This window comes from Necator americanus, chromosome IV (assembly GCF_031761385.1).
Source record: "Necator americanus strain Aroian chromosome IV, whole genome shotgun sequence".
Taxonomy (NCBI): Eukaryota; Metazoa; Nematoda; class Chromadorea; order Rhabditida; family Ancylostomatidae; genus Necator; species Necator americanus.
The window spans coordinates 1,156,618-1,219,846 of record NC_087374.1 but is presented as its reverse complement, the minus strand read 5'-3'; the positions used below and the strand labels follow the sequence as shown (position 1 = coordinate 1,219,846).

The 63,229-nt window shown below is 39.2% G+C and overlaps 6 protein-coding genes across 9 annotated transcripts in view; 4 read left to right on the top strand and 2 right to left on the bottom strand.

Moving 5' to 3' along the window:
* Positions 1 to 4,460: 4,460 nt before the first annotated feature.
* On the top strand, positions 4,461 to 11,271 carry RB195_000112 (uncharacterized protein; the record flags this gene model as incomplete). Its single annotated transcript, XM_064196269.1, has 11 exons — positions 4,461 to 4,482; positions 4,537 to 4,646; positions 6,966 to 7,048; positions 7,102 to 7,240; positions 7,297 to 7,422; positions 8,976 to 9,107; positions 9,172 to 9,268; positions 9,350 to 9,498; positions 9,572 to 9,736; positions 9,984 to 10,123; positions 11,193 to 11,271. 11 exons carry the CDS (start codon positions 4,461 to 4,463, stop codon positions 11,269 to 11,271), a joined length of 1,242 nt encoding a protein of 413 aa, XP_064052150.1.
* A 1,713-nt stretch (positions 11,272 to 12,984) lies between these two features.
* Positions 12,985 to 13,517, bottom strand: RB195_000111 (uncharacterized protein; the record flags this gene model as incomplete). The annotated part of the gene is made up of 4 exons (XM_064196268.1): positions 12,985 to 13,075; positions 13,169 to 13,239; positions 13,334 to 13,376; positions 13,444 to 13,517. 4 exons carry the CDS (start codon positions 13,515 to 13,517, stop codon positions 12,985 to 12,987), a joined length of 279 nt encoding a protein of 92 aa, XP_064052149.1.
* A 513-nt stretch (positions 13,518 to 14,030) lies between these two features.
* On the top strand, positions 14,031 to 28,101 carry RB195_000110 (uncharacterized protein; the record flags this gene model as incomplete). 2 transcript variants are annotated; one of them, XM_064196267.1, is made up of 41 exons in its annotated part: positions 14,031 to 14,062; positions 14,800 to 14,923; positions 15,266 to 15,295; positions 15,670 to 15,794; positions 16,029 to 16,106; positions 16,179 to 16,267; positions 16,361 to 16,467; positions 17,190 to 17,338; positions 17,516 to 17,598; positions 17,657 to 17,780; positions 17,886 to 17,973; positions 18,047 to 18,121; positions 19,654 to 19,734; positions 19,926 to 20,019; positions 20,121 to 20,215; positions 20,275 to 20,337; positions 20,413 to 20,541; positions 20,593 to 20,707; positions 20,971 to 21,092; positions 21,181 to 21,330; positions 21,587 to 21,692; positions 21,756 to 21,889; positions 21,983 to 22,130; positions 22,233 to 22,323; positions 23,170 to 23,278; positions 23,347 to 23,439; positions 23,607 to 23,723; positions 23,797 to 23,883; positions 23,951 to 24,005; positions 24,110 to 24,142; positions 24,206 to 24,341; positions 24,398 to 24,544; positions 24,907 to 24,998; positions 25,056 to 25,148; positions 25,493 to 25,735; positions 25,791 to 25,941; positions 26,127 to 26,242; positions 26,299 to 26,454; positions 27,268 to 27,365; positions 27,863 to 27,952; positions 28,006 to 28,101. In XM_064196267.1, the coding sequence occupies 41 exons, from the start codon at positions 14,031 to 14,033 to the stop codon at positions 28,099 to 28,101; spliced, it is 4,344 nt and encodes a 1,447-aa protein (XP_064052147.1). The 2 variants fall into 2 exon arrangements, with proteins under 2 accessions (XP_064052147.1, XP_064052148.1); XM_064196266.1 differs by lacking the exons at positions 14,031 to 14,062; positions 14,800 to 14,923; positions 15,266 to 15,295 and having other exon boundaries at positions 15,679 to 15,794.
* Positions 28,102 to 29,103: 1,002 nt separating this feature from the next.
* RB195_000109 (uncharacterized protein) lies at positions 29,104 to 33,566 on the top strand (the record flags this gene model as incomplete). Of its 2 annotated transcripts, XM_064196265.1 has the most annotated exons (7): positions 29,104 to 29,136; positions 31,202 to 31,346; positions 32,112 to 32,222; positions 32,921 to 33,036; positions 33,096 to 33,185; positions 33,280 to 33,468; positions 33,522 to 33,566. In XM_064196265.1, 7 exons carry the CDS (start codon positions 29,104 to 29,106, stop codon positions 33,564 to 33,566), a joined length of 729 nt encoding a protein of 242 aa, XP_064052146.1. The 2 variants fall into 2 exon arrangements, with proteins under 2 accessions (XP_064052146.1, XP_013299228.2); XM_013443774.2 differs by lacking the exon at positions 29,104 to 29,136.
* A 1,719-nt stretch (positions 33,567 to 35,285) lies between these two features.
* Positions 35,286 to 41,281, bottom strand: RB195_000108 (uncharacterized protein; the record flags this gene model as incomplete). Its single annotated transcript, XM_013443773.2, has 17 exons — positions 35,286 to 35,477; positions 36,074 to 36,178; positions 36,330 to 36,425; positions 36,497 to 36,588; positions 36,645 to 36,735; positions 36,855 to 36,929; positions 38,321 to 38,396; positions 38,606 to 38,738; positions 38,818 to 38,900; positions 39,004 to 39,109; positions 39,295 to 39,464; positions 39,539 to 39,669; positions 39,733 to 39,871; positions 40,021 to 40,120; positions 40,239 to 40,395; positions 40,689 to 40,764; positions 41,199 to 41,281. 17 exons carry the CDS (start codon positions 41,279 to 41,281, stop codon positions 35,286 to 35,288), a joined length of 1,905 nt encoding a protein of 634 aa, XP_013299227.2.
* A 19,277-nt stretch (positions 41,282 to 60,558) lies between these two features.
* Positions 60,559 to 63,229, top strand: part of RB195_000107 (uncharacterized protein) — a gene marked incomplete at both ends in the record, with an annotated part of 10,058 nt that continues 7,387 nt past the window's right edge. The window contains 9 exons of one of the 2 annotated variants that reach the window (XM_064196263.1): positions 60,559 to 60,744; positions 61,198 to 61,346; positions 61,475 to 61,548; positions 61,624 to 61,710; positions 61,875 to 61,925; positions 62,011 to 62,100; positions 62,169 to 62,311; positions 62,384 to 62,458; positions 62,512 to 62,610. In XM_064196263.1, coding sequence (XP_064052144.1) covers positions 60,559 to 60,744; positions 61,198 to 61,346; positions 61,475 to 61,548; positions 61,624 to 61,710; positions 61,875 to 61,925; positions 62,011 to 62,100; positions 62,169 to 62,311; positions 62,384 to 62,458; positions 62,512 to 62,610 — 954 coding nt within the window. The remainder of the gene's footprint in view (positions 60,745 to 61,197; positions 61,347 to 61,474; positions 61,549 to 61,623; positions 61,711 to 61,874; positions 61,926 to 62,010; positions 62,101 to 62,168; positions 62,312 to 62,383; positions 62,459 to 62,511; positions 62,611 to 63,229) is intronic. The other variant, XM_064196264.1, reaches the window with a different exon arrangement.

Here is a 63,229-nt window from a genome sequence, read left to right as displayed (position 1 = left end):
ATGGTTGAATTCATGGATCCTTAATATTCTACATGCTTTATTGTCTTTAAATCCTTAACAACTCCCCCACATTACATCCATCAGTGAGATAGCTCTACTTAACGAAACGATTAGGTCATTACGTACGTGTACGTATTCGTAAAAGTACGTTAATGCTCATAAACTGCATGTGGAACTTCTATCTTATTATAATCGAAGGTACACAGGCGTGCGAAATTTTTTATTTTGTTATAATTCCCGTATTAAAGATTGAAAGTCGCCTGTTCAATGGAATAGGGGATGCTGTGCTGAAGAAATCCTAATTTTTCTTGAGATTTTTCCCATTCTTATTCTTTTTGATCTTTTTAAGGAATTAGGCAACCCCATTATGGCTCGAAATATTCTGCTGATCATATTAGTATGTCTCAAAATGGCCTGATCTCTCTGTCTTCAATGTTCTCGCCTTAAAATTAAAATTTTCTCAGGAAATATCACTACATCACTGTCACTTTATCTTAAAATTGAATCGTAACTATACATTTCTTGCTGTCTTACTTGCGCTGATAGTCTGAAGTGAAAGATGTATTTGTATATGAAACGTTTCAAGACCAAAATCCCGGGTCATCTTTTTCTTCTTTTTTTCCCTACGATCTCTAGACCTTTTGTTTTGTTCCATTCGTAATTGGCAGATAGAAGTATTGGAAAAAAAAACATGGCGACATTATTTTTTTCCGTTCAATTGAGACGTGGATTCTTCCGTTTAATCGATACGTTTAACATGCATTAACGCTATTTTATGATTTTCAGCAGGTGTGCATTCTATAAAAAAAACACTTCCATCTTCCTCTGTGTCAGATAATTTCTTTTCGTATCTCTTCCTGTCTCTCAAGCAAATTAGATTTTTCTCAGCAAACTCTACCGCAACAATGGGGGGAACGTGAAAGAAGAGATGAAATGTTTTTGTTTCTTTCTTTGCCCTTGCCCAAAATGATGCAGTGCTTATTTGTTGCCGTTGAGCGAGCAACGAATTGTTTTATTCATTCAGTGGAGTATTCATTCGTTGTTCGAACGCTATTCTCAACTACTGGAAGTTGTTATTGTTCTTTTTGTGGGTTGATATGCATAGCTTCTCAATCTGTATTAACTGAACTACCAGTATCACCACAGGTTCGCTAATATAGATTTTCCGGCACAATTCTGGCGTAGATGTTCGCGACGACACGATCAATATTGCCCTATTGTGGCCTGCGTTCCTCTTATCAACTAAAAAAGCTCAACTTCCGATGGGAAACCATCGCGTCTACAGAGATTAGACCGCATTCCCCGCTGGTGACGCTAGTTTGATTGTAACGTGAAAAGAAAAAAGCTATAGCATTCTTTCCAGGATTTATATTTGTGTAATCAGCGCTATGTTTCAAATATGTGCTGTTTAATGTACCAGGGATGACTGTTCTATGTATTTTTATCTTTTTTCCACCTAAAAATGTCCAGCACATGCAAGATGTGTGCAAGATATGCGATATACCTGTCTTTCTCTTATTCTTATTTTATTTTTTTTTTATTTTTCTTATTTTTATTCTTATTATTTGTCTTATATTTTCATACTTGTCTTTACGGAATTCCTTAGGTTTGAATTGCTGTTCACCCAAGGTGTAGCAATTATTTCCCTGTTCCTGCGAATTCCATTTAGTGTCGTACACTAATTGTCGGATTTGAAATTAGGTAATTTTATGTTTATCATTGTAAACTGTGCTCTTATTAACCTTTTCTATTTAGTTTTAAAATAGCAAACAATGGCTCCTGTTACAGTTCAATTCTCATCCTCTTCTGTTTGTTCAGTTCTCTGTAAACGCATATGCGTTTGATCGATGTCGGTTGGTGAGGAGACGAAAAAGTAGCGTTCTTTTGTCTGAAACAAACAATTAAACTGAAACTATATCTGTATAAGTGTTGTTCGGATAAGATTTCTTCACTCTACTACCTCATAAAGTTTGCGAATATTCCACACAAAAATTTTGCCTGTAAATTCCAAAATGTGTGGAAAAAAGTGATTCCAGAGGCTGGCCATCCCTCGCTGTAAATATGTATGTTTATAACTGCAGCAGCTTTCACATGAAGATTGACAAAGTTCCATTGTAAAGTCTTTGATGCTCCACAATTCTTGGATCAGATATTGTTACTAATTCCCGAGCTCGACAACTGTGTTCATAGGTGCGATAGGGAGAAGCCGGACCCTCCTCAGGTGAAGGAGTTTAGCCCATGAGGTGCAGCTCAACCGAAGGGGGTCCTTTCTCCAACCGTTCAGAAGTGAAAGAGGTCCCTTCTTCAACCGTTCAAAAGTGAACCAGGTCAGGCTCCGAATATAGCATCTATGACTGTGTTACTCTTTTCATCCTCTATTTATATGTTTACTTTTGAATCACTTGTTTCGAACTTCGAGCGTCAACGTGCGAAAAGTTCGTGCTTTGTTTTTCGGTTTGTTTGTATTTATTTATTCTTCCATAATCAGTGATTGTTTTCGCTAGCCGTCTTGTTTTTCCTCAGCACGCATCCCTTTTTAAAAATACGTTTAGAGGTCAGGATAACATTTCAGTTACTATCTTTACTGAATAGCAACGCAAGTTGCCATATTAGCACTCCATCAAATGAACATAAACATCACTATTGAGGAAAATCGTAAGAGCTATCGTAAGAAAAATGTTCTGAGTAAACGCTCAGTATTTCAGCACTGACGCAAATTATGGCGCTTGAGATTTATTTGCTTTGTGAGCACGTGCGAACATGAATTGTATACCTAGTCATTTACTGATCCGTTCTTTTGCATCAGACCTGAGACCTGTCTCGAATCTCGAAGTAGGATTGTCTTCAGATCTTGGAAAAATGGGCTGCATGTCAGCAAACATTCCTGACATCACCTTATACCAAAATGTTTTGTAAGTTCACGCTTGAGAACAATGATATTGCAGTTATCGTTGATAAACGCCAACGGTAACTATTCCGTGCTTTGAAGGAAAAAAACCTGAATTTTCGATTGAAATCCAATTTTAAGAAATTGGTTCGAATTGAAAAAAGTAGATCTGCCCAGTTCTGGAAGTAAAATTAATTCGTCGCCACCTCCACCTCCAGCACCTAACTTAGAACTTGCCTGTATAGAAGCTTCAGGTTAGAATCTAGAATAGAAATTTCTGTAATTAATTGGTTTTTCCAACTGCATTCCAAATGTATTTCTCATCTGATTATTTAATTATTACTAGATGGTTTGTCATAAGTTCAGCGCATAAAAATTATTGTCAAAGTTATCCACAAATAACGAGGGAACCTCGATCTCGACAGAGAATCTTTGATCGGAACTACTACTACGGGTCCCATTAAGGTTTTCTGTTCACATTTGAAGCAACGAAAAATTGAAACTCTGCTCCAACCAGTTTCTGAGTACTAATCTATTTTCCACAACAAAATTAGGTGAGGATCCATGTATTTGGACACAGCAGAATTTCTTTCTTAAACAAATTCTAGAGATGGACTTGATTTCTGCAGTTTTACCATGGGTCTTGGAGAAAATCTCTTTTATTCTCCTCGTGCTAGGCCTCTACTAATCGTTCCACGATCATCAGCGCTTCAACTACATCCTGTAGGTTCAGGCGCTTCTTATAGTTGAAGATGTTCCGAGAGTACGCTATGATGTTCTTAGTTATGTTTAGCTAGCCCTCACAAAACGAGGTGATCAATCAGAACTACATATTCGGAGAGCTAAAGTGAGATCGAAACAATTCTTCTACATCTCATAGAACTTTATTGTTTTCAAAAATAATCCTGTGAAAAAAAATAACGACTCATATTTATTTATATGTCAACACTCTCATCATTGTCATAGTTGCTATCTATTTGCATTTTTAAGCAAAATTTCTTTCAAACATGTAGCTAGATAGTAATTTTGACTAGACCGCGAAACTTATAAAGATGCTGACACGTCCATTTCTTAACTATATTAATTCAAGCAATTTTTTTTGGATTATACTTGCCTTATTTTTCGCGATAAGCTTCTGCCCTTTACGATTCACATGTGAAAAACTACAAAGCGATTTTTTTATACTTCTTCTATGCTTATATTGCTCTATCTGCAGAGATCATAGTCGTTCTTAGTGGGAAGATCTCGCACGAGATTAATGCTTGTTTATTTTTATTCCTTCAACGGTGAGAAAGATAACGTGGAATGTTTTTGCTTCCACGCCCACCATACGATTTCTTCGATTGCTAGTCTTTGCATTTGCTGAGAATGTGACTGCTTGTTACTTCCGATTCCCGTCATCACTTGATTTTCTTGCTTACGCTTCGCTAATTGATTCACACGTATTCGTTGTTGTTTTCTTTAAAAGGTTTTTTTTTCTAAACGGTTCATGACATTATTTAGGTGAAAGTACAGCAGGAGCAGCGAGCATATCACCGCCATTTCCTTGGAAAAGTAGTGAATATCTGTTAAAATGCCGACAAAACGCACTAATAGTGAGTTTCTATCAATAATATTGCTTTATTACTTATTCAGAGAAATTCTTTCAGAAGATAATGTCATCAAGTACTCGTCTTTGCTGGTACTTGTTCTTCAGAACACCTCCCTTGTGTTGTTTATGCGATATGCGATGACTGGTAATAGACCGAAGTTTCTTAAGGTGAATTTTTCCCTTTTCTTGTTTTGTTCTTCTTTTATATCCATTATTAAGAAAATTCTTGTTTTTTTTTATTTGCATGAATTTTTATGATAAATTTTTATTTCTCATAGATTGAATCTGAAGTTAAATATATTTGATGCTTTAATCCATTCTCTTAACTCGAGTTGAGGTCAAATTTGAGTCATTTTCCAAATTTATTCGTATCAATAAGTTATGAAATAATTTCTTTTTCACTTCTGAGCGGCTAAGACGGATTACAAATTATCATTGTACTATTACATAGCGTTGCTCGCATCACTAACAGATTGTTGGTTAAAATATTCCTGGTAAAATGGCTATAATATAATCATTCATCTAGGAAGTAAAATCAACATCTCCATACGTTTTCACCGCTGTAACTTTGAGAAAACTTACATATTTTGTCGCCTTCGCATCCACACAATTGTTTTTTTTTTTATTCAACAATCGTACTAGGTAAAAAAAAATATAAAAACAACGTGCAAGTTGTGAATAAAATATTCTCTGGGGAAACGCCTCCATTTATCGGAAGCAAAAAGACGATGGACATTTCTGATACATTCTTGGGTTGTCATTCTTGAATATCACCCGATCACATGCAATGACATGCAAATAATGCCAGTTGTGCTACTTACACAAGATTTTGGAGAATATAGGGCAGAAGGTTCTTTGGAGTTGTTTAATAGTTGACAATGATTTCTCTTTTGTTGGACAATCTCTGAATTCACTACTAGTACATATTGTATTGAACTATTCCTTCTACTGGTTTTTCGCTTTTTCCAATTTTATAATATTGTTGATAATTCCGGTAGCTCAAAAAGATACGAGCAAAACGAAAGGAAATTCTTCTGCATGGCACGAGTTAGTGGAGGACAAGCAAGCAAATCTACACAATTTCCACATTTACTTATATTTAGAAAAAATATTACCAGATGTATTTAAATATTCGTACAATAAACGACGTTTGGTATGTGCTGCTTGCTTCAAAAAATCAAGTTTCAACATTAAATTATAATACCGTTGATTACAATATTTCTGCAGATGTCGCCTTTGAAAAGTTAATGACTTGGGATTTTTTTCTCGTTACGTTTTTCAAAGACTGGTATTTCTACGCCTTTTAACTGCAGCCCTATAAGGGTTCATATCTTTCAAAGTAACAGAATATCTTCTTTTCTACGGAACTTTTAATTTTGAGTATGTAGAGTTATCGATGTGCTTGTTCTTGAGGCGCATTTTGGCAATCTTACTGTGATACACAAGTGGATGCGGCAGCACTTGAGAAATCATAGTTCGTCCTAGGCGTAATCACGAACACAGGCTCTCTTTTACAGTGCAGAGCTGGCACACAGGCCTAGTTTTTGTTACACGGCCTACATTTCGTTCAAAAAAAAAAAGAATTGCAAAATTAGTGTGTGATTCCTTTTCGTTTGATCAGCGGCTAAAAATCAGCAGGCTCTCAAATATCTACAGAATACGACCGATTCCGTGCATGATTTACTATATGAAACGTTCAGAAAGATTTCCCTTTGAAATTCCCCGCTTCGTAACTTTCGGTCACAAATCCATCCTCCTCTGCACCACTGTTTTCTACAACTACTGTAGATAAACGGCAGGAAAAGCTTTCTATTGGACTATCACAAATTTTCTTTGAGTAGGTTGCAAAACGCACAATTCACGAAACAGATGAAATTCAAAAAATTCTCTAAATCCTCAACCTTCTTTGTAACGTAGACTTAAATTTTAGTGAGCGGAATGCATGGTTCAAGCTTAAAATTCAAAAGCAGTGGAGGAATCCCAGAGCCTGCCCCCTACCTTGTAGACCCTGGTAATTTAAAAAATAACTGCATTTGTAAAAAAAAAATCTTCAGAACTCCGAATAAACCATTAAAATAGTACTCGTCATCACGAATCTATTGATGTTCATGTCTAATGGCATTGAGCAGAATGGATCAAGTTACGGAAAAACAAAAAAAAATGAAGGAAGCGTGGACTCACGTTTTTTCCTGTTTGCTAGTAAAGAATTGCCATGATTACTGAATCGGGACAGTACCCTTTATTCCTGCAAGAGACAGTACTAAAAGTTTCGATATTACGAACTGAAATATTTAATCATGAAGTTATGGATCTTTAAGATTTTTCTGAATGGTCTTCTTTTTTTCAATTATTTTCTAAGTGTTCGTGAAACGATTGTTGTGAATATACGTTTTTTATATCTATTCCTTCTCATTATTTCACAAGTTTAGCGCTCAAAGTAGAACACAAATAGACAAAGAAGCTGGCCTATACGAAGTAAAATTTCAGGCGATTTCTGTATTCTTTGCCGAAGTATTCAAATTCGTAGCTAGTATCATATTGGTCTGTTTACAAGAACGTAGTGTGAGGACGTGAGTTTTGTATGATTTTTCACCTTTCTCTATTTGGAAACTTATTTTTTCAGAGGCTTAGCCCAAATTTATGATCAATTTGTTAATCATTGGCGCGATGCTCTAAAAGTGCTTGTGCCAGCTGTGGTCTACACAATACAGAATTTCCTTCTGTATGTGGCTGTAGAGAATCTTCCAGCGGCAACTTACATGGTACCTATGTTCTAGATCAGCTAAGGAACAGATTGATGAATGTACTTATAATTCAGGTCACGTACCAATTGAAAATTCTAACCACTGCTGTGTTCACCGTATTGGTGCTAGGACGAAAATTGTCAATTCAACAATGGATTTCGCTATTTTTCCTGTTTGGCGGTGTGGCTATTGTCCAATATGTGAGTAGAATTTCACAGTGTCTTCAGGAATTTTGCCGATTGTTTGCATCTACGAGCACTGCTTATTTAAGTAGAAATAGAAATTTTGCTGTGAAAATTACAAACGTTGCTTTACCAGTTGTATTAGGCTGGCTACTTGTATTTCTTTGAGTTTGAAAAAAATGACGTTTGAAAGCTAATACATGCCATTTCTCGGAGTCAGGAAAAAACTAGATAAAAACTGGACCTGGAGTGCTCTCCGTGGCGAATGCTGGTCCTAACACGAACGGTTCGCAGTTCTTCCTTTGCACTGTGAAAATCGAGTGGTTGGACGGTGGTAAGCACGTTGTTTTCGGGCGCGTCGTGAAGGAATGGATGTTGTGAAAACAATTGAGAGCCATGGATCGCAGTCCGGAAAACCATCGAAGGACTGCGTGTTGCAGACTGTGGACAGTTATAAACGGCTGCCTGGTCTCTGTTGTTTTTTCTTCGGTTTTTTTTCCGTAATACCTGTGTCTGTTTACCGGTAAACATAAAAATTGTTGTATAAAAACTAGATAGTTCTAGAAGCTTCATAGCCAAAGGTACAAAACATAACCTCTTTGTTGTGCCACCATTATAACGCATATGGATCGATGTCATCCCCGAATAATCTTCTTTCGCGATAGGAAGCAACCCAATGCGGCACGTCAGGCGACCGGCAACATGAACGAGGAATTGGGAGTCGGGGCCACTACCCTTGCTACCGTCAGCAAGGCTGCCCGTAGATTTCAGAGCTGAGCGGGTGTACGGTCTGGCGGCTCTGTGGTTTTGGTGGTTATTAACTATTCACAAAAGTGCGCTCAATAACCATCAAGACCACAGAGCCACCAAACCGCGCGCCCGCGCGGCTCTGAACTCTGAGAGCAGCCTAGATGGTTCAGCCGTTTCGACTAGGAAAATGTCCCATTCGTCGACTTGCCACACACGAGACGTCAGCGCACCAACAGCGGCGACTATGCTATGGTGGTTGTTACTACCCAATAACCACGCAGTCTACTCCATAATCTGTACGCAGCAGCTCCGCTAGTTGGCAGCCGCAGTCCGAGAAACGTGACCGAGACGTGCCGCCGTTCACCCCTTCACGATAACGATCTACCGTATGTTGCTTCGGCCACTCGCCGCCAACTTGGACTCCTGGGTTCGAAAACGGTCCCCATCCACCTTATTCCCCATACCTCGGTCCATCAGAATACCACTTACTCCGGGTCTCAAGCGTTCCCTGAAGCAAAAACTGTCCAATTCTCCCTGTTCTCTCATCCCTGCAGCATCTGGTCTCACGGAATTGTGGCCTTCCCAGAAAGGTGGAGCACTTGATAGACACTCATGGTGGATACTTCGACCACCATGAGTGGATGATCTTCTGTGTGTGATTAATGCGTATGATTGCGTTGATTGAGTGCGATTGATGCGTAAAAAAATAAATAACCAGCATAATACTTCCAGGTATTCCAGTTGCTTTTTGAAGAATTCCTCAGTTTTAGCTTTTTTCTCAGTTCCCTAATGAGTGTTAAAACCACTTCTTCTTCTTAAAGGATCAGAAGATGTCAAACGACCGTGAAAAGGCAGAACGATTAGCAGCTGCCGCCATGGCTACTCCTGTGGGTGATAATGACCTTCCGACGACTCCGATGCCTACGATTGAGGACGCATTCACGAAACTCATCGTACGCACTTTCATTTTTAGGATCGCCATGATAGAAACGTTACCATCCATTGCTAAAATTTCAGGGTTCTGCTTCCGACATGTTGAATGTCACGGCGGCACCATCTGTGGGTGACCACGCGCGATTGAAGCGGGAAGTTCACGAACAGAGCTCGATTTTAGGTTTTTCTGATTCGCTTTTTCTGATTTAACATTTCCAATTTAGATACCATAGCAACTTTGTTGACTGCGATTTTCCTGCAGGGTTCATTGCCGTGCTCGTAGCATGCTGCATGTCTGGCTTTGCTGGTATCTACTTCGAGAAGATTCTGAAGGGATCAAACGTATCAATTTGGATTCGAAACATTCAACTAGCTCTCCCCTCAATCTTTTTTGCTTTATTATTTGCTTTTGTAAGTTTTATTCCTCATTGTTCTTTACGCTATAGTCATCTGTTCATTGTCAGTCGAAGGTTTCTGTTTACAGGTTAAAGACAATAGCGAAATATTCGCAGACGGTGCTGCTCTTTCGGCAATTTGGAACCGTATGCTGTATGGATTCGACTGGGCAGTTTGGGTAACCATTGCCATTTCAGCGTTCGGAGGTCTTGTTGTTGCTGTGGTAATTAAGTTTGCCGACAATATATTGAAGGTAATTCTAACAATTTAATCTCCGACTTCTGAAAATATTTCGAAAATATACGTCCTAGCCTATTGAGGCCTCATGAGAAATCCTCTTTGGACGCTTGTGTCGACATAAGAACACATGTCTCCAACCATTACCTAGTAAGTAGCGAAGAGTAGCATTCTTTCGACAATTCTCTTATTCGGCATCTGCATAAAATAAGTGTCTCATTGTAATCAATTCGTGCTAATCTTACCATTCATTCCCTCTTCAGGCATTCGCTACCTCATTTGCTATTGTGTTGAACTGTATTCTCGCATATTTCCTTTTCAACTTCCGTCCAACCATGTTCTTTGTGGTTGGTGCATGTTTCGTTATCGGCGCAGTTTTCGTCTATAGCATATATCCTTACCGGTAAGTCTCATAAATCCATTTTTCCTTCTTTTTTTCTTTTCTTCTTTTCTTTTCGAATTTCGAATATTAAATGAGACCTGACCTTCTTCAATCCCACCTTATAATAGGAAAAGTTCAGTAAATTCACATCAAAAATTCATCTAATTCTTAAATACAGCTTTGGCATTCTCAATTCTACAGAAAACAAATAATTATTAAACTAAATAGGGAAGAATTAAAAGGAAGTAATTAAGTGAAAACAAATTAATAAGCTGAAATTACTAAACTAAGTAATACTATTTACATGTTCTGACCCAGTAATGTGCTGCTAACAATCGAACAATACCTTTTTTCTTTGGAAACAGGGTAAATATAAATTAGCACTTTAGTTACGAAGTTGTTAGTTGTTGAACGGAGGGAAAAGGCAAAATAAGAGGTTAATTTCTTGCAAAAGAAAATCAGAAGACCCCTCTTAATGAGTTATTTCGCGTTAGCTATCTTGGACACACACGAAATTACTCGTATCTTTATTTTAATAATTAATCTAGGCATGTGCGCAACATTGAAGTTAAACATATTGTTGCGTGCTCTACTTAAACAATCCATTATTCAAAAATGTAACCAAAAGATTTTTGTATCACGGCAGCACCCTACAATAAACGGAGTGACCGCCATTTCGAGTCAAGTTAGTCATCTATGAGCTTAAAGGTAATGAAAAATCTGCTTTGAAAGTGACTTAGCCATAAACCTTGGATTTCTAATATCTACAAGAATATATAAACTGTTGTCGAGTAGTTAGGTCCTAGTACTATCGCTAAGCAGGACAGAGCGAGGGCGCTCAAACAGAGAAAAAAAGGATGGTTTACGGCAGACGACTCACCGGACGCATTCGCTCTCAAGTATAGAAATTATTTTTTTACAAATACCTTCACTTTAGAGGTGCTCAACTTCATAAACTCTGTGAGTGCAGATTAAATTTTATACCAATATTCCTCGTTCCCTACCGTTTGGGTTTTTTTTAGTCTCTGGCACTTTGTGACTGAGTTGAATTCTTCTTTCTAATAACGTCACTATCAGTAGACAATTGCAGAGTTCGTCATGATCCTCTCCCGACAGACGAAGAGATGGCCGATATGAAAGAGAAGGAGAAGATGAAGGAAACAGCATAGTACAGTTAAAGATTAGATTCGAATGCATAATTAGTCCGTGTTTCGACATTCAGTTCAGGTCCTCTGTAAAGCCGTTTCATAGTTTTGCCATGCAGCGCCATAAGATGAAGAAAGAGGTAGCACAGGGGGATAATTGAGTGTTTTTCGCCAAAAACGATGCGAGGAAGTGCTTGCACTTTTTTTTGCTTAGCATCCCTTGTTCTTTTGCAAACTGAACACTGAATACTGGGCACTAAAAACTTGTTGTCCGCCTGATCAAACACGCATGATTGGTTATTTGCTTGTGACTTCTTGTGCTCCCCTTTGGAGTCTGGAGAAAAACTATGAGAACGAAAAATATCTCTCTTCGAACACAATGATTCTTTGGTTTTCCATCCAACATTTCCTCAATTTTGTAGTGTTCCTCGTTTTGAATAGCGGCGATGTAGTATTTGTCGTCATCTGACGCACTCCATTTTATCGGGTTCACTTTTGATTCCTCACAAGGATGAGGTCTGACTTCATAGTGCCCACTCTGATTTTATTACTCCTGCTTGCCTTCACCAAGGGGATTCTCACTTCAGATTGCGATATTTCATCTTCTATTTTATTCCATTGTACCACATTCTTCGATATAAATACGTCAAGATGAATGTTGTTGTACAAGATCGTTGCCGTCGTCTTTATTGTTTTCCTCGTTGTGAAAGAGTTTGTTAATTCTCATTTCGAAAAATATATTAATTTCAAAATTATATCTTAATCATAAAGATTTTATACGTCTCGAGTGTTCATTCGTGGAGTTTTTCTCGATGGATACAAATCATTCATCAACCCTTTACCACTCCTTTGAACGCAAGAAATACCCACCAAAGAGTATAGCAGAGGTTGCTTCAGTTATACCCGTCCGACTTAGAATTTCACTATGCTAAACCTTAGCAAGTCCGATTTCATGCGCGGAAGCCACGGGAGAACGCTAAACGGGAGCCGATTCTGTGATTCAACAGAAGTTGATCACTCGCTCATGAGGGAGAGAAAAAGAAAGGGATTGTAACACTTAACCAATGCAGCACTTGCTTAGAAATGGAGCGAAGTGATATGAAAAGTGTAAAATATGCAGTTTGCTAAAATATTATATTAAATAATAATATTAAAACTAATTATTACTTAATATTATTAAAAGAATATTGGAAAGTTTCTATAAGATTGATTGATTATTCAGCGGATAAAAGAAGTAAAATAGTCCAGATAGAGGACTGCTCTTGAGAAAAGAAGTCATTACTTCAAATTTCAAGTAATTAATAAAGATCTCCAAGGAAAGGATGAACAAAAAAAGCAAGAGCAAGACACTCACCTCCAGATCATCTGGATCAAAAAGATCGTGAGAGATAGCTGGTTCGCATAGGTACTGTAGGTGTCACATTATTCGAAAACATTCTGAAATCTGGATCCGCTTAATATCTTGGACAATTACTGATACAGGTTTTCAGTGTAGTTGCCTGGTTACTATTGCATTCTTCTATGTGTGCTTCTCGCAGCCCGGAAAGATGGTAAAACATATGGAGCGCCTGTACATATGAATGTTCAACTCCAAATTTATGTGTTACGGTTTTTCCAGCGCTACTACAGTCGCTCCTGCTATACCCTCAAACCCGTGAAAATGAATTTATCCGAAAGTTTAATGTTACTGAAAAGCTAGAAAACAAAGAAGAAAAATCAATGCCCACATCCTTCACTTCATCTGTAATTTTCCTTACCAACAGCGTCTAGTACTGCAGTTTTCCGAATTCGTTCAAGAACTGCCAAGATGTCCACTCGGAGATTTCTTCTAAAACACTACATCTGAAGTTATCAATCACAGAGTCAGAATGCATGATTGGTTCGGAGACGTCGTACGAAGAATAATAAAATTGTTCCTTACTTTTTTGTCGTTCTTGTATTTTCCGACACACTCAAATCACAAACAGTTCGTTCAGTAACCTTCAACGCAGCCTGCAATGACTATAAAGGAATGATCGAGAAAGAAATAAAGACATTCCCGTGCAACATACTTACGTGACCTCGTCCCTCCAACGTAGCAACTCACTACGCGATAGAACACGGACAACGCCGCCCTCATGAAACATCCTCTATCAAGTAATATAAATAAAAGAATAATACAAATAAAAGAAAATCGAAGGATAGGATCTCTCTCACCTCCACAATTCCAGGCGTGTCGCCAATTGCCGCCGTTGTATTAATAGGTTGTATCGCTGTGGAGGCGAAATCATACGAAAGTGTTCCACAGGGACAACTTTTTTAGGATTACCAAATGGGATTGAGCGGCACCACGAGCGCGGTCACGAAATACGGTATTTCTATCCATTCTTGGAGAGATCTCAAAACAATCAACTTATGCGCTACCTTTAAACCATCCCTACCATGAGGCATGGGAGAGGAGGGAAAAAATTAGCTGCGGTCTGGCTGAGACATCAAACATTAACGAATCGGTCCAATATCGCAGCATTCAAGGAGATTCCTAAGCTATCAGATTGGGCAAAAAGCTCCATTACACAGCAGATATCTCGAGTATTTTTATTTGTGTTTTTCATGGAACGACAGCGACTCATCGTTTAGAAATTGTTACAACTCCTTGGGAACAGCAACCGAGCGGTTATGAGCTGAAGAACAACTCAAGGTGGATTTTGACGTCATCGATACAATTGTTATTTCCTTGAGATGAAAAATCTTGAAGGAGCGGGGGAGTTATCTGTGCACAGACGGCGGAATACAGAGGGCAAGGAATGTTTTCCGTCCAAGCTCAAACTGACGACAAGTGAGTGACATGAAAGCAGGCGTTGTGTGTCCGGGTCGGAAAATGCGTCGTGTCGCTCTCCTCGTGTTACAGCAGCATATACTGCCCATGAAGATGTTGGAGACAATCATTTAATTGCCAGTGGTCAGCTCTTATCACGAAATTCCGAGCGAGACCCCTAAGCAGCACAGTAAAACTTTGACGTGGTTCAGGTTTTGCTGGGGCAGAGCTGAACACTCATCCTCCATGTGAGGCCGAGGGAGTAAGCGGTCAACGGAAACCATCAGCGTGTCAATGATGTTAGCGGCACCCCAATTGCCCGAGCACAGTGTGGGTCCCGCAGAGCGGAGCACCTTTCCAAGGTTTCGGTTAGGAGCCCTGCAGAACACAGCGTAATCTAATTCAATCGCCGAAAAATAGGCTAGTCCAGGCTGAAGAACGTGCAGATCTTTCAATGTATTAAAAAAAACCTCTTTCTCCGTATCCTGAAACAGTTTGGAAGTTAAAGATAGGCGAAAGAGATATCTGCGGCATGTGAACAACGTTGGGAAATATTGGAAGTAACATACCGGGGATATTGAGGATGTCCCTCGGATACTACTGTCCTCAACGCCTCGCCTATGGCTCCACTGAATAAGTTCGGGTCATGGGTGAAGAAACCGGCGGTGATGTGCATTGTTATATTGCAAATAAGCGCAAAATTCCAAATTTTCCGTTAAAAAGTGAAGTAATCCAACACTTGCATGTGAAACGTTTAGCCTGAAAAATTCCACTGCAACTAAGTTGCGCGACCGTGAACTCACCGCCAATATTGTTGCTGATATAGGACATGATTGGGCTGGCGGAGTCGTTCATATGTTCATCGAGTACTCTGATGATCATGTATACTTTGTCACATTCAAAAACCACGGTAGAATTACTAAACTCGTCTCCTGTCCCCACAAAATGAGTTAAAACTGAGCCAGGACTACGCATCTCTCGAGATAAAAAAAACTATAGACCGATACTGGCGGTGGATTTGTCTGTAATTTGTCGTCAGTTTGTCGTCCTACTAGAACTGCGGACATTGCGTGAACTGGCTCGTTTTTCACCTCGTTCTATGGATTGTGTCTGTTCGTCCTTTCATCCGTTATTGTGAGGGAGCTTCTATGTTTTTATCGTAGCTTCAGTCGGAACGTTGTTTATAAATCATACGTTCATATTTTGATCCTCTCTTCCATTTAGAACCTCGTGTGTACGCTGTTAATTCCTGTTGTGAGTTTACCGTTGTCTAGCATTTGTTTTTTTTCTTTTCAAAAGAGTACTTTTCTTCTTTTCACTCTGCCATTAGGGTCTCAGTACATTTCCTAAGCACTGTTGCTGAGCCTAACATGACTTTTTTGGAGTAGTTGGAACTTTGCTTTTATACATATGTATAAAGCAGCTGGATAAATAATCCCAATCCTGATAACGTTTTCAAAAAAGTAAAGTACAAGCCGAATCTGAATTTGTGTGCTACTTGTAAACACGATTTTTTAAAGGGTCTCTAAAATGTGTTCACTAAGTACAAGTCTTCATCATTTATGAGTGACATTATTTCATCCATCCAGTCATCCTTTTAATGTTTATTAAAGTGATCATAAAGTCAGGCAGGACGGATGTCCGTATCGTTTCCATGTTGGTCCAGAGTAAGTAATGCTGTCGAGGATCCGCTGACGAAAACCTCCGTGGCACAAGATCAAGTGATTCAGCTAACAGGAGAGGACGGTGACTGGTAAGGGAGAGACGTATGTAACAATTTTACAGATGGATCAAAACTTCCTGACTTGAATCGCTAGCGACCGCTTATTGTGGGACTCTCGCTAGTTCCAATTGGGCTCCGAAGCTCACCCAATGTGCCAGCGTGCCACTGTGAACGCAGCGGCGTACGCAACTGCACCACTAGTCAGGTCGTTTTGATTCAACTGAGTAGGTTTTCCTTGTATATTTACCTACCAACTATCTTAAGGTACACCGTGAAAACTCTAGATGAACAGTTCGGTAGAGTACCCAAGATCCTAACTAATGTGATCGCCAATCCATTGCGGTAGGATGCAGAATTCTTCGATGTCTTTTTTCGTTGATTTCCGTCTTCTATTTTTTTTTCACAACATTTTAGATCTCAAAACGAAAAGGTTTACTGCTCAATAGCGCAGTACGATGCACAAAGAGATGGTGATCTGTCATTCGGGATTTTCACTATTCTCGGTAGAAATTTTAAGACAAGCTTATTTACACGTATACACTATGATCGATAGGTTTTGTAATACATATGTGATCAACGTATTATGCTTCTTCTAGTCTCTGAAGCGGTAACTGCGGAAGGTTGGCATACAGGCGTCGTAGTGACGGATGCTGGTAAGCGACTCGGCGGAAGCGGAACTTTCCCAGGAACTTACGTGACTGAGGTACTGTCTATTTTCTGTACACTTAGTTCTGTGAAGGGACCATTGTTCCATTCGGTGGCATGAGTCTGCCGAGTATAAACTGTATCATTTCATACCGTTTGACTCCAGCTACTTTGACTTTCAGATAGTTTTCCAGTTTTTTAGTTAAGTTTTTAAGTAGTATAGTTTTTAAGTTCTAGATGTCGCTGTTAATTTCGTTGTGATGCACTTTTTGATGTTTTTTGGACATTCATATCCATTTCTTTATTTTTATTGTCTTCCTTGCCTTCTGAAATCTATGCATTAGATCCATTAGATCACCAGCATCAGCAGCACTCTTCGAGGATAAATGACGTGCAGGATAAAGCTCCTAGTACGAAAAAAAGGAGATAAAGCTGGAACTACTAATCCTTAACTTTTCCAATTTCTACAAACAGACGTACTAGAATAAATAGCTGGGTGAAACCATTAGCACCGAAACTGGACTGAACACTGACGAGATTGTGAAAAGGTTGAGCCATAGTCCATGCGTCCATACTCACTCATTGCGGGACCAAAAACGTTGACTACACTTTGGCTCAGCTTCCTCACAAGCTGTTCAGTTAAATTTATTCGTAAAGTTTTGTGGTCAGCGATTGTGAATATGAATTGGAAAAGTTGTTCGACCGCCAAAAAGCCCACTTTTTGTTGTGGTAACCTCATATTTAGAGGGTGTAGAATCTCGTTAAAGAACTTATATTCAGCTTACTGGGTTTGTGGCTCCGGCCGCTGTTCCTCCCGCTATTCCATCCTCATTCACGACAAATTTCACTGACGTGCGCTTTCGAGAGCAAATGGCGAGCAGTTCCAACTACAATGTTCGTCCATATGCAAGAGCTGTATATCCTTTTACGTAAGTGTCTCGTAAGTGTTTTAAGTCCCTTTTTGAGCCTTCCCAGAACGTTTCCCCATCTGATTCTTCATTCTCCACATTCTCGAGTTGGTTATTCAATGGTAAAAACTCATATCAGCTACAAAAACTTCTCTTTCTTTCATTTTCTTCAGATGTAATTAACTAAATTATTTGCAGGGCCGAATTCTCCAATGAGCTGACCCTCAATGTCGATGACATTGTAACTCTAACGAAGAGGATTGACAAAGATTGGCTCGAAGGCAACTTTCTCTTTGAATTGGAGTCAACTCACTTTAACTTAAAAATTACATGTTTCAGGTAGTGTAAATGGTAAGACAGGCATATTCCCTCAATCGTTTGTCCAAATAGTTGTTGATCTACCTGGTGATGTCTCTGGTGAAACAGAGAACAAGAGGCATAGCTCTGCTGAAGAGGGCATTGGGTATGCATCAGATTCTTTTTCGTTTGTTAATATATTAACCAATATATCAGCTACAACAACCAAATCGTTTTGCCTTATACTCTATTAAATGTGATTCGATTGCAGGTTTGCCATTGTTCGTCACGATTTCACTGCAAGACAGAGCGACGAACTCACTGTAAAAATGGGAGATTCTGTTAGAATACTTAAAATGGTATATGCTTTCCGACTTTCTACCACTTTAGCAGCTTATTTTTCTGATCACTCAAGGAGAAACTGTCATTTAGGTCAGCACAGACTGGGTTTCATGCAAGGATCCTAGCACAGATGCTTCAGGAATCGTACCTGTAACATTTTTGGAGGTGGGTGATGTCCAGTCCCTACTCCAGACAGCTTCCTGATGTAAAAAGTTGTTCCGAAGTTTGAAATGGTAATCATTGACATCACGGTGTTTTGTTCAGCGGCTTGGGGATTATATCTCGCCAAATTTCACATCTATGAGATACCTGTTCCCCGCAAAATGCTCGGATTAGACATACAAAGACTTGCGGAACCTTACGTAACTCTCAAATCGTTTGAGAGTCATTAAGCTCCTGGTCGTAAAACCTGTTTTGTACATTTTTGTCATAGTGCAATGGGCACCCAGTTCCATTTCAGTCTAAGTTTACCTGAAAACTGTGCTTTATTACGTAAGTTTCCCACTGGAACCTTGCATAAGTGAGTGTGACGAGAAGCTTTAAGATTTCGTCGCGCTCAGTTGTGAGACTGGGTGCGAAGGAATCTTGAAGCAATTTATTATGGAAATTTTTGTGGAAAGCAATAATTTATTGTGGAAATCTCCCACTGGACCTTACATAACAAAGTGAAGGTCCAGCGGGAGATTTCCACAATAAATTATTTTTGGAATGGTGGAGATGGAACAGCGCAGAATATCGATTACAAGGTGAATATCACTGTTTTTTGTTACTAATTTCCTTGCAGCCATTAGCATGAATGCACATCTTCGGGAGGATATAGGATTGCATCTAAAAATATACAGGAAATGTTGCAGTCAAATATTGCTCTCTAATGGTAATCTGAAGCTTCGGCACTTTAATCCGAGCTATGTACCAAGTATAAGTTACTGTTACTCTAGAAGTAGAGTTGTAAGATTAATAGAAATCCTTGCATTCCCAATCGATACATTTTCTGAGGATATTTGTATCATAAATGTGAAATTGCATGTCCATGAAAGAAATATGGGAAAGATAAAGTGTCATGTTGTCCGTAATTGTAAAATTGTGTGCGTGCGCATACTTGGGAAGAGAGCATGTGCACGTTGGAGGGAGAGGACCGCCGTAGAGCTGAAATTTGCTAAGTAAATACATGAGAGCATGTCTGGAAGATGAGAATTAGCCAGCACACGAGGGATGTAGGCGTTTTCTTCTATATTTTTTTAAAGACATTCACTAATGTTCTCAGCGCGAAGGTTTAGCTGGGAAGAGGGTAGTTTACAATGTTTCTTTTGAAAATGCATCACCTCTTTTCGATTTTTTTGCACAGTTAAAAACCGCTGTGATTATTTCTAAATGTTAGGTTGTTCATACAAGTTAATCATAGCACGTAACGTTGAAGATTGCCTTTGGGTTGTGTGTAAATCGAATGTCAATTCTATCAAGTATCAATATGGGTACCTGTTCTTCTCACGTCTAGTTTACATGAGCTCCGAGTCAACGAAATACGTTATGACTATTGAAACCCAGAAACTGTTCAGCAGGGGTAGGATATTGTTATGTGTTGTATATCATAGGCGATTACTTACGAATTTTGCAGTAAATTTCCGAATCAAACAAATTATTATGGCAACCTTTCAGTAGTGACCATAGATTCTGTGGCAACTAATCGTTTTATTCAGCTCTATCTTGACGAAGATGAGGAAGACGGTCGTGATGGCCCATCTACGCACACTCGTCCGGCTAGTATGAGTGAACAAAGTGTAGGTTTCATTAAGTTACTTTTTTGAAATTTTCTGTCAACATCTAGTATTTGTTCTTTCAAGTTTCTGGGTGCGGAATAGAATACCATAAGCGAAATTACATTCTACTTGATAATTTTGACTCGTGTTCAACATTACTACTAGACGACTTTTATCCTTGTCCTTGAAATCTGAAAAAACTTCAGTTTCAGTTTTCAACCTTAGCAAGTGGATCGTTCAGTGCACCGCTATCAATTCAAGACTGGCGAACCTCCACGAGGCTTGAAGAACCAATACAACCCCTTGGTAAGCTTTCTAAATGTTTACAACTTTGAATTAATGTTTGTGAGCTTTTGCAACTTTCAAATGTACGATTTTGTTGTAGTATTTGAAATAATTGTGTTCAGCGAGTGCTAAAACGCACGAGTGGGCTACGTTTGGGGATGATTGGAATAGCACAGGTGAGAAGAAACCACCTCCAGCTCGACCTCCTCCACCAAAAGTAAGTTGCCAAGCTAAGTGGAAATATTCTTGTCAGTCTACTCTGGTCTTTTCTTCTAGACAAGCTTGTCACCGTCGGAGATGGTTTCGGTCACAGAAATGTTCGGCATGGCTGAGAAACAGGTAAACCTTGGTTGATTTGTCTTTCTTCACACCAATTCTAATTTTCTTTCAACTGTTACCACCAAGAATTTGTAGGATGCTAAAACAATAACTGCAACTATCTCGAACGTTAATTTAAACCAAGAGGAGAAGCGTTCAAAAGTACTAGAGGAGCTGATAAATACGGAATTGCAGTTTATCACTGACATAAATGCGTACACCGAGGTAAATTGATGCGATTTTTATGCCTGTGTCTCTGGATGTTAGTTTTTATAGGCAGTGGATGGTAGCACTCGTCTTTCTACTAAGCAAAAAGTGATAATGAAAAATGGATGCGCCCAAGTCGTCGAGTTGGCTCGCGCACTCGTGCAGGGGCTTACCAATGAACAGAGTAATATTTTCTCTTAACATTAATCAACATCAGACTATGGTTTTCTCCTTTGCTGTTTCTTTTCAAACTTTTCTGATAGCCAGTGGATATTCTACAAAGTAGGACAGAGGTATTACCTCGCTGTTTTCATTATTGCTGTCCCTTCTTAGTGTTCTCTTTGATCCTTCGGTTGCACCGTGTTTTTCATACTTCAGCATTAATCTTTGGAAAGATTACAATGCTTACCTTTGCTCTCATGTTGTCATATAAAATAAGTATTTTAGTGAAACCTGTCGAACAGCAAATGATCGGTGAATGTTTCTTGAGGCTTCGTAAATCATTTGCTAGCACCTACGGATACTACTTCCGCAATATCGACCATATAAACTCTCTTTTAATGGCTTCGGTAGTGTTTTTTTTTTCTGCATGTTTTTGTTTCTCATTTTTCTTCTCCCCAAACAAAAGCTAATAAAATAACAGTTTTCTTCTTATAGAAAACGGATCCTAAGATAGAAACTGCTCTTCGTGAACTGGTTGTTCGCATGCGTGCAAGTGGAGCTGGTGTGTTCGATGCTTCTACTGCTGTTAGTCGTCCTGTTCAGCGCTGCGTCAAATATCCGCTATTTCTAAGTGAAATTGCGAAGGTGATTTCTTTTCTGTAGTGCATTATCACTAACGTTGTGTAGAGCAAAGTTTTACAGCTCTTTTTATTTCATTTTTTTTAAACACATTTGAATCCGTTACCTTACGTCTCAAAGGCAGCTGGCTATATTCAAAAAAATTCAGTTTCGTATTTCTACCTGTATTTATATTTATATATTTGATCACTCCATTTTGGTTTTGTCTTCCAATTTTCCAGAGAGGCTGCACTTTTTTCATTGGCTAGTTTTTCTGTTTCAGTATACAGCAATAACTCATCCGGATCATCCTAAGCTGCTTGAAGCAGTCAAACAATTATCGCATCTTGGCTCAAAGATGAACGAAAGCAAGAGGAGGAAAGAGCTAAGTGAGTAGGGACGAGTACGAGCACAATAATCCTTTTCAAAAGCGTGAGTTCTGGCTTATTTAGCGCGAAAGTACAGCGAGGAGCAGTCGAATACCTCTCTTGGTGACAAACTTTCAAAATTCACAGTGCACTCCATCAAGAAGAAAACGAATCGCTTCACTTATCGCATGGGATCATCCCTTGGTGTGGTTAAAGTGGTTCGTTAATTGATTTTTATTCTGCTCATGTAAGTAATTCATATTCATATAATTCATAGTTTGCAAAAATTTACTTTATTCTGAACTTTTAAGACAAGAGATGCCGATTTCGACCGTCTTGTCTGCGAACTAGATCAAGCTGAACGACGTCTCGTCCGTTTTAACTACATGCTTGTAATCTATAGAAAGAAGATGTTCTACGAAACAAGACAACTAATTCAAAAGAGGTTAATCGAACCAAGTGAGTTATTTTCTCCTACATGTAAGTGATTAAACAGTTTATTTCAGAACAGCTGTTTTTCGCGATTTCCTGGTTGTTTTCTTATATAATAATTAATTATAGGAAAACGAGAGATTCCCGGAGTGAGCGCCGATGCACAAACTTTTCCTTTCCACGAGATGATCAAAGATTTAGCAATTGATCTCAACAGCAAGTAAGTTCTTTTCGAAACTACGTTGGGTATGTAACAGCCACTATTCCTTTAAGCGACTAAAATTTTTTTTGAAGTTAACAACTCTCTTGAGTATTTATGGTTAAGTGAAAAGTTTTTAGAAGAGTGTAGAAGTTAGTTAAAGTACTCATCAGAAGTGTAGATATAGTGTTAGATTTTGCATTCGGTTGCAATCGATTTGCTTGTGTAGTTGTTGTTCCTAGGACAATGAAAATCTGAAGTTTTTAAACTTAACTTTTTTTATATTGAGAAGCTCCGCAAAGTGTTTCCGTCACAAAATTGTATTCGACGTATCTGATGCCCTTGATTTTATTATCCAGTTTTTTTTTTCACGGTAAAGGCTAGTAAAATAAAATAGTAAAGGTAATAAGAAATTACAAGTCTAATTGTGTAGAACCAGATGTAAAAATGGCTCTAAATAGTTGTTATTATTTTATTGTTGGGTTTTATGAGATCCAGTATCCAGCTCATGAGGCTAAAGTTTCAGACAAAAGTTGTGTGGTACATAGTCGTCATATCCCGCTTATATTTTTGTCTCTTGCAACATTCTAAGACTAGGTTATTGAATTGTTTTTTCACGCCTTGTGCTGGGCTTTTAGTAATAATAGGGTGCTCGGCTGTTATATTCCGAAATTCAAAGAAATTCCAGATGAGATATTAAACAGTTCGCCGTCAAACTCCTCATTTCAAAATCCAATCCCTCGTTATAAACGCGAAAGACAAGCCGCCTCATGAAATATTTCAGAGATTCCTCGAGTATTTGTAAAGTTTGGATCTTAGCCTCAAAAGCAGTTCTCTTGTGTTCATGCTTCAATCCAATATTTTCAGAGTTAGAGATGAAATTGTTAAAGCGTTGCGTGCCATCCCTAAGAAGCTAATCCGTAAAAGGAACGACAAACTCATGGATTATGAAGCGGCCAAATCAAGCAATAAAGTGGTTTGTTTCTGTGACACTACGATAGATGAAAACATAGTAAACAATGGTTTGTTCCTGTGTTCTTTAAGAAGTCGGATTTTATGTCGAAGTTCAAGGATTTCGAAGCGTTGAACAATCAAGTCAAGCAAACTTTGCCGAAGGTGATCGATGTATTAAACTGTGTAAGTTGTCGCGTAGTAAAGTTACATTTCAGTAAGTTCACACTCGTTTTGCACTTCAGATTTACTTCAGAACATTATTTTCTCATTATTTTATTATTTTCATTATTATTACTCATTTAGACAAATTTCGTTACAGTTTTCTTAACGGGACATGTGGTTCTCTTTAGGTATTGCGAGATGCTATGAAAACTGTTGATGAACTGGATAATAACCTGATTTCGCGCATACGCTCAAAATTCCAGGAAGAAATCACTGCTTATCAGAACGATCCACTGGCAAGCTCGGTCCGTCCACATTTACTCCGTTTTCTATCACATTTTCAGTGTTTTTTTCAACGCCTTTGACATTTTGTTTAAGTCGCGCTTGATTGTTCCGGGAATGAGCTGTTTTGCCAACTATTATGATCCAGATAGATTAAAACCTCTTCACAATATTGTGAATAAGGTACTTTATTGAAATATACAAGCGGGTTTTTTTAAAATAGATTCGTCGTTAATCAGGATTGTTGCAGGCATCAAAATTTGTACGTTTGAACAGCACAAATTTAGCCCCTAGCATTCAGAAGAGTAAGTTCATATGTCTTTTTTTCTTATTCAGATTTGTACCATTTTGCATTCCATCACTTTTAATGAAGTGAATTACTTGTCAATATGAATTAATATTGTTTCAGATGAGGGGAATTCTGAGGTGGTCGCGAAGGCAGGTGAGCAATCTACCCGCACAATTTTTTTCTCTTAACTAATAATTATTTCACGTTAACTCACAGATGATTGGAAGAGTTTCGGTGGAGAAAGTTTCCCTTCCGCTCAAAATACAGCAGTTCATTCTTTAGCGGAAAAGAAGGCGTTTCGTGCACAGACGGACGAGGAGCGGTCTCAAATCCTCGTAAAAGCTGATTTAAAGTACAATTCATTTTTGTTCTACACTCAATAAATGCGATAATAATCCAAACTATTAGAAATCGCCGTGCGGACATCTATCGTTGCATGTCGGAATGGCCATCAACAGCAGAAGCGCTAGAGTTGAACAGAGTTAGCGGTAAAATGTTGATCGTACGACCGGGTGATGCGGTGCTCGCCGTGAGGAAGGATCCATGTAACATGTGGTGAGTTGGGGACTTATGGTTTATTTAGTAAATATTCTAGTTGAGCGTTGTTCCGTATGCGAACTTTTTAAGACAGGAGTATAGTCTGGTTATTTTATATTCACGGGGTTAAAGAAATTATCGAGTGTTGAAATTCCCCTTCGTAGTTCAGGGTTTTTTCCTTTCTGCAGCTATTTTTAGTGACCTTACATTCTCGGAAACTACTTGAAGTATTAAGATTAGCATTAGAAACTCTTGATGGAGTGAAGCTTCATATGTGCATATCTCGCTCCTTCTTTTCTTCTATTTCCCTGCGATGCCAAAACACGTGTCTGTACAAGCGTTGTCTCAAGTAATGTCACGATTATGTTTCCCTTGGTCAGGCTCTGTTACAACGGATACTACAATGCACTACTACCTAGTACGATTCTGACGCCTTGGTACGGTCCAGATGGTGTAGGAGGAATAGAACTCGGTTGGAATGTCATGTTCTTATAGATGTTGGACATCATTAATTAAATATAAGTTTTAGGTATTGATGCTATCACACTCTCAAACAGAGTTAATCCAATGTTAAACCGTCCTCACAGTACCCCACCAAAACAACAAAGCACCAATCTTATCGGTATGTTGTACTGTTGTATGATTACTTGGTATTCAGAAGCATTCTTTTGCCAAGAAATGTCTAATAATTATTTATAACAAGCGTTCAGGTGTTAAAATTTCTGGTCAAAAGTCGATAATTTTCTTCTTAACTAATACTTCCAGCTTCAATGCATTCTAATCAAAGATAGATAAGGTGTTCGAAAGAACCAGTTGGTGTTATTATTACTATGCTCTTAAGAACGCCGTAAAAAGATTTTCTGTGAAGTTAATAGAAGGCGCTCTTTCTTTAGAATCATGCTGTGAATATTTCGTTGTACACGGTCTGTAGTGTGGGGAAACAGCATGGAGATGAAACCTATTCAGATCTGGATGATGATTTAATTGGTCCCACCGTGGGAGCTGGTCAGCCTCTTACATGTACTCTTGCCCCATTAACACCGATCCCTGTTGGTGCAGCTGCGTCAATGTCTTCATTAGAGCCGGAACTACCGGTCATTGATTGGGGTGCACCCAGCAACGGTCAACCTCAAGCTCGAGCTCCTTCGCTTCCTAATCTAGCTACTCAGAACTCACCGGTATTTCCAGTGACCTTCGATGAAAATGCATGTAAGTTTCTCTTTATTGTATGCTGTGTTTTCCACATTTTTTGCTCCGTTTTTAGCATTCACCCCTGGACCCACTCAATTACCACCAGCACCTTCAAGAACGCATCAAAATACCGCTGTGACGCAAGCTAACAGCAATGGGCAAGATGCGTTTACTATGATGTGGGAACAGATCAAGAATGTACCGTTGAGCAACATTACACAAAGGTTAGTATTAACAGTATGTATTACTATCATGAATGGCGAATAAAACTATGGTTACGGTATAAAAATGACTAAGCTTACAGGGTTTAAAGTGTTGAGACACTTCAAAGTTGGAATTTTTCATGTCGGTTCTACTTTAGCTTACTTTTTCTTCTTTCATTTATAGTTTACAATAACTCGTGTTACAGGAGCGAATCGCCACAGCCTGTCATTCCCTCTCGACCTGCATTCGAATCCGCTGTTACAGCACCTTCGTCAACGTCCTTTCCAATGAACTCAGTACAAAATCAAGGGGGCAGTTACGGTCGGAAGTCATTTGTTGCTTGATCGCTTCAGGAGAATTAAAGGAAATTTTTTTAGCCATCCATAGACCTGCACCCGTTAAACCATCTTTCATTGCCGATAGTTCAGCAGCTGTTGCTCCCAGTTCTGCTTTGTACAGTGTGCCTCCGCAGTACGATGTTGTGCCTGGTAGCAATCCCATTTCGCCCACGCACGCATCTTCATCTGGAAATAGTGAGTATTACATGCATTAAAAATTGAAGGAATGAGGAAAGAGTAGAGACTAGGTGCAAGAATTGAAAAATAAGGTCTTATCGTTGAAATTCAGCTGAAGTCGTTTTTGTTCTTGAAAATCCCTCCCTTCTTCCACATGCTTTTTTGAACGTATTTGTGTGAGTTATATTGGGACTGTATTCCAATTTTCAACAAATCCCCTGTTATTTTTTAATCGGGACAATTGGAATCGTGCGACATTTTAGCTCAGGAGTAGCACAAGGAGCAGGAACTGGAGAGGAAGTTTGAATGGGCGGGGAAGAATCTAGAGTTCTTTTTTGTATTTGAACGAAATAGAAGTAAAGAAATATTGGTATGTAAATATAGAGTGCTTTGAAATCTCATTCATTCATTCATTTGCCTCTTTCAATGATAGTTGCTACATTTCCTCCTTTAGCATAACTTCATATCCGGAAAAATCTAAAATAAACCTTATTAATCTTATGGGGGGGGGGGGGCTGGTATTGCGCAGTTGATAAGAACTTTGTCTGCGACTACACGGTCGGTTGATGGTTCGAAACCGCCCTAGTGCTGACGAAGCCTCGCATCTCTCTGGGGTCGACTAATTGGTACCAGTCTTGTCTGGGAGGATAAAAGCACTGAGACCGTTCATCAACTTGCCACCGCAAGTCATTTATAGGCAGGACACGCGTTCGTGAACCTCAGACGATTCTGAGTTGAACTGAACTCTGGGGCATCTCAAGCTGATTGATCAACTCTAGGCCATTTATACATACTTTAATCCAGTAGAGGGTAATTTTACATATATTTCAGTCTATCCTGTCCTCTACGAAGAACCACCCGTGGAGTCAGTGTATCCGAACATTCCTATGTATGATACACCTCCGGCTGAAAATGGAAAACTCCCATCGGTACGTTAATAGAAGAGATTTAATCTGAACTCTGGTCCCTTAAAAGACTGGTGAATAGTCCAAGGACCGTTTTACTGGATATTAAATGTATACTTACATCTGTACTCGTCGACTTTTACTTTGCTGCTATAAAATGAAAACGAAAACTTGGAGTTGTCGTGCAGTTTAATGATTTTTGTCGTGAATTTTGCATATTTTGTGTTCAGGGGAACAAATCTCTCCCGGGTGTTTTTTGTGGATTACACATTTCTGAGCTCGAAACTCATGAAAATTAAATATACAAAGGTGTCTTCTATCTTTCAGCATATATTTTTTTTCAAATGCATCGAATTAGTGCCTATAACTCACTGGTTTGCTAGGAGAGGTTGTAGAATTAGCTATAGAATTAAAGAGCTTCTCTTACTTCTCTTTCAACATTCTTCATTACCTCATTTTCACATATTTTTGATTACCTCACTTTTACATATTTTTTTTTAGATATATGTATGCCATTACAGATTGGAAAAATGACTGCGCTGTTTGACTTCAAGCCAGTTGGTCCAAACCAGCTTGAAATAACGGCAGGAGAGAAACTTGATCTTATTCAGGTAATTCACAATCGCTCGCTGCATCTATAAACTATTTATAATATTTATTTTAGGCGCATGACGACGGCGGAAACACCGAATGGATTTGGGTACAACGACCAAATGGCGAGCATGGTTTTGTGCCAGCCGCTTATTGTAAGGCGGTTTAAGTGGATTGTTTGTGGTTTCGGGCCATACCTTATGTGTTTTTACTTCTTATATGCATTCTATAAAACATGTGGATAGTTTTTTTTAAACGATTTTTACTAACTTAAAGATTATGTTATCTCCCACTGATATTGCTTAACGTCTTTTTTTCTGTCGGATTTCTACATAACATAAACACAACTCTCTTACACACCCTAACGCAGCAGGAATGCCCCATCTTTGCCCAATTTACGTAGCGGTGCTTCTCAGAGATTTACAGTTTACAAATTGCTGCACTATCCTTTCCTTCTGTGATACATGTCTGGTTTAGCTGAATAACTGATTTAGTTTCAGTTCTACAGTTGTACATTTTTTTGTGTCGCTCCTCCGGGTACGTAATCTTGTCCCGTTATTTTTATTTTGCTTAGTGGCATAATTAGTAGAAATAATCGAGCTGTTGCCATTTCCCTTTGTTCTCCATGTTTAGTATAATTCAACATGAGCTGTTTTTTTCCGAAAGATTGGGGTGCTTTTCCATGCAGATTGATTGGAGATGTGCATAATTGCCTGAATTTATATGTATAAAATTTCTATCGTGCTTATACTTGATTTACCATCATTTACCGCACTTCTTCGCGGTTAAACAAACAGTTTGAACGGAGCATGGTTGTTTTCCGAAACGGGACCAAGTGTTATATGGTGGGTCGATTTATTCATTTGGATCTACATAGTTTTACCAAATCGATCATAAGTGGTCTGAGTATGTCCATGAAGAGAATCGCTTGCCTTACTGACCACCTTATTTGAGGTGTAGGGATGCTAGTAGGCGTGCCGATTCTCACCAAGCCTTGAGATGCTCAGGTTCGTAAATATTTTCTACCTACTATCAAAGATGATTCAAAAGATGAAGTTCTTAACTGCGAATTACAAATTTTACGACTATTATAAATTTAATTTAACAACATCGAAGTTTGGCTAGTCCTTCTAAAACAACATTTCATCTAGAGCACGGAATTCTATAAGGAATGGATCGTAGCTATTCGAAGACGGACTACCAGGTTAATAATCCCTATTTCTACACACGCGAAGCTGGGAATGAAAAATGAAAGAATGTTATTTGGTTAAATTTTGGCATACGATTTCGACTTTATTGGACAATTACATGGATAGGATTATGTGGTCCTAGCAAGGTTCTTTTCCATTGATTTGCACACCTGAGACAGCTTAATTGGTGGAGAATTTTTGGATCGGCAAGGATTTAATTTTTGTCTCATCCTTGTGGGCAATGTAAAGTTATTGCTCGGAAGCTGTTGCTTACAGCTTCTCTAGAAATTCTGTTATGAAGGAATAATTTTCATCACGGTAAACAAATTTGCTCAGGCGGATAACAACGACTTTGAATACGTAGATTTGCAAGAATGAATAAAAGGAAAGGGTTATACAACACTTTTTTTGGTAAACAATATGTGAAATTCGTGTTTTGCTAGCAAATATGAGAGATACTCATTCATTCAAGCAATTATACATTAGGTCGAGGATTCCATGTTACTTTTAATTTCCAGAAAATGTGAAAAAGACAGGATCAACAAGGCTGTCTTATTTGCTTTATCTTTCGTGTGTACTTTTGAGAAAAATTCATTTTCAACAAGAACGTTAAGAATTTTTAGTCTTGCTTTTGTTGTTCGTTGATTTATGGGTATCCTTGTTACGCATACTAGGATTCCCAATGACGACGATCACATTCCAGTATCACTATGGGAACCGACAAAGAGAATGTGGTAATTTTCATTAACTCCCTACTATATAGTCACTGAGATCTTGCTCTGTGGTATGTTATTTTTTTTTAAATTTATTTTTTGAATTCTCTCCACTTTTGAGGAAACTTTTGAGGGTCCATGTGGTTATTTCATTTCCATTGTTATTGTTTAATGTGTTCGAATGCAGTGGGCACAATTAGATCTACAAAATGCGATTGAGAAATAACTACCAGGTTTCGAAAAAGCACTTTGGAGGTCCCCAAAGCATGTAGAGAGTTGCGATCCCTTCCGGAATTTTTATTAAAATTTTCAGTCGTCACCATTCCTTGACAGTGAACATCGAGGCTTCGTAATGAAGGGTTTTTTTTTTTTGAAGAAAAGCTGAATTTGTAATTGCGAGGCAATGGTTGGTTTCGCACGCGCTTCAATTTACGTGCTAATGAATGTGTCTTAGACTGGAAAACGATTCTGCTGTGGGTTCAAAGAGTAAGGGCAACAAGATGTGCACTGAGGAGAAAACCTTTCGGACATCCTGAAAATGTGAGGACACCCTGGAAACATTGCCTCTCTTTGCACGAAGCAGTTCCGTGGACTCAGCTAATTTAAGTCCCTGTAACGTTTTACTGTGGAAGTACCTCGAGCCTGAGGTTTTCAAACATCGTTTTTACTCTTTGGACCAATTATAGGAGTCCAATAAAGAGGGAATTCAAGGAATTTCGCCCGACATGGTAGTGAGAGTAATGGCAAACATCCAAGAACGGCTCCAATTGTGTAACAGCCGTCAACGCTATTATTTGGACGATATGATTTTAAAAATTAAGGAAAAATATCTATGCCTACTTAGCGTAGCGCATTCGGTAAGAAGTTCCGCTGTGGGCGCAGCATGATCGATCGGAGGGTCGATTCCGCTCTAGTGCCAAGATAACGATAAAAATACCATGGTACCGTACCCCTGATACATTGGACAGCTACCGCAAGTCATTGTAGCGGCTAGTTACGTGTTCGTAAACTTCAAACGATTCAGAGTTGAAGTGAACGAGGAGAAGCATTCCAAACCGGCTGATTAACTTCAGACACCTTCTCCTTTATTCTCTTCTAAGAAGATTCTATTCATTCCCTCAATTTTTCGCATAAAAAGCCAGGATTCAATCGAATTTCTTGGAAAAAATACTGTGAATTTGAACATGGATAAGCAATCACGAATAAATGGCGGCAACTGATTATTTGTAAGCGGTTGATACATGTTTACAGTTTACATTTTACAGTACCGATTAACCCTTGGAAGCGAAAAACAAGTAAAATAATTTTGTTTTTGTTTTGTGCGTCGTTTTCATTGTAACAATAAATAAAAACAGCCTGATTACAGATGGATAACCAGAAACACACCTACAAACTGCACTACTTCGATATTCGTGGAAGAGCGGAACCCATTCGCTTGATATTTCAGTACTATGGTATTAAATTTGATGACAACAGGCTTTCTGAAGAAGAATGGGTCAAAGTTAAAGAAGGTAGATTTGTGAATTATTTTAGCCTTATCACCCTATGTTCCAAGATACTTAGTGTTCAATTTGTTCGGATCGGATGAGCACGACTGTAAATCCACCAACACACACTTTCTGCCCTTAATACACACTTCCTTTTCTTTGCTTTTTCTCCTTTTCTCTCCTTTTTGCTCTCGAAGACGGATCGCTTTCAGCTGGCATTTTTGTTGGTTTTGTGGAGAAGTGATTCTGGCAAATATTTTTTTAGTTTATTTTTTTAGTTTTTTAGTCTTTTAGCTTTTTACCAGCAGATAGCAAAGCTTAAATAGCAACGTGGATTCCGAAATTATTGTAACCTTGTTCACTAAGGATTGCTCAATTTTACCTATCTTACTTTAGAAATTATCTGAGACCGGCACAGAAAGGCAGAGACCCCTGAATTCCATTTTTTTAAATTCGATTTTAAAGATTTTTGCAGTGAAGAAAAGCTTTGCTTCTCACAGTTTCACTTTTTTTGCTTTTTTTTTACTAGAAAAAGGAGATTATAAACTTTTTTTTGCTTAAAATCGGCCAAAAGTTATATTCAAATAAAAAAAAAATCAAATAAAACTCTTTACTAGCATTTACGATTTCAAAGTTTCCATAAGTTTTTTTTCCATCACTTTCGACTTTGATTACCAGTAATTTCTTCAGTAAAAGTGAGGTTCATTCTCCATTTTTGAATTCAGGAATGAAGAAGGAGAGGAGAAGGAAATTTTAGGCTCTTTTTCATTTATCATAGCCCAATTTCAGATGCTCCTATGCATCAGGTACCGTACTTAGAAGTGGACGAAGGAAAGCTTCGCTTATGTCAAACACTCGCCATCTGCCGCTATCTCGCGAAATCGTTGAAACCGAACGACTGTGAGTTGGAATATTGGCACGTTTAATGTTGTAGGACTTACGTATACTGTATATAATCGGATCAGGATGACCTCACTTATGGTAGACTTACATTGGCAGTTGGGTTTGAAATGGCGCAGCAGGACAATATCTCAGTCCGATTGGAGATAGTAAGGGTCCCATTACGACCCTAAAATATGATGCAATTGTGACCGCAACTGGTTATGCAATTACATCACATTTTAGGATTTATCGTACTGTACTTCGAACCATGTAAATGAATTATTTTCATAATTATTGAGTTGTCAGACATTCGTTGGGAAAAAAAACGACATGTAATAAATCCCTTAAAGCATTTTGGACTTAGAACAGAAGGTATGATCTGGAATATTTAGAAAATCTCCGAAGGTTTGGAAATTTTTCGAGCTCTCCCCTGCGTCTTTCTGAGCTTATCTAAGACAATTGTGTAGAATATAATCGGCTATAAAAAAAAACTTCACAGAAAACTTCAGGCATGAAATCTCTAACCGAACACGAATTAGTCTCGCATACTTTTTCACTGTTGCAATTCATATAAAAATGTGAGTATTCAATTTGGAATTTCTCATAAACATTTATTTCAGTCAAAATCAGACACCAGCCTCCGTTTATTCTATGCCTTTGCACATAATTACGTCTTTCCTTACGGTCAAGGAGAGAAAAAAGAGAGTTTTTTTCAGATTTTGGTGGATCCACCAAATCAGACGCGGCCAAATGTGATATGTACGCGGATACATTTATGGATTTTTTCACTATTTCTGTTGAACGAATTTTTGAAAGTGATCCTGATATTAAGGTGAATGGGCCGGTTTGAATTCTTTTCACCATACAAATATTAATGTTTTAATATTGTAGGCTAAGAAAGAAGAGAAATTTGAGAAGCAATATCCTGCACGTCTGAAAATTTTCGAAGATCACTTAAAGCGGAATGGTGGCGACTATTTCGTGGGCAAGAAGGCAAATTACTGTTCCTGAGCAAAATATCTTCGCAAATTTTCTATTTGTTCACTTTTATTTAAAAAAAAAGAGTTTCTTCCAGCTACTATGGTGCGATCTTGTGGCAGTAGCAGTGTTATCGATGGCGGAGGAGACAAAACCGGAACTACTGCAAAATTTCCCTGATCTGCAAGCCTACTACAGCAATATATGTAATTTACCCGAAATCAAAGAATATATTGCGGAGAATTGGCCATCATCCACTAATGAGCCATCAAACGCTAACGATGAGGTTTGAAGGAGAATTTCGTGAATTTCATTATTAATTATATATTAATATTCCAGCAAGTGTCAGCTAATGTGGATGAGGGCGAACCAGATCTAGAGTAAATTTCATTAACATTGCTTTCTAACCGCGCATTATGAATGTAAAGCAATATTATGAAGAAGTCAATCTGTTAGTAATGGTGAATTTTTGACCGTTTCCGTGCACCTTGTAGTTCTGTGTTCACGATACTGTACATTTGTACGAATCGAGTAGTGCAAATAACCTGCACAACTTTGTGATGTGTTGTGTTTATGAGCGGAATTTCTTTTTGGTACCAATAAAATTTCACTGTTGTCATACACAGTTCGTATTTTTCAAATCAGAACGAAAAACTCACAAAATGTTCATAATACGTCTCGAAATTCATTCGCAGCAAAATTTCATAAATTTCTCGAAAGTTAGACAACAGCCGCGGTGGTTGTTCTTCTTTACTACGTCCACTGATACGTAATACGGTTGAAAATTAGAATATGTAGGTAGAAACGGTAGAATTGAAAGTTATTGGAAAAAAATGAATGGAAAGTTATTAGAAAGTTTATTATTATTTATTTTATTTTATTATTTATTTACTTATTTATCCATTATTATTTTTATTATTATTTGTTATTTTTTTTATTTATTTATTTGTTTATTTTACGAGTTTATTGATCCCAACACTAGTTCCCGGACCATTGCACAGCCTCCGTCACCGAATGTGTTCTCTTAGCCTGACAGACACATGCCCAGGCCAGACCGGCACTGGGGCCCATTTGCGCTCATCGATGCCAAGATAATCTGTAAAGTGCCGATGTTAATGAAAATGAATTAACTACGACTACAACTAAAAAATAATTGCAGTCACAGACCATTACAGGAAAAAGACTACGAAAAAAAAGTAGAAAAGAAAAGGAAAAGAACCTATGGGCGCGTGTCTTCCCCTGGATACAGAGCTACGGAGGTTCACTGCCTTTTTTAAGTAGGAGAAGTTCATACCACAAGGTTTATCTCTGCATGTCACGTGGGACCCTAACAAAGAACTAGGGCTATAGAAATTGTCGCGGTATTGTTGTCAACATTCGATCACCAAAGTATGTTTCGTGTTTCGTCAAAACAAATACATTGGTCTTTCCTTGGTATAGTTGGGTCAAAACGACATGAACCACGAGTGTAGTTGCGGTGCATTTGCGTACGAACTCGAGAATGGCACGTGAAGGCAGCAGTTGGAACCGAGGTGGGACCGTGGCAAGCTGCAGCGCAGCAAACTAGGTGGCGACAGCTAGGGTTTCACCACGCTCCCAGCTGCTGCGCTCCACCGAAGCGTACGTAATTGCGTACGTGCTTCGTGTCGTTTTGTCGTCTACTACTGTATCTGCACTAAATGCCAAGAAAAAAATCCGAAGGATCCTAAGAATGGCTGCGAAGTAGATTCTGTAGCAATCTCTGTCAAATCCGCGAATGAATGTGATTGTTAGACTTCGGCGGCGTGCACTGATACCCATTTTGTCACGTGAATTCATGATTTCTCCAAGCTTGGGGATAAGATGATGACCGTTGGTTACACATCTCAAAAAAAAAAAGAATTGCCTTCACTTCATTAGGACAGGTTGAAGATTTCAGAGTACATGTGTTTCATTGCGTACTGCGCTTTAACAACTATACACAAAGCATACAAACAACATTATTGCATGGACATAACAACAAACAACTCAAAAAAGAAGGATCACATGGGTATAGCATAACCAGCAATTTAAAAGGAATATGTACGACGGTAAGACAAGCTTGTGTTCATCAGAATGACCCATTCAAACTTTTCCGTTCACAAAATCGGCGAGCAGAGTTGGAACAGCAGAATCAAATCCTACAATATCGATCATGCCAGCATCTTCAGGGTCAGCGATGGTAAAACCGGTAGATGTCATCCCCATAACAACAAGTTTCGCGTCTGTGATTCCAGAGGTTTCACGATACCGACGCAGTGCTTCGTACGGATGAACCTGAATAGAAATCTAACTGCAATTAAGAACGAACTGTTTAAAAATTTAGGTAATAGTGACAACATCAAGAGTTGAATATTTGTTGAGTTACGCCAAACAAGTACAAACACTAAATATTCTACACCAAAATTCTGTTGACTCCAAACTGAATTTCGAAAAATAGCCGCGAGATGCAGTTAATTGGATCAGAGATGGAGTTACTTAAAGAAGCAACTGTTCGCACTCTTAAGAGGAATAAAAAACCATTTCACGAGTTTGCATTTCAACTCTCCTCTGGGTATAAAGTCAGGGAAACTGAGGTAATCTGGTGTTTGTAGAGCATTTTCGCTGTAATTCTTCAGAACTACGTCCCGGATCACGATTAGTAGTGGAGAGAACCTAACATCTGAAATTTCCACCAGCGCTGCCCCTAAGCTAATCTATTCACATATGAAAAAGGCTTTGTTTTGAAACTATGCTTTAGCAATTGCCCGATGTATACTCAGTTTTATCAGTCAAGTCAGTCGTTTTTACAACTAATTCCCTACAGAAATCCACCTCATGGCTCAAAGGAATAACCGTCTAAAGCAATAATGTAAGAAAAAAAACATACTAACCTCTCCAAAAAAGGTTTCGCAATCCGTGTACACCACGAACACGTCAAACTCCTTTTTCTTCTCCGACGCCCACAACATAGGCAATGCACAGTCAGTTGCTCCAAACTGAAAAAGTATACTGTCGAAAAATACTGTTGTAAATATGAATATCTCTTTAACATGTTCAATTTCGGACTACACATCACTTCGAGTTCATTATCTACTATACAATCCTTCCACATGAAGATCTTACATTCTACCGAGAAAGAAAACGTACCTCCATGCCGTCCACATAATTTTCAATCTTAGAGATCGTCCAGTCCCCATTAAATGGCAACTCAACAAGATGGTCGCAAAATCCAACACACTCCACCTAGAGATTCAAAGGACAATTAACAGCAAGAAAATAATGAGACATTTGAAAAGGGTCGTCTCGCAACTCACTGTTTTTTCGTTTTTGAGGCTTACGAGGGAAAGAGCAGCGCTTGCTGTCCGACAGGATAGCATTGTGCCAGAAATATTACAACACATACTACCTAAAATACGAAATTTCCGAACAATACACAGAGATACACAAAAACTACAAAAGTACCTGAAACATCGAATGCAAAACAAAATCGTTTATTAGTGGGTGGGGCATTGACGAAGGACTTGTAGAAAGCTTCTTCGAGAGCTGTGTCAATCTGCAAAAGATGGAATAGCTCTTCTGGTAACACGAGGAAATATAGGAGACGACTATGGATTTAATTTCGATTGGTTTTTTTTTTTTCGAAACGTCCATGAGGAATGAAACTGTTTTTACCTTCTTATCAACTTCCCACTTCAGACTGCCCTTGTCTCCGTGACCTGCTTGATAGACTGTCTTTGCAAGAAGCACCTGAATAAATTAATCCAGTGAAGGGGCAATTACACATTGGAAAGTATGATTGTCGCAGGATTTGAAGAATGATGTGAATTGAAAACCACCACACTCAAAATTCGCTGAATGTGTTGGGAAAATATTACTATATACGCCTATTTTTTACCAGTATTTAAACGTAGTACAGTTTCATAAGAGGAGGGGCAAAAGTGGTAAAGGATCCTTCTTAAGAAACCAGCCGGCTCCTGCACCACCTCACTGTGCTTCAACCAGCTACAACCAATGTCTACACCTTGGCATTTCGTGAGGCGTAAACGAATAAAATCTCATTTCAGGCTCATCATTAAAGGCATCACCCCACGAATCTGAGGTGGTGCAGATTTCAGGTGGAGTATTCGTATACGAGATGGGAGACTACGGAGAGGGAGGTGATTCCGTCCATTTCTTCCTAATTGCCGTAAAAAACGGCCCGGAAGATGCGGCGCCGCACAAGACTGGCGCGCTCCAATCGAACCTCTTGTACAAAATGGTGCGCCAAAACGAATGAAGCCGCATCTTCCGGGCCGTTTTTTACGGCAATCAGGAAGAAATGGACGGAATCACCCACCTCTCCGTAGTCTCCCATCCTGTATACGAATACTCCACCTGAAATCTGCACCACCTCAGATTCGTGGGGTGATGCCTTTAAAGGTAGCGTATCATGAAATCGATGATTACGGACCTCTCCTCGAATAGATAGGGATGGGGGCGTAATTCACGAGTATGAGTGCGTTTACTCCCAATTCCGCTTAGTAATCATGAAAAATGCGTGTTCATTAGCGCTGCGTTGCTTCCTCGGTTCAATGATTGTACTTGTTTCGGGCAACAAAATGATTCAATCCCGCACAGTATCTGGGATTTTGCCAGTAGAGCAGCTTCCGCAGCTTATTCGTGTTACATTAGCTGGGTTTGGAACGTTAGAAGACGACGGTTTTGCCCGCATTCTATCGCGTAGTAAGTTGCATTGTTGCTGAGATGGATCATACGCGCCCGTTTGTTTGAGCGTCATCCTTAAGTGGTCCTTAAGTGCACCCCTACAGCTATCTATTCGTGAAGAGACCTAGGGACCATAAAATTCGGTGCTGCGCTGCCCTAAAGCGATCTCAAAAAATGAAAGAAGATAACATTCCGGCCTTTGGAGAAAGGTAAAAAAGAAGCAGAGGGAAGCAGTGCTGCAGAGGAAGAAAGAAATTAACAAGATACAACATCTAGTACAATTCCTTAGGGATCTAGATGTGCACAAAGGAATATAAACTTGTCCATAAATTCTAATCTGTGGATCTATGGTTCTCGGGAATTTCAGGTCTAATTAGAATAAATTAATAGTAGTATGCTCTCAGATTTCCACATTTTAGTTATTGAAATCTAACCTGAATAGGATGGATCTTCGCACGCTTCAGTTCGCTTTCGTTAGTAAGTTTCGACACAACTGCATCACGGTGTTCGCTGCAAGAATAAGTAGTCAATTAAAAGGAGACTTGGTTGTTCCCGAACGTCACATCGATACCTCAACACTTCCTACCCAATTTTTAAACAAAAATTTCAGTTCAACAAAGTTCTATCAATGTTACTAGCTACTCTGTAATTTCTAGACCTTCGATGTGTGAGGATAAATCAATAAAAATCACAGAGACGACACCACAGTTAAGACTAACTTTGTGAGAGCACCGATAGACTGCATCTTCCCAAGATTTCTGATCATTGCTGTCATCGGCATTTTTGCGAGAAGAGCTTGCCATATAGGAACAGAGTTGAGCATGTCAGTGGGAATGTGCTCTCGGACCAAATCTATAGGATTAACTTCAGATAAAATAAGGCATGCACAACTACGGAAACACAGTACAGCCAAAATTAAGGTTTAACTCACTGTATGTTTTAATGGCTTCAACTATTTTCCCTTCATCCTTTTCGTTCTTCAAAGCCAGAACAGTTTCCACGAACTTGAGTGCTCTTAAAGTGTTCAATACTTAAGTTTAGATAAAAATTAGACCACAAAGTACACAGTAAACAATACAAAGTATACAAAGTTTAGAGGTAGGTCAATGTACCGGACCTGCTCTCTAGCTCAACATCCATTTGAAGAGCGCTGTATTTCGTTGCAGGTTGTGCAAGATCAGCTTCCTCCTTGGGAATGTTGCGTTTTCGTGTCTTCAGCTCACCTATTAAACCATGTTTAGACGGAACCATCTTCAGCAGCTTAATGTGTCGAAGAAGTAACTTTAAATTTGCTACATATCTTCTAGGAATCTCACGAAAAGTGAACGAAAACACGACAACGATTGCCACTACAACTGCGCCAACAAACTTTCCCTATGTATTTTGTAGTGAAAGAAGAACTAAGTACCTTTAACAGCAAAGTGGTATAACTGTTCATATTCCAGGATGGAATCTTCAGTATTCTTCTCTTTGAGAGTCGGATGGGCTAGACGAAATAGATCCCGATGAGACCATCCTCCTCTTTGTGGATACTTTGTAAGGTGCATAGCAAGCTGTTGAGGGGACTTTTGTGCATACCTAAACATGTTCTTTTTTTGGATCATATTCCTGTCCCAGGTTTAAGAAAGAAAGTGAAAGTTCATAAAGCCCACCAATCCTGAATGGTTCTTCTCATGAGGCGACCCCACCCACTTGATTTTTTGCCTTCTTCGGGCTGCGTTGATTGAGAGATCATCTCACAGTACTTTACAAATGTGAAGAGATGTGTGGGGATGCGACACACCTACAAAAACCATACTTGTTATTCTTTAGCGATGAAATTGGGGATAACGAGCCCAGAACTCACATCATTAACGATAGCAAAAGCAGATTTATGAAGTTCGTTCAGATATTTGTGTTTTGCAACAACAGTAGGGTCCTGCTCTGGAGCATCCCCAGAACCTTTGGGCTTTCGAACCTTTGCAGCCGAGTCACACACATGGTACCTGTAATAAGACATACAATGTGAGCTAATCGACATTATTTGTTTAGAGCACCAAACTCTGCATTCACTGTTTCAGAAGTAAGCAACTCCTAGGCAAAGTTAGACATTCTTGATTTCTTCCATTATTTTGTAGAATAGAAATCTGCATACCTAGCACACAGTGCCAAGGCCATCAGCAAAGGGTCCTGCTTCGGGTTTCGTCCAGCTAGCGAAATTTCATAAATTTCCTTTAAGATAAGACTGCCGCGACCTAAACACCGCAAAAGTTATACTTGCACTCACAAAATAAAGGATTGTTTCTGATGATGGTATAATGGAACTAGGTTTTCACAAAAAAAAAGTCATAAATAAATCATATTTTTGCTAACCTCTCTCGATGATATCAATTAATGCCTTCACATTATCCATGGTCAATTCCTTTTCTGTGCTATAGTATGTTCCTCCCGATGTCCCGAGGATGATGAATCGTCGGACACGCGTCTCATCGCTTACAGGAAATACGAAACCTCCGGCGGTATTGCGAACCTATATGAAATGTATCGTATATCAAAAAAAGAAAAAAAACCCACTTCTACTAAGAAAGGAGTTGTAATAAATTAATAGTAAATGCGTGATTCTATAAAATTTCAATAATATTCAGGTCAGAGCGAACCGACTGTAGCTAAAACGGCAGATTTGTGGTTAATTACGCTGCTGTCACAATTTTCACAAGCTACAACCAGACAGCGGAGCTGAGCGATGGTTATCGACGCGAGTTGACCACAGGTCTTGCTTCAACTGCATATTCTGTCAACGCCAGTGGAATAAGAAAAACTAACCTCATCTGGTCTAGTCTTCATCATTTGTCTAGGGAGGTTTTCACCGATGCCAAGGTTTCGAAACTGCTCTTCGCATCTGAAAATGTATCACTAGATAATGGTTTTGTTATCTGACTATCATCTTGTCAGGTTCTAGTCGGCTCGAAACGATGTGAAGCTCGGTGCAATTGTGTAAGCGGCTCGAAGTGGTGCGGAGGTGTGCAGCGGTTTCGACAAAGTCTACCCGCAGAATTCAGAGCCGCGGAGGCGGCGCGGTTCGGCGGCTCCGTGGTTTGGTGGTTATTAACTGTTCACAACAGTGGGATCAATAACCACCAATCCACAAAGCCGGCAAACCGCGCCGCCCGCGCGACTCTGAACTCTGGGTGGAGCCCAAGACAGCCGCTTTCGTAGCTACGCTGAGCTTCATGCGGTTTTGACCCGACTATAACCGCCTGCAGGTTACGGTTCCTCGTTTTTCTAGTACTGAGTTCAGTACTACTTCTCCAATAAATAGGCAATGGCACTTACTTTAGTACTTCACACATGTATCGATCTGGAATCTCAAAGCTTTCCTCACTGGGTACTGGAGATTCTCTGTCCTCATCGGCCATTCCTAAAGAAATCCATCTATGAGTTTAAGAACATATGTTAGTACAAAATCTTTGAGCATAAAAAAAACGGCAGGACCATGAAAAACTGCTACAGTATCACCAAATAATGGCATCTTAGCTAAAGTTCTATCGAAGATTACATTACTGTTCACAGAAAGAATCACAGAAGTGATTAAGGATGAAAACCAGACAATAGAAATCGCGTTGATGAAGTGCAGTCGCAGTTCAAAATAAATCGAATCTTAACTATATTCGCTGCAAATGGTGGAATACAAATGAAGACTGAAAGATGCACATCCAGATGCAAACATTGCGGTCTTAGGCATGATTTTTTTTGTTATGGTGAATGCAAAGAAGCGAACATCCTGAATACCAATACAAAAATATAGAAAGAAGATGACATAAAGGGCTTCTATAAGAAATTCTGCTGCAATTTCAATTTCAACTACTCGGGTTCTCTATGAAGCTGTTGGTCATTGGTTCTCCATTGTAAAAAAAAAATCTCGTCAATTCACCTCCGGTTCCCTTTGACAAATTTTCCAAGCACTAAGAAGACATTCACATGACGTGCGCAAAACAAAAACAGCGCCAAACATCTGTCCTTCAACCAAATGTGCTGTCTATCTTTTAAAGACAGTGTATCACGAAACTGACCATCGTCGTGGTATCACGTCGTGGTATCTATGGGCAAATATAGAGTTCGAAGTGTATAAGTAGTGTAAGATTGGATTGGCATGGACGTGACCCTGCTCAATTCCTCTACTTCCCTGAAAAATAGCATGGGAAACCACAAGAACGAGTCAAAAATCAGTAAGGTCTCCTCAACACGCTATTCAGGCAGAACCAATGAATAAGGTTGTTGATGGGACCCGGACGGTTGCAAGAGTGGCGCGTTCTAACACAGCTCGTAGGAACTAACTATTCCCAATAGTTGTTTGTTCTTCTGGACAATTATTGGGAAGTGAGTGGGGGCAACGGTCATATTCTATTCAGATTTGTACTTCAGTTGTTCTTCATTTTTCTATGTCATTTGTTTGTTCCATTCCATGATTTTTTTTTGGAGTTCTCAAGAATAAAGCGAGCTTTTCGTTCGTCTTGTAAAAAAAAAAAAAAGATTTCGTTTTGTAAAAAAAACTTAAAAAGAAACTCTCTTCACCGTATGGTGCACAGGGATCCATCATCAGTTCTGTGATATGCTGCCTTTAAGCTGTTCCTATGGTTTTGTCGCCTCAAGTAGTAAGGAGTAAGAGTACTTAGACTTTCGCACGCGCGCAAGTTAGCCTCGCATCCTTCGCTACCTCGCATGGCAAGGAACGCCATTCACTGTTCGTTCCTATCCAGAAAATCAAACACATCTAGCTAATTCGGTTGCGCACGATTTCTCGCGCCGCGCTACTTCTTTGTGAGGATAAAAATGAAGAAAACAAAAATCAGCCTGGCTCAAACTCCGACGAAAAAAACAACGGGGGGGGGGGAGAAATGTGGTCGAGGGGGGACTCAGTGACGCCATTATTTCTCGACGCTCCAGCTTTTTTTTCTCTTATTAACTTTAGTTTACATCTCTTAGATCCTCTAAGGCTAATGCTTAGGTCTTAGGGAGCCCACTGATTTAAAGGCATCACTCCACGAATCGGGTGGAGGTGGTGCGGATTCAGGTGGAGAATTCCTATGCGGGTTGTAGATTATGGAGAGGAGGGTGATTCCGTCCATTTCTTTCTAACTGCCGTAAAAAAACGGCGCGGATGATGCGGCGCCGCACAAGGCTGGCGCGCTCCAGTCGAACTTCTTGTGGAAAATAGTGCGCCAGAACGCCCGAAGCCGTATCTTCCGGGCCGTGTTTTACGGCAATTGGGAAGAAATGGACGGAATCACTCCTTTCTCCTTAATCTACGATCCCGTACACGAATACTCTACCTGAAATCCGTACCATCTCAGATTCGTGGAGTGATGCCTTTAAATAATAGCTTTTGTGTGCTAGAATAGTTGGAGGAGTCCGATAAGGACTCGATCTCTAGGTTGGTGAGGTCCTCTTATGAGGTAATTTCAGACGTAGAAGACGAATATAACATTAAGAAATTGTAACATTTAAATATGAACAGAACCATGCAAAAAGCAAATTTGCGAAAGAATTGGTTTTCCATTTGAGACAGCTCAGTATAGCCACGAGAAGCAGTTTTGGCTGGTTTTGCTTTTTTTTTGCTTTTTTTTTACTCAAAACCATCGACCGATTCAATTAATATACTGAACAGATCCCATATTCGTTTTCAGCGTACGAAATCACCCCAGGAATATACTTCCAGGCGGCTCGAAAATCTAAAAATAATTGGAGGAATCGTGCTGGACCCTTCCAACTACCTTTCCACCGTTCAACCAAACGACATTCTAACACAGAGACGGTAACGAAGATCTGTACTGTAAAATGTACAAAAATAGGCTGGAAAGGGACACAAAAGCAAAACTAGAACATAGAATGTGTCGTTGGGTGCGATTGTAGCCCGGTTTGCCCTTCTCCGAGTGAAAAAAAACGTCGGCGCCATAGATCGATTCCAGTATGACTCATCCGGCGAACAGATAACGTGAAATGGCAGCAAACTTACGAGAAAATTCGGTCAAAACCAGAGGAACCCTACCGTATTTACCGTAAAGTTTCAGCATTCAAGCATCCAGAAAAAGATACGAATAAAAATACAGGTAATAAAAACCTGTGAATAAAAAATAATCACTAATAATTAGTTATTAGAAGTTAGCCCTTGAAACAAGGAAGCTGAGGAGGGGAGCAGGCTAGGTCCCGTACAGAATTCCTCAAATGTAATGTGAATGTAAATGCATTACGAGTAAGGCGACGGGAATGCGTTCAAGTTCTATAGATAGTGTTATTATATAGTGGCGAGAAGGAAGGTGCACACACAAGGCTCCGCAGAATTACGCAATGTTGTGCAATGAACGGGAAAAACGTTACGAAAGTGTACCCGGAGCCGTGATGACTCAAAATGACGCCGATTTAAACGTGGGGATTTGTATTTATTTTATAAGACACTCATTTTTACGTAGAAGTTGTGAAGCAACCAGCGTAAAGGACAGCGTGATATCGCTACTATCCGGATCTTACCACATCACGTACGGATTATTTCCACATTCGCTCATTCGTCGCTCTTAGTTTAAAAAGAAAAATTATCTGAAAAGAGAGAGAATCGCTGCTGCGATAGGTTTGCACCTTTTAGAAACGTTGTAAAACATCATATGTGCTGAACTTTGTTCAATTTATAGCCTAATCAATAGAGTAGGATAGGATTAACTGGGAATCCAAAGTGACCAAAGTGAACGGATCGAAAGGGCTCCATATTAAACTGATTTGAAGTGATAATCGACCGCTTAAAGTTTATCTATGACTTTTTTCTTTTCGAATACAAAAATAAGGTCGCGTCAGTAAAATAATTGCCCTTCGTTGCTACGGAAACAAAATTTTCACGAACTAAAGTTGATAGAAAATGTTCTCCTGCTATTATGCAGCCATAAAAAAAAGCACACAAGCAGTTCGTTCGTTAAGAACAAGAAATAGCGAGCCAATAAATGGCCACTTTGCCGAACCTAATGGAAAAATGAAAGATTTCCTGCAGTTGATCTGTATACGACTATTGAGCAGTGTAACTTACAGGTATAAAACTAATAACATTACATTTTCTCATAACGCTCATGACTATTGCACTCAACGCAATAAATCTTTAACTTGATGACCAGGATGCGTATCGATTAGCGCAGAACGGAGAGGAGTGAGTACGTGTCTCAAACAGAGAATGAGCGTGGACTGCGAACGCGTTGCGGTCATCCAAACGCATTCGGCAACCATTGTGTTTTTTTTTCTAAAGATAGTCGGACCTCCGTCGTGAAAGATAATCCATATCCATTCAGGGATTTTCGTCTAGAACGGTAACGAAAATCCAATATATTCTTCAGCGCCAGCCAGTGAGGTTAAATAGCCATTCTCGAAAAATTATCAAAATAGGGAGGGATAATTATTTCGGGGGCAAAAGAAACAACTAGTTGATTATGTAATCTCTTTAATAACTTTACAGAAAATTTTGAATTTTGCTACCCTATTTAATCTGAAATGATTGATCTGTTTCGTTCTCACAAAACTTGAAGGGTTCTCCCTTTTTTCTATTATTAGATTTAATGTAATTTTGTGGATGTTCAATGAAACCAGGATGAATATCTTTTCCGATCAACCCAGGAAAATTGGTCGGTCTTGCAGCCTTAATCAGGACCTTACAACGATCCATTCCCTTCTCTACTGTAGTTTTCAACGCCTGCAAGATTCTCGTGACATCTGCGGTGAAATTTAAATGGTAGTTTTATTTGCAATGCATGATACTTGCAGAAAAGAAGGAGAGAATAAGAAGAGAGAGAAGGAAAGCGAAAAAAAGAGAGCCTAAACGAAAATTATGATGGTGATTAGGTAACCACCAGTTATCAAGTGCCGGCTTTTTCGGCTCTCGGGACCCCATTATTTGTCTATTGTACAGTTTTTCTACAGTTTGTGTTTGGAAATCGATCCGATTTCACTTTTCGAACTTTTTTCTTTTCATTAATGACACTCGCAACTATTGCAACAATATCCATACAGTATATTTGTGCACCAGCACATGTTGCATTTCCAATAAACTATAAACTTCCAGCCGTTGCCATGTGCAGGAGATTCACGTGCATTCCACCAAGAAGTTACTGTAGTATCAGGAGCAAGTTATTTAATCATTTGAGGGACTTTCGGCTCATTCAATTCACTTATGTGGCCAGGTTGTTGAGTTTTTGCGAAAGAAACGTAGGGACGTTCCGTAGTCCTTTTTAGGACAGAATCCACTTAATTTAGGTCAAACACCTCATCCTCACATTTTACGTGGATGTATCCTCTTCCGGTACCCATGTTATGATACCTTTGTTTGTCCAGGCGACGTCCTTATCGTAGCTAACACAATCCAATTGCAGACGAAACAGGCATCGATTTCTCTCCGGCACAATTCAAGGAAAATAAGTCAATATTTACATGAATCAGAAATTTCTTCGACACTCTGGGCACAAACAATGAGAACGAGTAACACATCCAATATTTGGTGGATTGGAGAACTCACAGAGAACAGACACATTTTCTTGCGACTTCAAGCAAGGCGTTGACAGATCCTTAGATTTAGATTTTCAGATTTTAGGATTATCAGCGAAAGTCCAATGATCTCCAAGTCATCCCTTCTTAAAAGCTCTGCATGGTGAGGTGAATTAATGTTCTCTTATTTAGTGAACGAGGTTTTGGTGCAATTTCATCTGACCCTAAAGTGCCAAAAAATAAGTATAGGATTAGAACAATCTTCAAACGCCAAAGATATCAGAAACCCCGATTCATTTTCGGAATTTTTGATAAAGATAAAGATCCTGAAATTTCAAGCCATAAATAAAGTCCCATCAAAACCTTTTGGTAAAACAAGAAAACATAAATATGAGCGATGTTTTTTTTCAACACCTAGAAAGAATTTCAGCAGCAAGATTCAAATTTAGTAAAATGATACAAAGATTCAAGAAAAAGGTGGACGTTCGATCTGCGAACTGAAGCCTGGTTCAAATGGAGCGACCAAAAAATTCTTTCGCATTTATTATTCGCGCCTGCCGCTCGCACGCAAATATTTGCAGAAATGTGTCGGATTGAGGTATTATATGTAGCTGGCTCGCAGAATGTCTTTGACACTAAGTTTCGCTATTTTTCATAACGGGGAATTGCTCTGATACTCCTGATATACATCCAAAATCTTAACTTTTCCATGGGGACGTCTCTATATGTCATCGATTTCCTGATGTGCTGCTTTTAAAGGCATCACTCCACGAATCTAAGGTGGTACGGATTTCAGGTGGAGTATGCGTATACGGGATAATAGATTATGGGGAGGAGAGTGATTTCGTCCATTTCTTCCTAATTGCCGTAAAAAAACGGCCGGGAAGATACGGCTTCAGGCGTTTTGGCGCACTATTTTCTACAAGGAGTTCGACTGGAGCGCGCCAGCCCTGTGCGGCGCCGCATCTTCCGGGTCGTTTTTTACGGCAATTAGGAAGAAATGGACTGAATCATCCTCCTCTCCATTGTCTACCATCCCTTATAAGAATACTCCATCTGAAATCTGCACCATCTCAGGTTCGTGGGGTGATGCCCTTAAGGCCGGACACTCAATACATCTTACAATTTTGATTTTCCTTTGGCTTTTTGCTATGTAGTCTTACCATAGAGTGTTAAATCTCGACAACAGATCCTTGAATCAATAAAATAACTTTTTTGCCAGCATGGTGTGAAATTTCGGTAGTGGTTTAGGTCTGGTAGTTTTTATGATTTGCTAAGTTACTAATAAAATCTGTTAGGTAACGTAATCCAGAACTTAACGTAGAACTAAGGTGTAAATTTCAATTCTTTCACGCATGTCAGAAATAGACCAGTAACGAGTTGAAAGGAGTACTTGAAACGGAAGAAACAACGAAGAATCAGACGGAATACTGGTTGTGCACTGGCTTTTCATATGGTACAATGAAGGAAATAATTCCTAGAGAAAGACATTCACCGGAGTAACCATAGCTACTCGGCTGAGACACACATGAAATTCATTGAGGAAAAAAAAATCATGCATTTGCAAATCACCATAGCACCCAGTTAGCAAATGAACGTAACTTTCTCTTAACGTTCACTAATTTGACATGAAAATCTTAAATTCTTGTGAAAACGTAGTTTATAATTGATTTTCTTGAGCTGTAGCCAGAATAGGTATTGATCTTCTTTGTTAAACAACAGCTAACGTTTCGGCCTTTTCAAGGAAATCAATTAAAAGCTACTTTTCAACATGCCAAGATTCAAAGACAGTCGAACATGGGGAATGCTAGGGAAAACAATGAACACTAGAACGTCGGGATGTACATATTTATCCACACCAATCAAGCCCACATCATTCCCCAATCTCATCTTAGTCCAAATACTACCGTAATTTTACAGTATCTACATGGTAGCGTCGAAAGAGTTAGCCGCAGAAATCTTGGCTTTCGAAATTTTGAGTTTTCGGATAAATTCACGCATTCCTTCCGTGCTACAGAAATAACGGAAGAAGAATTGGGTAAACGTATCTGTTTCAATCCCTATGGAGATGCGCTTACGCGTTCGATTTCAATTGAGGTTCGTTTGAGGTTTATGAACGCAAGTGTAGCTTTGCAATAAACTACGGGTGCAAGCCGATGTGTCAAGTCTTTGTTTCTTTTCTATCAGACATGTCCTTTACCAATTTATCGATCCTGAAAAGATGAATGGCTTTTCTGGTACCGGAGCGGTTTCGAACCATCGGTCGTGCAGTCGCCGCCAAACCTCTCAACCAACTGCCCTATACCAGTGTAGAAACAGAAAACAACTTCAAAAAATAACAGGGAACGATAAATGAGAATATATGAAATAATGATATTAATAAAATAATGATAATAAACAAATTCGTAACACTACTAGCCTTCAAGATGGTTTAAACTACTAATGCGAGAAAAGAAAAGCATTACAGGAAGCAACAGGCGACATCGCCTGTTATCAGTAGCACTAAAATAGGTGATAGTCAACTGTAACTCCAGAAACCCCAAAAGTCAGTAGTTTTCAAAATTTACGGAACCTAATAATGTTCAGCAAAAAATCAGTCAGACTTGTTGTAGATAAGTTAATGCAAAAAAAATGCAGAGCAGCATTTTTTTCTACGATCTAACGGCTTTAGTGAGGGAAAAATAGCGACAAAGTCAAAACATTTTGTAATACTGGATAACTGTTGTTTGAGGGTTTGATTCTCTTCATAGAAGAAGCAACGATGAAGAAATAGGATATCTTTGTCCCAAAATTTTATATTCTAGAATCATTTTGTGGGGAAAATTTAATTCAATTCAGGTTGTGGTTACAGCAGGGAGTGAGACACAATGGGGAAAGTTCCGATACTCTGGAGTAGTAGGATAGGCTTTGAGACGTAGCTGATAAGTATCACAGCAGGAAATCTTCCCAATTATGGAAGTTGTAGTCCTCCGGGAACACCAGGGTGATCAGTTTAGCCGACAAGAGTATTATTTTTACCTCTACGACAAACAAATGAAAATAAAAAGCCTAGAGGGGATTACTGATGACATTAATCAATGAAGCAACTAAAAACCACTTTAAACGCTTTCATTTCATCAATTTCACAGATGTAAGGAGTTGTAAAAAGCGGTTGAAAACAACGCCTACGCAATGTTGCATCACCTCAAACCAAAACATTTTGACTGAACGGCATACACGAGCCATGGTTGAACGAGAGAACGATCTTAGACTTACAACCGCCCTCCACACTTGACATTTCAGGAATTTTGTTGTCATTTCGCACTTTTACAAAGGCTGACGTCTCCAAAAACCTTGAAATCTTGGAATTGATGTAGCCGCCGGTGTAACCTTACAATTACTCATTACCCTGTGTACTTTTTCTGATCCTGGACCATCTGCAGAGATGTAATTCTGAAAAAGGAGATATGATTGATGCGTCCTGGAGTGAGGAAGGAATAAAAATAATAGGATGCAAACGAGATTCAAAAATTTCAGGGAATTCAGGAGAATTTTGCGGCGTAAGTTAATCTACAAGATCATGAATCTGTTCCGAAATTCAGCAATCATAAATGTTTTGATATCAGTGTAGGTAAAGCTCTACCAAGGAAAATTCCGTAACTTTTTCCAATAGCAAACTTTTTCCTTTGAAGTTTAAAGGAATAGAGGAAACCTGCACAACTGGTAAGTGTTTCAATTTGGTTTTTATTTTTTAAGCCATTTTTTTCTTATTTCTGAGTAGTTGTAATCCCTTGCTGTAAAGTTGTAAAGTAAATAAATTAATAGAATGTAAGCAGCTGCGTGGTTCCCGATCATATCCCCAAAACGATTTCATAGCTCTCAATTTGACATAATTGGGATAGTAAGAGAGCGCTGAATCCGTAAAGCACGCACAAAAAATCCAATCATGTTTTTTTCTCGTGAACATGAAAAATTTTCAAGGCATAATTTCTGGTCAATGTGTTAGTCCGTGAAGATCGTCGATCGGCATGGTTCAATCATTTCGAAGTACGATAATTTATTCTACGGATTAAAGTTCTTTGCAGGTACTAAAGGATAATCAGGTGTTTCCATGAATGCAAATTATGTCGTTTATTTCAGTAGGCTTGGTGGTTTCATGTGTGTGCAATATTTTGGCTGCCTATTTATTGAATTCTGCAAATAAGATAGAGATTTTTAGGTAATAAAAAATGACGGGCTTGCCATTCGACACCAACAAAAAGTCGGCGATGGAAAGTGGGAATTCCCGAAGTGCAAGGTTGTTTTACTTTAAGCCTGATTGAGATAATTATTTCGAATTGGGACCTCAAATTGTTCAGAGAGACATTTTAAATGAATAAGAAAAATGTATGCTGTGAAAATCAGTTTACTTTCAGCACCGTGTCACAAGCAAGCCAAACGAAATCCCCATGGAAATCACTATGGATATCAATTGCACTGCAAACTATGGTTGGAATTCAAATTTCGATCTACTTCATGTCCATGTGGCCCTTCCTGAACAGCGTAATCTTTTCATTATCTCTGATGTGAGCAGCATTTCTACAAAAAAGGAGATAAAATTTTAAGCTTGACCCAACAACCACCGTGGATTTTCTTGGCTGGGTGGCTGCCGCTTGCAGTTTGGGATGTTCAATTGTGAGTGAAGCGTCAACATATAGCACTTCCAATCTCACGTTGTGTTTACGTTGTGCCTCAGGCAAATCCCCTTTTTGGATGGTGGAATCAGAAGACGATGTCGATCAAATATCCAGTTATTGTCGGAATGTTAATGACTGCAGCAGGTTAGACGGTTGTACGATTGCACTGGACTGGAATTGCAAAAAAAAATACACGACAAATTAGAAATCTTTCCTTGAAATCCTAGGACAATGCGTTTATGGGCTCCTCCCTCTATTCAGTTACAACCAAAAGTGGATAATGATCGGTGCAAGGCTTGTCACTGGCTTTGGGGCAGGTAGATTACTTATATTAAAAGTTTTTAAAAAATATTACCTACTAATGTTTTGGAGTGGTCAATGCCTCTGCTTCAGCTGATTAAAGGCATCACCCCACGAATCTGAGGTGGTACGGATTTCAGGTGGAGCATTCGGATAGTAGATTACGGAGAGGAGGGTGATTCCGTCCATTTCTTCCTAATTGCCGTAAAAAACGGCCCGGAAGATGCGGCGCCACACAAGGCTGGCGCGCTCCAGTCGAACTCCCTGTAGAAAATAGTGCGCCAGTACGCCTGAAGCCGTATCTTCCGGGCCGTTTTTTACGGCAGTTAGGTAGAAATGGACATAATCACCCCCCTCTCCATAGTTTCCCATCCCGTATATGAATACTCCACCTGAAATCTGCACCACCTCAGATTCGTGGAGTGATGCCTTTATTGGATTGGCAGTTCCAATAACATGCAAGTGATATGTATATGTATGACTGAATGTGGTTCGCTACACTTCTACGGTCGCCGTGGAACGTATTCCGTCGATGCGATGCGTTACTTCCTTAGCGGGAGCGGTATCCTTCCTTCTGCACTCCTCTACGGAGCGATCGATGAGTAAGCCGATGGCCAATACTAACGAAATAGGATTTTGCTATGAACGCGAGCTTAAAATAATTCTGATTAAGCAGGACAAAAAAAGAAAGAAAGAAAAGTGAGGAAGAGGAAAAAAAGATTGGCATGGAACTAATCTCCACCTCGTCCTATTGATCAATCGTCTCATCGATCGAGCGAATGGGACTAACGCATCATGTCGACACAATGTGTTCGGCATATAAGCGGCGATGCTTGATTTAGTTGTCACACAGTCATCGACTAAAGAAGAAATTTTAAAAAAATTCATGTTGAAGTTCGAATGAACGGTTTTTATTTATTTATTTACTTATTCTTTACATGGCAATCAATGTGTTTACGAATGAAGTATACAATGAACAAATAGCACAAATAATACCAGCAAAATACCAAAAGCAATAGCAAGGAGTACATAGATAGGTTACTGGATACAAGTGAAGAAACCTCTAATTACTTGCTTGCTTAAGGAATCTATTAACAACTTTCTTAAATACTGAAAGTTTAGCGGGTGTGGATATTTTCTTGGACATAACTGATTATGTCCGAGCCAGCTCTGTTAACGAAAATTGCTGTCTCACTGAAGACCTAAGGAAAGTAAAGTTAGCCTTAAAAGTAGGGCGATGTGTTATCGATTTTTTAAAAGAGGAGAAATCCGAGATTTTCAGACTAATGTAACCATAGAGGATTTTATGAACCATGATAAGATCGTTCTTCTTTCTTCTCAATGAAAGAGGTTCTAAATCAAAACAGTCTATTTCTGGATGATGCACTAGGCATTGGATTATAATCAATTCCACAGGATCTGATCATGAGTTTCCTGGTAGTAAAGTTATTCTGAACTCTTTCGACTTTATCTATGGCTCGAAGGTTATGAGGATTAAAAACAACGATACCATACTCAGGAACAAGTCGAATATATGTGTTTTTATGTGCATGTTGTTGTTATTTATTTCACTCCGACAGTTTATAAACAGGAACATTATCCGTACTAAGAGCGTATGCCGCAACTGCCTCTCTGCCAGAAGATCGTCTTCGTGCAGTTTCTTTTGGGATGGCAGGAATGGTTCTTGGACTTTCAGCAGGGCCAACAATTCAGGTAACCTAATGCTAGGACATATTTCCTATAGAAGACAAATTCTGTGACAAAATGAACAGTTCATAGACTCAAAAATGTTTGTATATGCTCAAATAATCCTGAGTAATTCCGTATCCTCTGAAAATCAATTTCTCTGTAAATCTTCCGCGTCAACTCATTATTCTTAAATCAAGTGTATCAAATTCTTTTGAAGGCTGTATTTACACCCATTGGAGAGCATGGATTTATGATTGGTCCAGTAATCTTCAATATGTACACATTACCAGCCTTCTTCATGGTATTTCTTTCGTTATTGTGCTGTGTTATTGTCAAAATAATGTTGGAAGAAACGTACGCTGGAATTCGGAAGGACGACGACAATAACAGTGGTAATATTTCTCATCCATTCAAAGAATATTGTATTTGAAAAGTATTGTTTGAAAAGCGTTTGAGGGATAAAAAAAGCTCTCGAAGATGTAAAGAGTAAACAAACCGTTTAAGTAAACAAAGCACAAGGAAAAGCGTAGTTGCCGTAGCGAAGAGCTTCCATTACAATCACACGGCGGTTTTTGCACATAATGAGACTTATACTTGCAAACCGATTGCTGTTGTGCTCTGTTATGATAATACATCAAAAATTTTTTTACCAATTTATTAAAGGTTTAGTTCGTTTAAGAAGAATGTAGTCAGACGCCTTTAAAATGTTTAATTGTGGTGTTTTTTGATTCATTTATGTTAAAAAGCCTTAGAAGAAAAGAAGAGCTTAGAACAACCAACGGTTCATCGACGTGAACGAAGAATTCGCCTGTTTTTGAGGAAATGCTTGGATGTTGTTTGTGATGACCATAATAGTGTCGTGGTGGTCAAGCACCTTGCCGGCCCATCCGACAGCATCTAGTATTTAACCTGTACAGTAATTTGTTACTATTTCTAACTGAAGCAGTTGAAACTTCCCCTCAGGGTATAGCCTTCAAGAGTAATAGCTATAAGTTGTAGAAACGCACTGGATCTCTATAATTTTGAAGCGTTCAATGAATTTGAATCTTTGAATCTCTGATTCCCTGGGATAGCTATTGTTCCCGTTGTTTATAGTTGTGTTCCATGTTTTTGTGGAGAGAATCCTGGCTTTGCACGATCGATCGAAGGTTCGAATCCGCCCTAGTGCTCACCAAGCCTTTCATCCCTCCGGGTTCGATAAATTGGTACCAGACTTGTTTGGGAGGATAAAAACGCTGACTTGACCCATCGGCTAGCCCCAGCAAGTCATTGTATAGGCCAGTTACACCTTCGTAAACCTCAAACGATTCTGAATTGTGGTGAACGTGGGGGCGCATCCTAAGCGAATTGATTAGCGCCAGAAACTTATCCTTTATCCTGCCTTTATTTTAGAGAGCCAGTTCACGGTAGTTCCAAAGTACGACTTGATCCCGGCTCTGATATGTATTTATCTTTGGGTGGTGACATGCATGGTATCAATAAATATTGAAGTGTGAGTTAACCATTCTGTTTTATTGATTTATTCCTTTCATTGTTCATTGCTATGAAAATGTTGTGACGATGACCGAATCGTCATGTATAAAATTGATAAAGGACCACATTGTTCCTATTATCCTTCGCGTTTGTATCTAAGTGCAACCAACAGTGCATGTTATGCGAAATATTTGCGAAACTGTTCATAAAGTGTTAGATTCCCGACAGAACTAGGATAAATGTGTAGTTAGGGGGACTCAGTCGCGCTCTTCTTTATGGAAGTAAATAACTAAATCAGTTGGGGACCTAAAACTTAAAGGCATCACCCCACGAATCTGGTGTGGTACGGGTTTCAGGTGCAGAATTCCTATACGGGGTCGTAAATTATGGAAGGGAGGGTGTTTCCGTCCATTTCTTCCTAACTGCCGTAAAAAAACGGCTTGGAAGATGCGGCGCGTGCACAAGGCTGGCGCGCTCCAATCGAACTCTTTGTAGAAAATAGCGCCCCGGAACGCTCGAAGCCGCATCTTCCGGGTCGTTTTTTACGGCTATGCGTGTATGCATAACCCACCTGAAACCGCACAATCCGAGACCCCAGAGGGATGACGCCCTTAAGCATCAGTCTTAGAGCATGGCACGTAAGCTAAAGTTACTAAGGAAAAAAAGAAAGATAGAGGTTCCAGAAATAAGAGCGTGGTTGAGCGCCCATCGTCCCTCCCCAGCTACATTTTCCTCCAGAATCGTATTCCTTAATGAAATAAAGAAATTTTGAACAAGTTTTATTCAACAAGATCTTTTAAGGATCTCAACACCTTGGTCGACCGCAATGTACAATTGGAAGGATTCGGATGCTGTTTTGTACAATGGGATATTCCAAACAGCCTCCTGCCTTGTTTCAGTCTCAATCAATTTTGCGATTGGTTACACCCGTGTTGGCCACATGTGAGAAAATCTAAATCTTCAGATGTTTTGCTAGGTGCGCTTAAATTCCCAGCACCACACTTAGATGCTCTTATTAAATGTGTTTCAAGAAAGGAAAATCTAAACACGTCCTCAGACCTAGCTCTATGCTCATTTTTGCAAAAGGTCCATTGTCCTTTAAAAAAAAAAGAAAACAGTGACGTACTTGTCAACAAGACGGAATGAAGACCTTTCTGATTTTATAACGCATTCAAAATTATCCTGATCAGAGATCAGAACGAGGAGTCGAAGAGTTCGATCTTCACCATGCTCAGCTTCCCTTTCCGGTCTGTTTGGGAATCAGGTTGTTCGGCTTGCTGAGGACTCGCTTCAGAACAGGGATGGGGTAGCTGGATACCAACAAATTGCATGCTAAAGGTGACTCAGTCGTGAAAAGGGAGGGGAACTACACTCCTCCCGTTAAACGTTGGTTCAGGAATATTTTCAATACTGGAAATCTTCATGAATTACAGCGAATGCACGTACTTTCTCTCGCCAATACAGAAATCAGGGATCTCGGGTGCAATTCGAGGCATCGGTTTACTGAACGGCTCCAACAAGACTAAGAACTGATAAAATAAAAACGGGGAAAGTGGACCACCGCTGAAATTACTCGAAGAAACCATTTTTCACACAACTCGACGAGTAATGAAGTCCACTTCATCCTGATTTTATCATTTTTGTGATTGTCTTGTTGGACCGCTTGCTCCCCATTCCTCTGGCTTCTGATTCCTGGACTTACAGGAACCATTTTTGTTTACACGGGCAGTTCTAAAAACGACTTTCGAACCCTACCCATTGATAAAAGAAAAATTCCATTTCAAAGATCGCTACATAGAATGATATTCAATACGCGCCGATTAAAATATTCACGTTAAACATCGTCAAAACATTACAACTACAATTAAATTATAAATCCCTTTGAATAATCGCTCTAATGCACAGCTCATGCTGAATATTGAATATGAAATATGACCGCAACTTATAAGTAGTTTGTCCATAGATCCTTTCATTTCACCTCAAAATCTCATGTCTTAATATTCTTATTATGTGAAATTTAGGCGCGCCTTGTTTATACATATTTTGAAAATCACACTGTCTTCAAGCATTTTCGGTATTAAAATAAACTAATATTTTAAAAAAATTAAACTATTTTTTTCTATCAGAATTAACTATTCAATATTACAGAGAGAAACGTAAACAGATAATATTTGGGCTGATAATGTTTTTGTTGTTCCATATTTTGAACTATCCATGGACGTTCTATTCTGGACCACTTGATTATATCCCCATGGGTATGTTGAAGATTTCATATAACCAATTCAGAATGAAGTAAATTATGGAGAGTGGTATTAGAGGCATTTAATTTGTCAACATCCGCTCCATATTTTATGCAAGTTTTTAGATGTAGGGAGAACTGAAATCGCAGGAGATCTTTAAAAATATTTTTTTTTAAATAAAAATTTAAAAATCTGATCTAAAAGATGCTTGCAGACAAAAACTCCTCTGAAGTTGGTGGTTGCTTATCCTCTTATGATTGGTGCTCAGATACTGTACGTGTCCCATTTCCTATTTACTTTATTTGCTTTGTTATCTTCTTCGGAATATCATTTCCATTTACTGGTTCGCCTTCGGGAACCTTGTACTCGGAAATACTCGGACCTCGGAAGCAGGTAATCGTTTTAATTCCTCTGCACATACCATTTTTTGTATTTTTCAACCATATGTACTGGCACCATACTGTAAGATGGACTGTAATTCGTCTTAAGGGGATGATGCAAGGATTGCACTCATTTGGCGGAAGCATTGCACAACTGATAACGCCAATTTTAACCACGTGAGTCCTTTCCTTTTTTTTTTGTTCTATTTGTGTTCTATGCACTCACTCATTTGTATTTTATACAGAAGTTAATTTATTCGATAGGTAAATTAAAAGAGAAAAATTGATTTTGTGATAACTACTGCTAATACTACTGTTACCGGCATTCTTTCGTTACAAGTTGCTCTTAAAGGCATCACCCCACGACTCTGAGGTGGTACGGATTTCAGGTGGAGTATTCTTATACGGGATAGTAGATTATGGAGATCATGGGGGGGGGGGTGGGGTGATTCCGTCAATTCCTTCCTAATTGCCGTAAAAAACGGCCCGGAAGATGCGTCGCGTGCACAAGGCTGGCGCGCTTCAATCGAACTCGTTGTAGAAAATAGCGCACCGGAGCGCTTGAAGCCGTTTCTTTCGGGCCTTTTTCTACGGTAATTAGGAAGAAATGGACGGAATCACCATTCTCTCCATAATCTACAATCCCGTATACGAATACTCCACATGAAATCCGTACTACCTCAGATTCGTGGGGTGATGTCCTTAAGGATCTTAGAAACGTTTTCAGGTTTCTATTTCAACATTCTGGCTACAAATATGTAATGGTCGTCCAAATATGTACACTAAGCATTGCTCTGCTGCTAGTCGTTGTATTCTACAAACGGCTAGTGCCTCTTAAAATGAAGCCAGCTCAAGGGAAGTCAGCCAAATACAAACATGGAGTATTCTACACAATGTGAACAGTTGGCAGAAAATATTAGCTGTTATTTGTTATTTTTACAAATAAATGTTTGTTGTTTTAGTTTCTACAGTAAATTGGTACCACAGTTACTAAGGAACTATTAAAGGAAAAGAGAACTATTAAAGGAAGTTTCAGCTTATAGATAAATAATTATTTTAACTAACACAACAATATCGAGTGAGCTTCTATCTTATAGCTCTTCTTTTAGCTTCTATCGAGAATTTCGGCTAATACCCAAAGTGAGATCGTATTTCAAACATTTTTATAGGTTGCACTTGTTAATGGGGGTTCGACCTCCTCCTAAATATTCCAAAGAGAGTATTATGCCTGAAGAAACTGTACAGGGAACAACACACAAATAGTGTTGAGTTCTTTAATGAAAAAATCGGCTGAAGAAAAGTACGAAACTCATATCTGGGTTAATTCTGAAATTTGGATGTATCTAGAATACAATATTAGATAATTTCTTGCAAAAAGAATCATGGAAAGGGTAAAGGATCCGGGATTGATTAGTCAGAAAAAACGTAGAGTTAGAAGAGAAGCGTTTAAAGCAGGTGACGAAAGAACTGTCAACATGAGCAAGGAAATGAGGTGAGAAAAAAATGAGTAGGTCCCTATACTGAGGAAACTTGTTGCAAAATGGAGAATATAAAGAGAGTGTAGCACTACAACAAGAAATTCTCGGCGTAGCCCTGAAATATTGCAGACGTTCACGAGAATAAAAGCAACAAAGAAGGAGGAAAATGTGCTTGGGAGGAGGAGGAGGAGGAGGAGGGGTACTGGCAGTGTTTTCCTCCTTAGTAACCTACATGTTATAGATCCTCTAGGATTAATGCTTAGGCATTAGGGTCCCGGCTGATTTAGTTATTCAAATTCAGAAAGAAGGGCACCACTGAGTGCGGCGTCTACTGTAGGTCCGTCGGCAGAACAATGAATACACGCATGGGGTATTTTTGTTTTGTTTTTGTGTTTTTTTTTTTGTTTTGTTTTTGTTTTTGATCCGTACATCTTTTCTAGCCAATGAAGCCAATGAAGATTGATACCCACATCGTTGTCTGCTTAGTCAAACATTCTAACCATCGAGTTTTGTTTAATCTCAATTTGTGACCACCATCACGATATGGGGATGTCGTAGTTTTATGATTTCTTTTCTATCCAGTAAAAATGAGATGATTTGGTCGAGAAGAGAGCAAATCCCGTGTTAAAGGTCCAGATCCCAGAATGTATGAACTACTCTTTCTGTGTGCGCGAAGGAAGGAGGAAGGTTCCAGTACAAAGTTCTGGAGAGACAAGGATTGGAGACAACGGATTGCACAGTGCATGTACGAATTTGGAACGTTTTTTTTCTTTTTTTTTTCTCACGAAGTCGCGACGAGTAATTGTTGAATGTTGGAGATTTCATCCCCAATGAGGGAGATGGTAGATTTCTTTGGTGCTAAGTGAGCTGAATTTAAAATTCTATCCGCGTTGTTTGCGTACACCAGATTTAAGCTGCACTCTTTAATTTCTACTTCATCAGCAGATCGAAAGAACTCTTGCAATCTGTTGATGCTATCATTGACCCCGGTGATAGATAAGGGGCGTGGTATAAAGTACCGTTGGCTCTTATGGTTATTTTCGTCTCATAACGACTTATACCGTCCAAGAGTGCGGCGGACAACGCTCTGCCCACTCTTTCATTTCGATCATATTGCTGTTGGCAACTGTTGCTCACCTATATTCATATAATAAACACATTCCACTGAACCAACTGTTTTTTATCTGTTCAATTAGGGTGAGAAAATTCCCTAAGTCTCTAGTCACCCACTATCATAGATGCCTATCTTACAGCCCCGTTTCCATGTCCATCGTGCAACCAGCGTGCTCCATCGCAAAATACACCATTCATAATTCGAGCGGGAAGTCACCAGATATAAACACTTCCTTGCCCATTTTGTTTCAAATTAGCTGAGTTTACGAGGTTCCTTGTTCTGTTATGTTGTTGAATTAAAGCCGTGCTTATTTCTTGTTAGGGTATTTTAGATATTTTTTGACTCTAACGTAGACACAACATTCTGACGTGAGGTTAATTGAACTTTTCCCCACTAACACATGTACAGCAGTGCGCCATGTGTCTGGCCTGAGGGTACCATCTATTTTCCTACTTATCGCTTCACCGATCACCGCAAGATGATTAGAAAAATTTACTGCTTTAGGAGTTGCTAAAGTCTATAATATGTTCTACTTCGGTTTCTCAGGACCACTACATGAATAGAGATCTGAATAATTGGGATGAGGATCAGATCCCACATTCCCAAGGGCATAAGATGTCGCAGATGTTTCTGAGCGGCCTGTAGCAATTCTTGTTGAGCTCGGGATCAGCTATTTTTTTTTGCTAGCATACAGGGGCTCGCAGCATGGAGCTCGAAAGATTCAGTTCTTTTAGGTAGTTTTCAGGAAAATATTAAAAGAATGCAGTCGAGGTGGCGGTGGCGTGCTTGCGTGTCCTTCCGGTCCACTTCAGACTAACCTGGAGAATTCAACACTTCTTGTCGGCCTATTTTCATGCTGTTGTTCTCGAACAATGATGAGAATGTTATCAATAAATTTGTGGTATTTGTGAAAGAACGTCAAATGTCAGCGTTTTCTAATATGTTGTCGTACTTACTTCATGGCTTTTTTAAAGATACATCGTGGATGAGTAACGCCAGCACACCGGATGGAAGTGTTTTTGCTAATCTGCACAATCAGGTAGGCCTAATCATGAAGTATGGCGTTAGTTTGCTGAAAATCTTGATTGGAACGTCAACTAGAATCCACACTTATTTTCAAGTTAAAACATCCAGCAACAAGGGAGAAGTGAGATACGTAGAAGTAGCTGAGTAGAATATGGTGAGCTTGCAGGGGTAGTCATCTCTGGCCTCTGCTCTGATTTTCTTTTGGAAGAATCACCTATTCATTCCTAGAATTAACTACTGCAGAGAAATTAATTAATTCTACCTCCTTAAATCTATGTTTAGAACTGAACTTCAGGATTAGCAAAGCTCAACGCAGGTTCGAGCAAATTACAGTCAGTAATTTTTTTTCGTATTCTTCGTGTGCACCTCATATCACTCAGTAAAATCGACATATTCACACGACGTCACATATTTTCAATAGTTGTGGGACTGGAATGGAAGCACTGAACAACTGACTATTTTTCAGGAGTTGCAGTCGAGAAAACGACCTTGTTGCACTCATTCATCCGTCAGTGGAAGTCAACTAGGAAGTCCTGTTGTTAGTCCTGTGAAAAAAGTAAAGAGACAAAATCCACAGCTCACTCCTACAAACAAACGCTCAACTCCTATTAAAAAGTAATTCTTTTCAAAAAGCACTGGTGTCGTTTCCTTTCTGCTGTTTAGTAGGAATTTCATGGCATTGGTTACTGCTTCCGGTTTCCGGTTATTGCTTTACTTGCGAATACGATGCAATTGTTTTACAGATCACCGGAACCAAAGTTAGCACAAGTTTGTCTATCCGATTTTTCTGATTGGGATGATTCGCCTACGAAGGAAGGTTTGTTTTCAGAGCTCTTTACTGTTTAGTGATATAATGACATGCTGGTACTCTTTCGTTCTTTTATATTTTCAGAAGGTAAACGGTGTGAGCTTGTTCGCGTTGCTAGTGAAAAAGAAAATTCCGAACTTAATGACTCTTTCGATGAACCAGTTTTTACTAGTGAGTTCGTAATTATTAGCAGCTTGAATATATCGTTCCTAACTTTCTCTCGATCATTCAATAATTTCCGAGTGACTCATCCCACTGTTCTTTCCTGTGGGGAAGTTACGAATCAACCTGTTTTTGGTGGTGTAATATTTTTACCTCAGTATTTTTGATTAAAGATTCGCCAAGAAAGCCTTCACCAAGTCTCAACTCAGCGAACAATTCATGTAGTGAGTTGCTTCTCACGATTATACTAGTTTCCCATAATAAATCTTGCTTAGAATGTGCAACACAGCTTGGTAATTGGGTTTATAGAAAAGCGAAGCGTTGCTATACGACTTTGTGATGAAGGGAAAACTTCTCCTATTAAAGAGTTGCAGACAAATGGTCCCTCTGGAAAATTAGGTAAGTTTACGTTTGTAAATTTTAAACGACTTATCTTCTTTTCATGTCTACATTCTACTAACATTGAGATAGTGGTGTAGCTGGTTTTCCTTCCCTTTGTGATCCCAAAACCGAAATTATCTTGACGGTAAGGGAGATAAAAAAGGAAAACGGGCTTGTAGATCTTATCTGCAGCACTGAGACTGGGGAGGATTCCGTGGTATATTTAGAAGTAAGTGAGGAAACGTTAGCTTTTATGTGGTTCCACAAATCTAATGGGTATCGTACGTTGCTGTTATTTCAGGATCAGTGGGCAGAATTGACTTTCGAACCGGATACTCAGATTCACTTAATAGGTGCTCAGCGTTGGGGAGAATCGGTAGGTGTTTCCTGTCTTGTGTTGGTCCAGCTTTACTAGTGCAGCCCTTTCAGGATTGGTTGGTTTCAAATGAACACGGAGTACTAGTAGTTGCTCCCGATTTTTTGGTACCGTGCACTAGCATAGCAAGCTCAACCTGGTGTTCTCGGAAGGTACGCATGGGCAATCTTCTTGAATGTTTCTTTTCTACTGAATTCATATCATATACCGAACAAATGTCATCTCCCTGGATTCTTTGATAGACTTACCTATCTTTTTGGAGAAGTCAGCTGGTGGTAGCTTGATAATACTTGTGACAATATCATCTAGAACTAGAGAGAACGATCATAAACCACTATCGTTTCACAAGCGGTCTTTCTTAGTTTCTCGATAAACAGTTTCGATTTTATGGAACCACCAGTAAATCGTGGACCGACGGCGGTAATGATGGTTGCACTATTCATCAACTTCTTGGTGTAGAAGAAAATTTCCTGGTGAAGTGTTTCCAAAAACTAGAAATGAAGGGCTGGATATCACGAAATTGCGCTGTTGGTATCTCTCAATGACGATATAGGGTTCGGGGTGTAGATTACGAATATGAACGTGTTGAAACTGATTTCCTCCTAGTCGTCCCGAAAGACGGCATGGGAAACGAAAGAACGTTCGCGGGCCGTTTCCTGCGTCGTTTTTACGAAGGTGACGCGTTATGAGGTATAGTGGGAGTTTCTCACGCTGTTTTTCCAAGAGGATAAGGGAAATTAGAGGTGGACACGTTCGTATTCGTAATCTACA